This window comes from Triticum urartu, chromosome 2 (assembly GCF_003073215.2).
Source record: "Triticum urartu cultivar G1812 chromosome 2, Tu2.1, whole genome shotgun sequence".
Taxonomy (NCBI): Eukaryota; Viridiplantae; Streptophyta; class Magnoliopsida; order Poales; family Poaceae; genus Triticum; species Triticum urartu.
Window position 1 is genome coordinate 18,740,738 of NC_053023.1, and position 72,089 is coordinate 18,812,826.

General features: G+C 47.2%; 1 pseudogene; it reads right to left on the reverse strand.

Moving 5' to 3' along the window:
• Window positions 1-39,104: 39,104 nt before the first annotated feature.
• On the reverse strand, window positions 39,105-51,998 carry LOC125535234 (annotated as a pseudogene).
• Between the last annotated feature and the right edge of the window lie 20,091 nt (window positions 51,999-72,089).

Genomic DNA, 72,089 nt, shown 5'->3' on the forward strand with positions numbered 1-72,089 from the left:
ATACACATCACTGAAGCCTTGCAAGTATTGCAACTAATGAGTTAGTTGCGGGATGATGTATTGCAGAACGAGTAAAGAGACTTGCCGGTAACGAGATTGAACTAGGTATAGGATACCGACAATCGAATCTCGGGCAAGTAACATACCAATGACAAAGGGAACAACGTATGTTGTTATGCGGTCTGACCGATAAAGATCTTCGTAGAATATGTAGGAGCCAATATGGGCATCCAGGTCCCGCTATTGGTTATTGACCGGAGACGTGTCTCGGTCATGTCTACATTGTTCTCGAACCCGTAGGGTCCGCACGCTTAAGGTTTCGATGACAGTTATATTATGAGTTTGTGAGTTTTGATGTACCAAAGGAGTTCGGAGTCCCAGATGAGATCGGGGACATGACAAGGAGTCTCGAAATGGTCGAGACGTAAAGATCGATATATTGGACGACTATATTCGGACATCGGAAAGGTTCCGAGTGATTCGGGTATTTTTTGGAGTACTGGGTAGTTACGGGAGAAGCAATGGGCCTTGATGGGCTTTAGTGGGAAGAGGAAAAAGGGCCAAGTGGCTGCTGCGCCCCCCCTCCCCTCTAGTCCGAATTGGACTAGGGAAAAGGGGGCCGGCCACCTTTCCTTCTCCTCTACTTCCTTCTCCCTTCCTCCCCTCTTGGTGGACTCCTACTAGGACTTGGAGTCCTAGTAGGACTCGACATCCTGGCCGCACCAATTGCCTTGGCCGGCCTCCTCCTCCTCCATCCTTTATATACTGAGGCAAGGGGCACCCCATGAACACAAGTTGATCCACGTGATCATATTCTTAGCCGGGTGCGGTGCCCCCTTCCACCATAGTCCTCGATAATATTGTAGCGGTGCTTAGGCGAAGCCCTGCGACGGTAGTACATCAAGATCGTCACCACGCCGTCGTGCTGACGGAACTCTTCCCCGACACTTTGCTGGATTGGAGTCCGGGGATCGTCATCGAGCTGAACGTGTGCTAGAACTCGGAGGTGCCGTAGTTTTGGTGCTTGATCGGTCGGGCCGTGGAGACGTACGACTACATCAACCAAACGCTTCCGTTGTCGGTCTACAAGGGTACGTAGATCATACTCTCCCCTCTCGTTGCTATGCATCACCATGATCTTGCGTGAGCGTAGGAATTTTTTTGAAATTACTACGTAACCCAACAAGAGTAATCGAGGATGAAGACGATGCTACTTCACTGCCACCTCCTTCAGCACGCTTCGACTCTGCTCCAAGCTCTTTAGCACCGCCAAACACAACCAACGACCCTGCTGCTTTACCTACTCCTCATGGGAACGAGTAGATGCTCTATGTCTTCAAACCTTTTTGGTCCTTACTGACAAAAGGGGGAGAAGCATATGAGGTTGATAGTCTTCAAGCGGGTCCATATGGGCGGGTGCTTTATATTTTGCTTCGTGCTTACAACTCTCGTTTTGCTTTATATTTGGTTCTTTGACTTGTAACACTTAAACTCGATGGTCGTCTGCTACTTATTTGCCACCTTGTGTTGCGATGATAAATTCCGCATGTGCGACGATAAATTCCGCACTTAGATCATTCTGTAGACGTCCATTTTCCATTATGCATGTCATTATCTTCATATACTTTCACATGCATAGTGGATTGTCATCATAAGTTGAAGTGGATCTCCACAAGTACAACCTGCCATGTGCATTTGCATTCCAAAAGCAAATTACTTATATGTACAACCTTGCAACTTATGAAGACAATTCCTTATCCTTTACAATTTCACAGATTATATTCACCGTTGAAAACTTCAACTAGTTTGTCATCAATCACCAAAAAGGGGGAGATTGTAAGTGCATCTAGTGCCACCCCTAGTTGGTTTTGGAGTATTGACGACAAACCTAGTTGAGGGACTAATGTGTTTGTGAGAATTGCAGGATAACACAGGTAGAAGTCCCTCATTGAAGTCAAAGGTGGTATATGAAGATATTCACATTGAAGACTATGACAAGAGAAGACACCACATGAAGCCTATGGAGCTCGAAGACTTAGATCTTTCATAGTTCTCTTTCTTCTGTGTTGAGTCATAGGAACCACCGTACTGTTAAGTGGGGTCCAAGAGAACCAGTCAGAATGACTGAAGTGATGCTTAAACAAAACCTATGTCTTCGAGTGAAGACTTTGAGAGCGAATCTTGTCCAGAGTCGGGCAAGTCAGCTTTGCTTGAAGCCCAAGTAAAGTTGCCGTGTGAGTTTGAAATCTGACCGTTGGAACACGTGTCAGTTCCTTAGTGACCCAGGGTCATTTCGGACAAATCAGGTCGGGTTGCCAAGTGGCTATAAATAGCCCACCCCCTACAACCATAAACGGATGGCTGCTCAGATTCAGAGTATGGCTTTTGTCGTTTGAGAGCAACCCACCTCGAAGCCTTTGAGAGAGAATTCCTTGCGAGGATAAAGCCCTAACCACCCAGAGCCAAAGAGAATTAGGCATCACTTAAGTCTTCTTGTCTGTGTGATCTGAAGACTTATTACACTTGAGGACTGTGCATCCTCCAGCCGGTTAGGCGTCGCGTTCTGAGCATCCAAGAGACATTATGGATTGCCGGTGAACGAAGTCTGTGAAGGTTTGGGAGTCTACCTTGAAGACTTACCAGAGTGATTGGGTGAGGTCTGTGTGACCTTAGCTCAAGGGGAATACGGTGAGGACTAGGTGTCCTGCGCTGCGTGTTCAGGACTGGGTGTCCGGGACTGTGTGTCCTGAGGTTTAAATACCTAGCCGCCCTAACTAGACGTACAGTTGTCACAGCAACTGGAACTGGTCCAACAAATCATTGTCTTCAGCGAGTCACTGGTTTCATCTTCCCTTCCCTTTACTTACTGTTACTCCTTGTGAAGTCATTGTATGTTCGCACTATCTTTTGTCTTCACTGAGTGACTGCGTGCTCTGTGTGGCTTCACAATATCTTCCTACCTGATCCTTACTACATTGCTGCTATTAGTCATTGTGCTTTCACTCTATTGAATACTTGACTATGGCTTGCCTAGTGTAGTCTACCTTCCGCTGCAAGGTAATAGGTTTATTTCTATCGTTTGTCTTCATAACTTCCACATTTTGAAGACTTTCATAAAAATCGCCTATTCACCCTTCGTCTAGTCGATATAACGCACTTTCAGTTCCGCTGCTCCTCCATCAGGGACGAGCGAATGCGGGTGATCTCGGCTTGCCAAGCCGCCCCTTTGGGCACAGGTGGCATCGGGACGCCGCCGGCGCTCACCCTCCACGCCCCCGGCACATGCATGTCCGGGGGCGCCAGATACTCGGCCTCATAGAGCAGGCGCGCCTCCGGCTCTTGGAGGTGGCGGTGGCCGAAGCCGTTCACCGCCACGCCGTCGCCATGGGAACCTCTCGGCCATTTGTTCGTCGGCGGGAAGGAGGGGAGAGGGTTGCTTTGTGCGCCGGAGAGGGGGGAAATGTGAACGGTGGTGTCCACCAGCGGGAGGTCCCCTTTTATAGCCGCAGCGGGGCGGCGAGAGGCTGCATACCGTGAGGCATCAATGGAGGCTGACCGGCGCGGCAGCGCAGTAGCCTTCGCATTGATTCCTGCGGGAACCGAGGCGATGAGGACGACAAAGCGGTGTCTCGCTGACTCGGCGGGCCCATCCTCGTTAGCGCCAAAATCACTCGCCCCGGCGCCCCCGGGTGCCCCCCAGCGCGCCGGGTTCGTCCTGGTTCTGCCGGCACCAGTTTCGCCCCAAATCGGCGAAAAACGGGCTCCTAGGGGCGCGACTTGGCCGATTTTTTGGCGCCGGCGCGAAAATATCGCCTGGGGGGCATGTTGGGGGCGCGGCTGGAGATGGACAACTTTTGTTGCTTGTGTTGCCGATTTTTGTCCATTTATTCGATGGAATGTGGATACAATAGTGAAACTTAGAGCATCTTCAGCCGCGCAAGGTACAATAGTGAATACAATAGTGAACCATTAGTCCCTCTTACAATGTCTCTCACCAATCACCAGCAATTGAATAAATGGACAACTTTTCTATGATAAAGTACCATGTAAGCAAGGTACATTATGCCTATGTGAAGAAGCCTCAGCATGTAATACCCCTTTCCCTCTTGGTACTATTCAAACTAGGAAAGAAGCAACTAATCGAATCCATTGATACTCATTTTGCTCTTTGTAAGCACTATGTTAATCACTCCTACTACTATGACCCACACTCTGGAGGATACCCATTAGGGTACCTCCTCGAGTCAACGCAGTAATCATAAATCTTGTGTTTTTCGTCCACCTCCTTGAGCTTTCGTTGCCTGGCTGAACCAGCTGCTATCACTGGAACCTCGGCCACAGATCCAGGCGGTCTTCTGCGAGACACAGGCGACGGGCTGTAGTTCTGGAAGAGCGAGGTGAACGGCGCCTGGGACCAGTCGGTCTTGACGCGCCCACCCTGCATCGCCCAGTCCTCCATGTTCCAGATGCTACTGTAGAGCCTCATTGGCTGGTACAGTAGGAAAGGGATATCTTTTTCTTTGTTGGTTCTTCATCTGCCGGACCGGTGTGCCGTCGACAAGTATCCTGCAGACGGATTTGACATGGGGTGAATTGGTGCTTTTAAATTCCAGAGTTGCTTACCACTATCACGACACTTTTAGAATGAGACCCACTACTTAATGAAATCAACGAAATATTATATACTCTTAACTGTCATGTTAAAAGATGAGGTAAAAGGAACAATGTTAAAATTGCTCTACTAGCACCACATATGTATGCCAGAAATTACGAAGAACAAGTTATATAAGCCCCATAGTAAGAGGGAAACTTACAATATCTCCTTTGGATTCCAGAGGCTGGAGTAGGAGTGGAAATCTTGAGTGGGATCAAACCAAAGCCGGTACTGCTTCTCCTGGCCGCCTCTTCCCCTGGTGTAAATGTTTGTGTGCAAGGTGTATGGCTCGACGGAGTTGTTCCCCAGGAATTCGAGGTCGACCTCATAGTGTTCTTCCCATGGCCCCTCTGTCAGCAACTGCAACACAAGGAACTAATGGTTAAGAGCATTTCCAGCCACGCCCCCAACAGCCCCCCAAGGACGTTTTTTTAGCGCCGGCGGTCAAAAATCAGCCCAGTCGCGCCCCTAGGATCTCATTTAGCGCCGGTTTGGGCTGAAATAACAGCCGGCGAACCCGAGCCGAATCCAAGCGCTCATGGGTCGTCTGGGGACACCGGCAGAAGCGAAAAGGGCATGGGGCCGCTCTCGGCGAGAGGAGGCCCTTTTCCCGTCGTTTCCTCCCGCTTTCCCACCTTGTCTTCCCTCTCATTCTCCATTCCTCCTGTCAATCTCCTCCTCCTCCACTCCTAGCCGGCCGCCATGCCGCCGAAGAAGTACGTGTCCCCCCGCGCCACGGCGGATGCCGCCGCCGCCCAACCGAAGCAGAGGAAGCCGCCGTCCAAGCCCCCAGGCATGTCCAAGGCCGACTGGAGGGCGGAAGTTCAATGCCGGGAGGCTGTCACGACCGACCGGCAGAACAGGGCGAACACCAAGAAAGCCAAGGACAGGGCCGCACTCGCGGCGGTGGCGGAGCAGGCAGAGCGCTCGGCCGAACAAGCTGAGGCGGCTCGCGCGGGGATGATGAATCCACCTGGCGACCACGACCCGTACGCGTCTTGGAGCTAGCAAAGCGTCGAGTCTCCGGCCGGCTTCTCATTGTCACCACAACCCTAGGGTTGCCTGCCGTCTCCGGGCTACGCCGACAGTGGCGCGCATGGCGGGTTCAACCCCAACATCATCTTTCCCCATGGTCACTGTTGACACCAGATTTTGACACGACCAAGAACTTAATTAAGATGGCCTCAACTGGAGAAGGGCTCAAAGTGAGAAAGTTTCGTATCGTCAAAAGGAGAAACTTTCATATTTGGGCCATAGCCATCCAGTCTCATCTCTACGGCCGAAGTTGTGTTTGAAGTACTCAGATTTTATATTCAGAACACTATTCACCTGATTACACCCCCCAAGATGGACTCATATGAGAAATGTTTCTACATGGATTGTCTTCGTCTCGTCGAGACGATCGATTTCGATATAAACAACGTCTAAATCGGAGGTCGTATGCAAAAGTTAGAGCCAAAACGGTGTGCTGCATAAGTTTGCCTCGGAAGTTCCGGGCAAAACTTCCGGGGAGGTTCCAGGCTAAACCGAAAGTTTGCACGCGGTGCGCCCCGAAGACTGGAATTTTAACATTGTTTGCAGATTTGCGGGGCCGATTTCGACATCAAGATGACCTCGGATGAAAAAGTGATCAACTGAAGAGTTTTTCTCCGTTGCAAGATCTACAACTTTGCTTCTGGGACCATCGTCATCCGAAGTACTATGCGGCCTTCAGATTCAGTGCAAGAGGGCTACTTGATATAATTTCAGCCCGGAAGTTCCGGGCCAGACCGGAAGTTCCGGCCCTCATAGTCCGAGTTAGGGTAACTTTTGATGATTTGGACGTGATTTGAGTCCTTTTCCTGTACGGGAAGTCTAGCCGCCTCATATATATGTAAGGGGTGATGGCCGATTGAACAACACACAATCGATCAAATCATATACCACCTTTTACCTTTACCTTTATCTCTTTACTTTGTTCTTCTTCTTCTTCCTCGTTCTTCATTCGTTCTTCGTTTGCAGGGCGGCGAACCTCGAGCCCCTAGGGGCGGTCAGGCCGACCTAGGGCAGCCCATAGCCGCCGCGCGCCCTGACGGGGTCCCTCCTGGGCGTGTGGGGTTTCGGGTCCTCAAAAGCACCCGCCGGATTGTCTTGCGTACGCTTCCGGCGGGTCTCCTTCGACGTGAGCTGCGGTGCATCACCCCCGGTGTCGAGGGTACATGGTGACGTGTTCGTGTGCGAACACATTTTTTTGCGACTCCGCTGGGGACGAAGCTTTGAACGGTCTCCAGCCCATTCTTTCTACGAAGAGATCGTCATCAAGTTGCTGCAATCTACAAAGGTAATATGAATACCCAATTCCCCTTTGTAGATGCAAATAATCCATATGTTGTTGCTGGATCACCTAATGAGCATAATGTATCGGCTAGCCCTAGTTTTATCAATCATGCATCTAATTATGCGCAAGGGCCGATGCAAAGAAATCTTCATGCTTCAAATTCTTATGATTTTAGCAACGTACAACATATGTATCCAAACTCTCATGCGTCGGCAACCCCACAAATCCATATGCCGATGAACAACATGATGGGTTTGGTTAATCAATTTGAAACACCTCATGTTAAAATTTCCAATAGCATACAAGAAAGTGTTTCACCTTTTTATTCATCGGCAACTAATTTGCAATATGTGAATCCAACCTTGCCGATGGATGGGAGAATTGGCCATGCTACTGCTAGCTATTCGGCCAGTTACTCTCAACCGTCATATGCTACACCTCATGTTAGTAATTTTTCGGCACCATACACAACTGTAGATGCTCAAAATTTGGCTTCACACCTTTCAAGTCATAGCCGAATAAATGTAAATTTTACAGGAGGAGTTGTGCCAAATATTGTAGAAGATGAGGTAGTGGTGGCTGCATTGAAGAGTTTAGCCCAGAATAAGAGGATTAGTGCTATTTGCCTTGAACAACATGAAAAAGGGCTATTTCCTGATTGTGCCGCAATAAAAGCTAGAGTTTTGCAAGAAGATGAATCTTTGCCAATTGATAAAATTGGCGAGCAAAAATATGGTTTTACAACAATGCATATGCCTTCACCTAGTACTACATCACATTATACACCCCCTACACTACCGCAAAATTTCGGCAACACCCGTGTGTCATTGCCGAAAGAATCTAAAAACATCGGGGGGCAATCATATCCGGAGTGGGCTGAAATTGAGAAAAAGCTTAAAGCCAACTTTGCTGCTCGCCGCCAGAAACAAATAGAAAAAGAATTGGCTCAGATAAAAGAAGCATTGCCAATGGGTAGTATCAACGAAAAGAAGGATAATTCGGAACTTGAAAGTGCTTCGGTTGAAAAAGCCGAATCAAGTAGTATGTATTCTGAATCCATCAAATCCAAAGAGGCAAGTATTATTGAGAAAGGGCATGTCAAGCATAGCAAAACAACCATGCTTGATTTTTCTGAAGTTAATGGAACCTACTTCCTGCCCTATGAGTTTCGTGCCATAGAAATTGACAAGCTTCAAGGACAAGAACAAGTAGCCGAACAAAGTTCGATTGACAAATATCTTCAAATTTATGATGCACGAAATCAAGAAGAAAATTGTGACATGGTGTTGGGAAGTCATCCAGAAGAAAAGCACAATATTATTCATCATATGCAATCATCATGCTCTCCCAACATATTTGAAGAGGTATGTCTAGCAAGTAATTTACCTATTTTCAGATTTGGTCACAACTTTATTGTTGACGCATCTATTAGAAAAATTCTAGTAAGTAATTTTCAAAGACCATTGAAGAAGGGCAATTTACTTGTTAGCAATAAAATTGTTACTAAGCATATCAGCCAATATATTGTACCATTCAAAGAGACCGATAGTGACTTATTACTGCAGCCAAAGTTTTTCCCATTGCTTTATTTAAAGTTCATATCTAATTGGGTAGCTTTTCTTGCTTCATGCTTGGCTTATGCATGGTCTCAATTGAGACGCGTATGTTCTAACTACTTTGATTTCAGAAATTTAAAGCCAAGGTTAAAATCTTTTGGGAAAACCGATGCTAGTGTAGTTTCTTATTTAAGGACATCGGAAAAAGTATGCGAAAGAGAATTCATAGCCGAATGGGAAGATGCCAAATCTGAACCATTCGTTTGCTTAACTCCAAAGCCGTTCTCACAACAAGATCGGCTAGAAAACAAAAAGTATACCTTCAATTCAAACATGTGTGATCAAATCTTTGCTTTGTTGTTGAAAAATAATTACATTAGAATTCTTGATCACCATGTCAAGCCATCTATCCAAGGACGAATGTATTGTAAGTTGCATGATTCGTCCAAGCATAATTTTGAGGACTACCACATGTTTCGTCAAATAGTTAAATTGGCCATTGAAAAAGGACGATTGAAATTTGTTGAAACACCAAAGGATGACCAGTCTATTCCGATTGGTCTTGATGGCAAAAAGGTTTTACATCGGCTACTTCAAGCCGATCCATCTAAAGAGAAAGTAAAAACTGCAGGTGATGGGATCAAGCTTTCAAGTAAAGAAGTAGTTGAAGACCACAATGAACATGAACTTGAGGGTGAGAATTCCATCGAAGCTACAATGAAGACGCTAAGGACTGGGGGCAACAAGGAAATCCAATGATCGATGAAAGCAAACCAAAAGAAAACAAAGGCCGAAATAAGCGCAAGTGTAAGAGATCAAAAATCACCTTCGCTGAACTATTGGATAAATATCAAAAGAAGAGTGGAGAGAAGAATGCTTATCGGCCAAATCATGCAAAGAAACCAAGATCACCCCCAAGGCGCAAATATGAGGATCGGTATTGGCAAAGTGAGCATTTTAATGCAACATATTCATATCCTTATTTTGGGCCGCCAGTACCAATGCCGTGGATGCATCCCTATGCTCATGTAGATCCATATCCATCATGGGAAAGGTATGATACAAGGGCACACTATTCATCTTATTTTAGACCATCTAACCAATATTATGCATCTCCGAGAAGATCAACATTTGAACAATCATATGTGAAAGGCTGTTTCAATCATAAGGAATCGGTCCGGAGCTCAAAGAAGAAGAAAGAGGTGGTCAAACAAGTGTACCGTGTTAAAAGAAATGGTCGTAAGAGTGCAACTTCAGATTTGATCTCAAATAAAAAAGAGCCAATTAACGTGTTGACATTGGCTACTAAAGGCAATGAGACAAATAAACCAATTATCAAGAGTCAAAGTGCCAAATCTGAAGAAAAGAAGTTGACAGTGCACAAGGTAAAACAAGAATTGCCATTGCTTCAAACAAAATCACAGCCGGGGTGCCCACTCGGCTTATCGTATTGGCGAAAGAATGAATTACAAAAACTTAGTGCACAAGAACTGAAAAAGAAGAACATGGCATGGGTTCCCAAGAGGAGCAGTCAAAATAAAAATGATGTGCAACCTTCTATTGCAACAAGTGTTATAAAAGTGGAGAAAGAGAAGGATGGAAACCAGAAACAATTAAGCCGAAGATTTGCATCACCTATCAAAATCTTCGGTTAGCACATCATCCATGTTTTTCAACCATACCATTGATGCCTTTGCCATGGAATTCATCATCAAGTATGATAAATTACCCTCCCTGGATTTATTTTGATCCATGGAAGCGACATAATTTTCTGCATCATGATAGGGTATTACCAAATCTCTATACAATTTATTAGCTACATTTCTTCTTGCTAATCCAAAGGGCCGAAATATTTGATTGCTATTTCATTTGTTTATTTCGGCTATACATGATTTGGTGAATGAATTCTACATGGACCTCATGGTAATGGCCGATACTTATCTATTGCCCTAAGAATATATGTAGGAATGGCCGGTGTGGTACTCTAACACTGTCCTTAGTTTGAGTAGAGATTGAGATAAGTGCTTGCAAAGGAATTTGTCAAATTGATGCCATTGAGGATATTATGCATAGACTAATTCACCAAAATTGCAAAGTGAACTTATGTTTTGATTGGGTGTGCTTTGGCTTGTTAGTTTTCAGAACTTCCGTAAGGCCAAATCATGGTTGATTTTATTATTGAGCATCTTATTGACATCATGCATAATATTTTTTTTAGCTTGATCTCTTTAGTACCATGGATATTATATATTGATGGTTAAATTTCTAACAATGGCCAAGGTGTTGGTGTTGTTTATTTATCTCCATATGAAGCTATTTTGTGAAGCCTCATGCCGCTTAAAATATTTTTGCACAATGATCAAAGCCGAATATGCATTGTTATTCGGATTGGAGCTTTGCCTTGCTATAGGTGCTATATATATTGAGGCTTCCGGTGATTCGTTATTAGTAGTGCAACAAATATCCAAGGGTTATCAACGTTTTGATGAATCACTTATAGTTTATCTTTTGGTATGTCTAGATGCAAGATTTACCTTGGGTTGCTTTAAAATTGTTCATATATCTAGACATGACAATTCGAAAGAGTTGGCACAACAAGCATCCGGCTACTATGTTAACCATGGTGTATTACATTTCTATCAATAGCCGATGCTAGGTCTTGTCAATATAGGTAAGGCCGAACCGGAGTCCACCACTTCGGCCACTAATGAAACTTTTATGCAGGCGAAGTAAGGATTGGAGGAAGTTCATTCTTGATTATCTGCAAAATCCTAGCGAAAGGGAGAACAATATGGTTCGGAGGATGGTTTTGGTCTATGGAACCTTATCACCGGATTGTTATAGAAGCTGAGAAGTTTTCACCCAAGTTTGCCTCAAGAGGTTCAAACAAGCAATGGCCGATATATACTTATCGTCCTATGAACATGCAAAATGGCCGATGGAGTGTTGACATCGTCCTTAGAAAAATCATCGTGCAAGTTATTTTTCGGCACACAAGTTTGCCGAAAAACAGGGGGGCATGTGTTGACACCAGATTTTGACACGGCCAAGGACTTAATTAAGATGGCCTCAAATGGAGAAGGGCTCAAAGTGAGAAAGTTCTGTATCGTAAAAGGAGAAACTTTCATATTTGGGTCATAGCCATCCGGTCTCATCTCTACGGCCGAAGTTGTGTTTGAAGTACTCAGATTTTATATTCAGAACACTATTCAGCTGATTACACCCCCAAGATGGACTCATATGAGAAATGTTTCTACACGGATTGTCTTCGTCTCGTCGAGATGATCGATTTCGATATAAAAATGTCTAAATTGGAGTTCGTATGCAAAAATTAGAGCCAAAACAGTGTGCTGCATAAGTTTGCCCCGGAAGTTCCGGGAAAAACTTCCGGGGAGGTTCCGGGCTAAACCGAAAGTTTGCACGCGGTGCGCCCCGAAGACTGGAATTTTAACATTGTTTGCAGATTTGCGGGGCCGATTTCGACATCAAGATGACCTCGGATGAAAAATTGATCAACTGAAGAGTTTTTCTCCATTGCAAGATCTACAACTTTGCTTTTGGGACCATCGTCATCCGAAGTAGTATGCAGCCTTCAGATTCAGTGCAAGAGGGCTACTTGATATAATTTCAGCCCGGAAGTTCCGACCCTCGTAGTCCGAGTTAGGGTAACTTTTGATGATTTGGACGTCATTTGAGTCCTTTTCTTGTACGGGAACTCTAGTCGCCTCATATATATGTAAGGGGTGACGGCCGATTGAACAACACACAATCGATCAAATCATATACCACTTTTTACCTTTACCTTTATCTCTTTCCTTTGTTCTTCTTCTTCCTCGTTCTTCATTCGTTCTTCGTTTGCAGGGCGGCGAACCTCGAGGCCCTAGGGGCGGTCAGGCCGACCTAGTGTTGGGGAACGTAGCAGAATTTTAAAATTTTCTACGCATCACCAAGATCAATCTATGGAGTCATCTAGCAACGAGGGAGAGAGGAGTGCATCTACATACCCTTGTAGATCGCGCGCGGAAGCGTTCAAGAGAACGGGGTTGATGGAGTCGTACTCGTCGGGATCCAAATCACCGATGACCTAGCGCTGAACGGACGGCACCTCCGTGTTCAACACACGTACGGTTGGGAAGACGTCTCCTCCAACTTGATCCAGCAAGGGGAAAGGAGAGGTTGATGAAGATCCAGCAGCACGACGGCGTGGTGGTGGAAGCAACGGCGATCTCGGCAGGGCTTCGCCAAGCACAGGGAGAGGGAGGAGTGTCACGGGAGGGAGAGGGAGAGGCCAGGGGCTAGGGTGCGGCTGCCCTCCCCCCCACTATATATAGGGTCCCTAGGGGGGGCGCCGGCCCTAGGAGATCAAATCTCCAAGGGGGGGCGGCGGCCAAGGGGGTGGCTTGCCCCCCAAGCCAAGTGGGGCGCCCCCACCCCTAGGGTTTCCAACCCTAGGCGCAGGGGGAGGTCCAAGGGGGGCTCACCAGCCCACTAGGGGCTGGTTCCCCTCCCACTTCAGCCCATGGGGCCCTCCGGGATAGGTGGCCCCACCCGGTGGATCCCTGGGACCCTTCCGGTGGTCCCGGTACAATACCGATTACCCCCGAAACTTTCCTGATGGCCGAAACTTGACTTCCTATATATAAATATTCACCTCCGGACCATTCCGGAACTCCTCGTGACGTCCAGGATCTCATCCGGGACTCCGAACAACTTTCGGGTTACCGTATACTAATATCTCAACAACCCTAGCGTCACCGAACCTTAAGTGTGTAGACCCTACGGGTTCGGGGGACATGCAGACATGATCGAGACGACTCTCCGGTCAATAACCAACAGCGGGATCTGGATACCCATGTTGGCTCCCACATGCTCCTCGATGATCTCATCGGATGAACCACGATGTCGAGGATTCAATCAATCCGTATATAATTCCCTTTGTCAATCGGTACGTTACTTGCCCGAGACTCGATCGTCAGTATCCCAATACCTCGTTCAATCTTGTTACCGGCAAGTCACTTTACTCGTACCGTAATGCATGATCCCGTGATCAACCACTTGGTCACATTGAGCTCATTATGATGATGCATTACCGAGTGGGCCCAGAGATACCTCTCTGTCATATGGAGTGACAAATCCCAGTCTTGATTCGTGCCAACCCAACAGACACTTTCGGAGATACCTGTAGTGTACCTTTATAGTCACCCAGTTATGTTGTGACGTTTGGCACACCCAAAGCACTCCTACAGTATCCGGGAGTTGCACAATCTCATGGTCTAAGGAAATGATACTTGACATTCGGAAAAGCTATAGCAAACGAACTACACGATCTTTGAGCTATGCTTAGGATTGGGTCTTGTCCGTCACATCATTCTCCTAATGATGTGATCCCGTTATCAATGACATCCAATGTCCATAGTCAGGAAACCATGACTATCTTTTGATCAACGAGCTAGTCAACTAGAGGCTCACTAGGGACGTGTTGTGGTCTATGTATTCACACATGTATTACGATTTCCGGATAACACAATTATAGCATGAACAATAGACAATTATCATGAACAAAGAAATATAATAATAACCATTTTATTATTGCCTCTAGGGCATATTTCCAACAGTCTCCCACTTGCACTAGAGTCAATAGTCTAGTTACATTGTGATGAATCGAACACCCATGCAGTTCTGGTGTTGATCATGTTTTGCTCTAAGGAGAGGTTTAGTCAACGGATCTGCCACATTCAGGTCCGTATGTACTTTACAAATATCTATGTCTTCATTTTGAACACTTTCACGAATGGAGTTGAAGCGACGCTTGATATGTCTGGTCTTCCTGTGAAACCTGGGCTCCTTGGCAAGGGCAATAGCTGTAGTGTTGTCACAGAAAAGATTCATCGGGCCCGACGCATTGGGTATGACTCCTAGGTCGGTAATGAACTCCTTCACCCAGATTGCTTCTTGTGCTGCCTCCAAGGCTGCCATGTACCCCGCTTCCCATGTAGCTCCCGCCACAACGCTTTGCTTGCAACTGCACCAGCTTACTGCCCCACCATTCAAAATATACACGTATCCGGTTTGTGACTTAGAGTCATCCAGATCTGTGTCGAAGCTAGCATCGACGTAACCCTTTACGACGAGCTCTTCGTCATCTCCATAAATGAGAAACATTTCCTTAGTCCTTTTCAGTTACTTCAGGATATTCTTGACCGATGTCAAGTGTTCCATGCCGGGATTACTTTGGTACCTTCCTACCAAACTTACGGCAAGGTTTACATCAGGTCTGGTACACAGCATAGCATACATGATATACCCTATGGCCGAGGCATAGGGGACGACACTCATCTTTTCTCTATCTTCTGCCGTGGTCGGGCATTGAGCCGTGCTCAATCTCGTACCTTGCAATACAGGCAAGAACCCCTTCTTTGACTGATCCATTTTGAACTTCTTCAATATCTTGTCAAGGTACGTACTCTGTGAAAGACCAATGAGGCGTCTCGATCTATCTCTATAGATCTTGATGCCTAATATATAAGCAGCTTCTCCAAGATCCTTCATTGAAAAACACTTGTTCAAGTAGGCCTTTATGCTTTCCAAGAATTCTATATCATTTCCCATCAACAGTATGTCATCCACATACAATATGAGAAATGCTACCGAGCTCCCACTCACTTTCTTGTAAATGCAGGCTTCTCCATAAGTCTGTGTAAACCCAAACGCTTTGATCATCTCATCAAAATGAATGTTCCAACTCTGAGATGCTTTCACCAGCCCATAAATCGAGCGTTGGAGCTTGCACACCTTGTTAGCATTCTTAGGATCGACAAAACCTTCCGGCTGCATCATATACAATTCTTCCTTAAGGAAACCATTAAGGAGTGCCGTTTTGACGTCCATTTGCCATATCTCATAATCATAGAATGCGGCAATTGCTAACATGATTCGGACGGACTTCAGCTTCGCTATGGGTGAGAAAGTCTCATCGTAGTCAACCCCTTGAACTTGTCGATAACCCTTAGTGACAAGACGAGCTTTATAGATGGTTACGTTACCATCCGCGTCTGTCTTCTTCTTAAAGATCCATTTATTTTCTATGGCTCGCCGATCATCGAGCAAGTCAGTCAAAGTCCATACTTCGTTTTCATACATGGATCCTATCTCGGATTTCATGGCTTCCAGCCATTTGTCGGAATCTGGGCCCGCCATCGCTTCTTCATAGTTCGAAGGTTCACCGTTGTCTAACAACATGATTTCCAAGACAGGGTTGCCGCACCACTCTGGTGCGGAACGTGTTCTTGTGGACCTACGAAGTTTAGTAGCAACTTGATCTGAAGTTTGATGATCAACATCATTAACTTCCTCTCTAGTCGGTGCAGGCACCTCAGGAACATTTTCTTGAGCTGCGCCACTTACCGGTTCAAGAGGTAATACTTCATCAAGTTCTACTTTCCTCCCACTTATTTCTTTCAAGAGAAACTCTTTCTCTAGAAAGGACCCATTCTTGGCAACAAAGATCTTGCCTTCGGATCTGAGGTAGAAGGTATACCCAATAGTTTCTTTAGGGTATCCTATGAAGACGCATTTTTCTGATTTGGGTTTGAGCTTTTCAGGTTGAAGTTTCTTGACATAAGCATCGCATCCCCAAACTTTTAGAAACGACAGCTTAGGTTTCTTCCCAAACCATAATTCATACGGTGTCGTCTCAACGGATTTCGACGGAGTCCTATTTAAAGTGAATGCGGCAGTCTCTAAAGCATAGCCCCAAAATGACAGCGGTAGATCGGTAAGAGACATCATAGATCGCACCATATCCAATAGAGTGCGATTACGACGTTCGGACACACCATTACGCTGAGGTGTTCCAGGCGGCGTGAGTTGTGAAACTATTCCACATTTTCTTAAGTGTGTGCCAAATTCATGACTCAAGTATTCTCCCCCACGATCTGATCGCAAGAACTTGATTTTCCTATCACGTTGATTCTCAACCTCACTCTAAAATTCCTTGAACTTTTCAAAGGTCTAATACTTGTGTTTCATTAAGTAGACATACCCATATCTACTCAAGTCATCAGTGAGGGTGAGAACATAACGATAGCCACCGCGAGCCTCAACACTCGTTGGACCGCACACATCAGTATGTATGATTTCCAATAAATTGGTTGCTCGCTCCATTGTTCCTGAGAACGGAGTCTTGGTCATTTTACCCATGAGGCATGGTTCGCACGTGTCAAATGATTCGTAATCAAGAGACTCCAAAAGTCCATCGGCATGGAGCTTCTTCATGCGTTTGACACCTATGTGACCAAGGCGGCAGTGCCACAAGTATGTGGGACTATCATTATCAACCTTACATCTTTTGGTATTCACACTATGAATATGTGTAACATTACGCTCGAGATTCATTGAGAATAAACCATTCACCAGCGGAGCATGACCATAAAACATATCTCTCATATAAATAGAACAACCATTATTCTCAGATTTAAACGAGTAGCCATCTCGAATTAAACGAGATCCTGATACAATGTTCATGCTCAAAGCTGGCACTAAATAACAATTATTGAGGTTTAAAACTAATCCCATAGGTAAATGTAGAGGTAGCGTGCCGACGGCGATCACATCGACCTTGGAACCATTCCCGACGCGCATCGTCACCTCGTCCTTCGCCAGTCTCCGCTTATTCCGCAGCTCCTGCTTTGAGTTACAAATGTGAGCAACCGCACTGGTATCAAATACCCAGGAGCTACTACGAGTACTGGTAAGGTACACATCAATTACATGTATATCACATATACATTTAGTGTTGTCGGCCTTCTTGTCCGCTATGTATTTGGGGCAGTTCCGCTTCCAGTGACCACTTCCCTTGCAATAAAAACACTCAGTCTCGGGCTTGGGTCCATTCTTTGGCTTCTTCCCGGCAGCTTGCTTACCGGGCGCGGCAACTCCCTTGCCGCCCTTCTTGAAGTTCTTCTTACCCTTGCCTTTCTTGAACTTTGTGGTTTTATTCACCATCAACACTTGATGTTCCTTTTTGATTTCCACCTCTGCTGATTTCAGCATTGAATATACCTCAGGAATGGTCTTTTCCATCCCCTGCATATTGAAGTTCATCACAAAGCTCTTGTAGCTCGGTGGAAGCGACTGAAGGATTCTGTCAATGACCGCGTCATCCGGGAGATTAACTCACAGCTGAGTCAAGCGGTTATGCAACCCAGACATTTTGAGTATGTGCTTACTGACAGAACTATTTTCCTCCATCTTACAGCTGAAGAACTTGTCAGAGACTTCATATCTCTTGATCCGGGCATGATCTTGGAAAACCATTTTCAGCTCTTCGAACATCTCATATGCTCTGTGTCTCTCAAAACGCTTTTGGAGCCCCGGTTCTAAGCTGTAAAGCATGCCGTAGTGAACGAGGGAGTAATCATCAGCATGTGACTGCCAAGCGTTCATAACGTCTTGGTTCTCTAGGATAGGTGCGTCACCTAGCGGTGCTTCTAGGACATAATCTTTCTTGGCAGCTATGAGGATGATCCTCAGGTTCCGGACCCAGTCCGTATAGTTGCTGACATCATCTTTCAGCTTGGTTTTTTCTAGGAACGCGTTGAAGTTGAGGGCAACATTAGCGTGGGCCATTTGATCTACAAGACATAGTGTAAAGATTTTAGACTAAGTTCATGATAATTAAGTTCATCTAATCAAATTATTCAATGAACTCCCACTTAGATAGACATCCCTCTAGTCATCTAAGTGAAACATGATCCGAGTCAACTAGGCCGTGTCCGATCATCACGTGAGACGGACTAGCCAACATCAGTGAACATCTTCATGTTGATCATATCTTCTATACGACTCATGCTCGACCTTTCGGTCTTCCGTGTTCCGAGGCCATGTATGTACATGCTAGGCTCGTCAAGTTAACCTAAGTGTATTGCGTGTGTAAATCTGGCTTACACCCGTTGTATTCGAACGTTAGAATCTATCACACCCGATCATCACGTGGTGCTTCGAAACAACGAACCTTTGCAACGGTGCACAGTTAGGGGGAACACTTTCTTGAAATTATTAGGTGATACCCCGCGCGTTGCAGCGGGAATTTCTTGTGATTTTTTCTGTAACATCCACATAGTAAAAGAAAGAGACAATATGAATCAATAATATTGTAGACTTCATATAGAGGTGATAATAATTAATAATATGATAGATTCAACGTATAAGTGATTCAAATTTATTCGAAGTTGTATGGTATATATCAGTTTGTAGCATCAACCATATATGAACCATACAGTATATACTGATGTTGTTTGTGAGTGTCGTCTTTGTAGTGAACAATGTATCCAAAGACGGATGGCCCCCAAACAATGTGATAGCAGTGTGTTAAGGCGTGGGCTCACATCTAAAAGTAAAAAATGTTGGTTCTTGTGTGTTCTTCACCATTGCAGTTGCATCTTTCTATTCCTTCTGAGCTTCTCTAATTGAAACGACGAAAGAACATGGGATATCACTGTTTGAAGAATTAAGAGTAATCCTACAGAACACATGTGTTGACAATCAGGGTAGATGCACGAAGGTAAAATGTGAGATAAAAATATATAGATGATGTCATATGTCATTAAGAGTTTCTTTTTAGATGAGAAACGGACCAACTCATTTCTTGATTTTCATTGCTACATTTAGCGAATGCCTAATACAAAACAAAATTGAGAATCACAATGAAAACTATTGCTAAAATTATCCCTGAAGTGCTATTGCTAAGATCATCACATCATTAAACATCAGAAGTGCAGAAGGTTAAAAAAAGTAAAGAAATTCTATTAGTGAAGTGCTCATTAGAATGGACAAAAATTCAACCGCTTATGGGCCGTAAATCTAAATAAACACGTTAATATTTGCTAGCCCTTGCCTCTGGTTTCAGTTCGCACGATGCAATGTGTGTCATGTAGCTGCTGCTTGGAGAAGGAAAAATATAAGCAAGTAGGGGAATATAAAATGAGATAATAAAGTAGTACAGCAGAAACTGAATCTTGTGGTTATATGTGGATTTCTCAGCGGCTGGATCCTATTGTCCGTGAACATAAGCATCGGTCATAGTTTCTGCCGACCTGCAAGAATGAACCCACAACTAAACCAATCAATAACAGTGTTTGCAGCAAACAACCAAGGGCGTAAAAACCTTCGTGTTCTAGCCAAGAAGAAACCCCACATCAACAAATCGTGTGATCCCTATACCCAAGTTGTCATCACATGGAAGCAGGAGGGATCAAATAAATTAGGAGATCGTATGTACAAATCAGATGGACTGTGTCGCTCACCATGATGCTCTTTCACCTTTTGATTCTTGGAGATGGCCGTTGAAGAGCACAGGGAGAGCAGCTTCTTTGCTTTTGGGTCTGTAACCTATGAGCGACGGCGGCAACAGAGCCATTGGAGGATAGCGAGAATGGAGACGGGTTTGGATTGGATGGGATGGTATTTGTTGGTGGAGGAGACCATGAGTCGGAGAAGACACAATGTGTTGTGGAGATTAATAGAAGACGAAGAGGATGAGAGAAATCAACCGATGGTACTGAGAAACTGATGAGACGGATCTGGAGAAGATGATAGGACTGCAACGCATAACACGGTCTTTTTTTTGTTTGGGTGAGAGAAGCTTCTCGATCTGCACCAAAGTATCCAGCTTTTTTTTTTGAGGCAACCGAAGTAGCCAACTCTATAGAGCCCATACGTCGTACGTGCAAAGAGGCTTCCTTCCACTTGGACCAAAAGACCCAATTATCTAGCCCACAATCTGGCTGCATCAACCCAAGTCAGAAATTAAAGCGTACGTCTACAGCCCAGCTAAAATAAATCGATGTTCTAAAAAAAACCTAAAACGAATCGAGACCGGAGGAAGGCAGCGAGCGGGCGGCTGCAAAGGAACGAACCGGTACCCTTCACTTAGCGGTGGCACTACTTAGTAATTTCGTGAACTTTTCATCAGACGGTTGTAGACACTGAGCTGAATTGCATCAACGCCTATAACAATTCGAGTGATGTGGCCTCATGAGAAGGCAGGAAAATCATCTAGTGGGGTGCCCCTATTTAGATATAGAAGATTACGAGGGATCATCTTATTTAAGCTACCGTCGTTCTAAGCAAATAAGATGTAAAACATGATAAACATCACATGCAATCAAATAGTGACATGATATGGCCAATATCATTTGCTCATTTTGATCTCCATCTTCGGGGCTCCATGATCATCGTTGTCACCGGCATGACACCATGATCTCCTCATGATCTCCATCATTGTGTCTTCTTGAAGTTGTCTCGTCATCTATTACTTCTACTACTACGGCTAACGCTTTAGTAATAAAGTAAAGTAATTACATGACGTTTATGTTGACACGCAGGTCATAAATAAATTAAGACAACTCCTATGGCTCCTGCCGGTTGTCATACTCATCGACATGCAAGTCGTGATTTCTATTACAAGAACATGATCAATCTCATACATCACATATATCATTCATCACATCCTTTTGGCCATATCACATCACATGGCACATGCTGCAAAAACAAGTTAGACGTCCTCTAATTGTTGTTGCAAGTTTTTACGTGGCTGCTATAGGTTTCAAGCAAGAACGTTTCTTACCTACGCCAAAACCACAACGTGATATGCCAATTTCTATTTACCCTTCATAAGGACCCTTTTCATCGAATCCGATCCGACTAAAGTGGGAGAGACAGACACCCGCCAGCCACCTTATGCAACTAGTGAATGTCAATCGGTGGAACTAGTCTCACGTAAGCGTACATGTAAGGTCGGTCCGGGCCGCTTCATCCCACGATGCCGCCGAATCAAGATAAGACTAGTAAGGGCAAGAAAATTGACAATATTGACGCCCACAACTGCTTTGTGTTCTACTCGTGCATAGAAACTACGCATAGACCTAGCTCATGATGCCACTGTTGGGGAACGTAGCAGAATTTTAAAATTTTCTACGCATCACCAAGATCAATCTATGGAGTCATCTAGCAACGAGGGAGAGAGGAGTGCATCTACATACCCTTGTAGATCGCGCGCGGAAGCGTTCAAGAGAACGGGGTTGATGGAGTCGTACTCGTCGTGATCCAAAACACCGATGACCTAGCGCCGAACGGACAGCACCTCCGCGTTCAACACACGTACGGTTGGCAAGACGTCTCCTCCAACTTGATCCAGCAAGGGGAAAGGAGAGGTTGATGAAGATCCAGCAGCACGACGGCGTGGTGGTGGAAGCAACGGTGATCTCGGCAGGGCTTCGCCAAGCACAGGGAGAGGGAGGAGTGTCACGGGAGGGAGAGGGAGAGGCCAGGGGCTAGGGTGCGGCTGCCCTCCCTCCCCCCCCCACTATATATAGGGTCCCTAGGGGGGGCGCCGGCCCTAGGAGATCAAATCTCCAAGGGGGGGCGGCGGCCAAGGGGGTGGCTTGCCCCCCAAGCCAAGTGGGGCGCCCCCCACCCCTAGGGTTTCCAACCCTAGGCACAGGGGGAGGCCCAAGGGGGGCGCACCAGCCCACTAGGGGCTGGTTCCCCTCCCACTTCAGCCCATGGGGCCCTCCGGGATAGGTGGCCCCACCCGGTGGACCCCCGGGACCCTTCTGGTGGTCCCGGTACAATACCGATTATCCCCGAAACTTTACCGATGGCCGAAACTTGACTTCCTATATATAAATCTTCACCTCCGGACCATTCCGGAACTCCTCCTGACATCCGGGATCTCATCCGGGACTCCGAACAACTTTCGGGTTACCGTATACTAATATCTCAACAACCCTAGCGTCACCGAACCTTAAGTGTGTAGACCCTACGGGTTCGGGAGACATGCAGACATGACCGAGATGACTCTCCGGTCAATAACCAACAGCGGGATCTGGATACCCATGTTGGCTCCCACATGCTCCTCGATGATCTCATCGGATGAACCACGATGTCGAGGATTCAATCAATCCGTATACAATTCCCTTTGTCAATCGGTACGTTACTTGCCCGAGACTCGATCATCGGTATCCCAGTACCTCGTTCAATCTCGTTACCGGCAAGTCACTTTACTCGTACCGTAATGCATGATCCCGTGATCAACCACTTGGTCACATTGAGCTCATTATGATGATGCATTACCGAGTGGCCCCAAAGATACCTCTCCATCATATGGAGTGACAAATCCCAGTCTCGATTCGTGCCAACCCAACAGACACTTTCGGAGATACCTGTAGTGTACCTTTATAGTCACCCAGTTACGTTGTGACGTTTGGCACACCCAAAGCACTCCTACAGTATCCGGAGTTGCACAATCTCATGGTCTAAGGAAATGATACTTGACATTCGGAAAAGCTATAGCAAACGAACTACACGATCTTTGAGCTATGCTTAGGATTGGGTCTTGTCCATCACATCATTCTCGTAATGATGTGATCCCGTTATCAATGACATTCAATGTCCATAGTCAGGAAACCATGACTATCTTTTGATCAACGAGCTAGTCAACTAGAGGCTCACTAGGGACGTGTTGTGGTCTATGTATTCACACATGTATTACGATTTCCGGATAACACAATTATAGCATGAACAATAGACAATGATCATGAACAAAGAAATATAATAATAACCATTTTATTATTGCCTCTAGGGCATATTTCCAACACCTAGGGCAGCCCATAGTCACCGCGCGCCCTGACGGGGTCCCTCCTGGGCGTGTGGGGTTTCGGGTATTCAAAAGCGCCCGCCGGATTGTCTTGCGTACCGCGCTTCCGGCGGGTCTCCTTCGACGTGAGCTGTGGTGCATCACCCCCATCGTCGAGGGTACACGGTGACGTGTTCGTGTGCGAATAGTCACCCGGCCCAGCGCACGCCCTCGCTCGCCTTCGCCGGCGTGCAATACCCCCCATACACCTACTCGCCGCCAGCTTAAACAGCCTCCCCAACGTCACCTTTCCGCTGTGGCGCGCTGCCCTTCTCACAAGCCTCCTCGTCGCATCTCGGTGACACCGATGCGACGGAGGCCGACGTGGACTGTTGGGTTTCGTAGTAATTTCAAAAAAATTCCTACGCTCACGCAAGATCATAGTGATGCATAGCAACGAGAGGGGGAGAGTGTGATCTACGTACCCTTGTAGATCGACAACGGAAGCGTTTGGTTGATGTAGTCGTACGTCTCCACGGCCCGACCGATCAAGCACCGAAACTACGGCACCTCCGAGTTAGTTCTAGCACACGTTCAGCTCGATGACGATCCCCGGACTCCGATCCAGCAAAGTGTCGGGGAAGAGTTCCGTCAGCACGACGGCGTGGTGACGATCTTGATGTACTACTGCAGCAGGGCTTCGCCTAAACTCCGCTACAGTATTATCGAGGTATATGGTGGCAGGGGGCACCGCAACGGCTAGAATATGATCACGTGGATCAACTTGTGTTTCTCTGGGGTGCCCCTGCCTCCGTATATAAAGGCTCAAGGGGGGTGCGGCCGGCCTAGAGGGCGCGGCGCGCCAGGAGGAGTCCTACTCCCTCTGGGAGTAGGATTCCCCCCCCCCCAATCCTAGTTGGAATAGGATTCGCGGAGGGGGGAAAAGAGAGAAGGGGGCCGACCCCCTCTCCTTGTCCTATTCGGACCAAGGGAGGGGAGGGGCGCGCGGCCCATCTTGGGCTGCCCCTTCTCTTTTCCACTAAGGCCCACTTAGGCCCATATAGCTCCCGGGGGGTTCCGGTAACCTCCCGGTACTCCGGTAAAATCCCGATTTCACTCGGAACACTTCCGATATCCAAACATAGGCTTCCAATATATCAATCTTTATGTCTCGACCATTTCGAGACTCCTCGTTATGTCCGTGATCACATCCGGGACTCCGAACAACCTTCGGTACATCAAAATGCATAAACTCATAATATAACTGTCATCGTAACCTTAAGCGTGCGGAGCCTACGGGTTCGAGAACAATGTAGACATGACCGAGACACGTCTCCGGTCAATAACCAATAGCAGAACCTGGATGCTCATATTGGCTCCTACATATTCTACGAAGATCTTTTATCGGTCAGACCGCATAACAACATACGTTGTTCCCTTTGTCATCGGTATGTTACTTGCCCGAGATTCGATCGTCAGTATCCTATACCTAGTTCAATCTCATTACCGGCAAGTCTCTTTACTCGTTCTGCAATACATCGTCCCGCAACTAACTCATTAGTTGCAATGCTTGTAAGGCTTAAGTGATGTGCATTACCGAGAGGGCCCAGAGATACCTCTTCGACAATCGGAGTGACAAATCCTAATCTCGAAATACGCCAACGCAATATGTACCTTTGGAGACACCTGTAGAGCTCCTTTATAATCACCCAGTTACGTTGTGACGTTTGGTAGCACACAAAGTGTTCCTCTGGCAAACGGGAGTTGCATAATCTCATAGTCATAGGAACGTGTATAAGTCATGAAGAAAGCAATAGCAACATACTAAACGATCGGGTGCTAAGCTAATGGAATGGGTCATGTCAATCAGATCATTCAACTAATGATGTGATCCTGTTAATCAAATGACAACTCTTTGTCCATGGTTAGGAAACATAACCATCTTTGATTAACAAGCTAGTCTAGTAGAGGCATACTAGTGACATTCTGTTTGTCTATGTATTCACACATGTATTATGTTTCCGGTTAATACAATTCTAGCATGAATAATAAACTTTTATCATGATATAAGGAAATAAATAATAACTTTATTATTGCCTCTAGGGCATATTTCCTTCATGGACGACATCATCACGGCCGGCTCGGCCGCCGCCGCCGCCTCCCCCGGGTTCACTGCCCATGACAACACAATGGACCTCAACGGCGGCATGGACGACAAGCTCGATGACAGCGAGGAGGAGCCAGAGGAGGAGGAGGAGGAGGAGCCGGCGCCTGTTCCGGCGAGGAAAGGGAAGAAGAAGAAGTGGGCGGCCAGGACCGGCAAACCGTGCATCAAGTGGGCGTCCAAGGAGGACGAGTGCCTCGCCGAAGCGTGGAATGTCGTCTGCCTTGATCCGATCACCGGCACGAACCAGAGCATCGAGACGTGTTGGGAGCGCATCAAGGCTGAGTTTGACGAGCGCAAACTTGTCGAACCCTACTTGAAAGGCGTCTACATGCAGCGCGGGTCAAAGGAAATGGCGAACCATTGGGGGCTCATCCAAACGGCATGCGACAAATGGCATGGGATCGTCGAGGATATCGCGGCTTCGCCCGAAGAGCGGTGCCAGCATGGAGGATCAGGTATGGCACGTCAGTCTCCCCCTTTTTTTCGTCGTGTGCACACCCGCCAACTATTTGTTCCTCGGCGCAGCTACTGCGGATGTTCGCCATGTTTCGTCAGGATAGCAGCGACCAAGGTTTCAAGTACCTCCACGTCTTCAAGCCTATCGACAAGTGCGAGAAGTGGGCGGATACCCGGCGCACCCTCGCCAAGGCCAAGGAGACGTACAAGTCGGACGCGCCAACGTCGGGCGCGGGCGACGGGCGTCCGAAAAGCAACAAAGGGGCCAAGAAGGGGAAACACATCGACTCGGCTACCGCACGGGTGCAAGAGTCCATCGAGCATTGCCTCGCCGATGCACAAGCCCGGGCCGCCCTGCGTGAAGAGAAGACCGAGGCACGGTGGTCGGCGTTGATGACGAACAGCGCCGTCAAGCTCGAACTACTCCGGACCAACGTCGCCGCAAAGAAGAGGAACACTGACCTGGCTTTCCTGATGGGCGGGGCGGACATGCTTCAGAGCAACGACGAGCAGCTCAAGACGTGGTACCTGGCGGAGCGCGGCCTCATCCTGAACCAGCTGTCGTCGAGGGGGCCGCCCACTCCCATGCCCACGCCAACACCACCGTCAAGCCCGAGCGATGATGCCTCCACGACGCCGCCCAGCACAGAAGCTGCGACGACGCCGCCCAGCCCGTGCACGCCGACTCCACCGACGCCGGAGGCCGACACCGCCATTTGATGCGTTGCCTACGCGTCCTTTCTTTTTTGCTTTTTATTTGATCGCCGAACTATGGCAAGTGGATTATGGAACTGGGCCGTTGATCGCCGGACTTGTGGCGTTTTTTTGGGAGCGGGAATGGTCAAGTTTGAATTTGCGGCACCTTGGGGGGCGGCACCTGGGGGCGTGGCTGGGACCTAGATCGCCCCCAGGGCTTCAAAAACGCTGGGCGAGCGTCCGAAATATCGCCGGCCTATGCACTGGGGGACCGAACGAGTGGAGATGCTCTAACCCGAGGATACATATATAGTATGCTAATAACATGAGTGACATGAGAAATCTAGCAGGTTCACTTCAGGATCACTTACATAAAGCGTGGTGATGGTGCCGGCCGAGTCTCTGGGGACAAGATTGATGTCCATGTCGAACCTCCCGAAGAGGTGCATTCTCTTGGTGCGGAATGCGGAGGTCGTCCAGCGGTCGAGGGACAGGGAAACGGTTTGGCGGCCGCTGCTATCGTACTCTACCTGTGTGTTGCCCCATAGCAGGTCAAGGCTGTCGGTCATGTCACTTGCTACTTGGGAGACTGCTAGGGTGAGTTAGATAGCTTGTAGCGAGGCTAGGAGACGAGCCCTCCTTGCTCCTCGCGCCATGGTCGTCTACCTCTACTAGTGTTCACTGTTAAGTGTGGGTGAGTGCGTTGTGTTTGAAATGGTGTACGTACACTTATATAGACAAGTGAATCGGGCCAGTGGGTGACCAGTGTGTCTGACAAACTATTAACGAGATCTAACATAGCATATCATTGGATTCATCGAATATATAATGAGCTGGGTATCTTTGGCTGGTTGATGAAGAGGTGGTATAAATTGAATAAAAGTGGCTTGAAGCAAAGCTCAAGTGGGAATAACCAAGTTTGCAGTTGACTAACTGGAGTACTTTCTATTATGGATGGGACCAATCTGAGCTTCCCCACGGTATCCTCTGACAAAACTAAGCTGGCCTTCTTGGGAGCCGAACGAGGGTTTATGCTATGACATGGAGATGGTTTTAGGCCCCTTATTGTGCTGTTCTTGTGGGAAAGAAAATTCTAGATCTATTCATTGGACAGATACATTCAACCATAAAACATAAACTTAAAGGTAAGTTTCTGTCCAATGATGCTTTGTTAACACTTGACGCACTATATATGCTTAAGAAACACAAAGACACACATAAACGTAAAAAGGGGAAATGCTCCCGTGCCCTTGCTTTTTTTCTTTCATATTAGCACTTCTGATCACAAATAGTTTGTTGCAAAGCATCCGTTATTGATCTTCTAAGTTCTGTACATCTTTCAGGAAATAGCTGTTAGATCATGACGACCGGCGAGAGAGAGAGAAAAACCCGGATCAAGCGATCAGGAAAAATATTGTCTAAGGCAGCCGGTCAACACGACCAGCGGACGAACCCTAGGTACGGACGGCGCAAACATATGCAGCTGCTGTCTCATGGCCGTGGGATCCTCCTACCACATCCAGCCATCGGCTTGCGTCTTCTTGATCTCGCTCACTGTGTCTTCGGTCTGATCGGTATGTGCACAGTTTCGCAGGATTCCGTGAAGAACATCAGTATAGCGCGCCCTCCTTCTTGACCTGCAGCTGTCTCGTTCCTTTGGACCGCGGCATCGCCGCTTCATGGTTCTTCCCGCGACCACATCGACGAGCACGCCGCCGCTGCATCGCCCATTCGGGCCATAGTGCCACGGCCCATGGTCCACCGCCGCTCCGAGGCCATCCGCTCTAGGTCGTCCCCGTGCCTGCACCGACCCTTGCATTGCCGCTGCATCGCCTGTCGGGCCGCAGCCAGCGTGGCACGCAGTCCCTGCTGCCGCCCCATGGTTCTCTCCGCGGCTGCTCCGACCCGTGCGCTGCCACTGCATCGCCCTTTCGGGCCTTAGTGTCACGGCCTGCTGTCCACCGCCACCCCGAGGCCGTCCGTTGCAGGGCGTCCCTGTGGTTGCACTGATCCTCGTGTTGCGGCTACCTCGCCCCCATCGGGTCGTATCGAGTGTGGCACGTGCTTCCTGCCGCTGCCCTGAGGTCTTCCCCGCTGTCGCCCTGACCCGCACACTGCTGCTACGTCGCATCTTCGGGCCGCAGGGTTGCGGCACGCGGTCCACTTCATCGTCCACGTGTGCCGACTTATGTGTGGTATGCGCCGCACCACCTTCCTAGGCACGGGAACACCACCGTCGGCGCCGATCTCAGTCACGTTGTTGGGTTCTTCCTCGCCTATTTCGAACACCGCCACCGCGCTCCTATCCTAGCCACCGCCGCCTACTCAGAGCGCCGCCACCGCACTTCTTCCCAGTCCATGGTGACTACCTCGACACCGGCCACCCCGACTCAACATCGACCATGGCGTCCCTCGTATAGTGAAAGGATCCAGAAGAGGTGTCTAGAGGGGGGGGGGGTTAGACCCTCAACAAAGAAAAGTAGCAGTTTTTAAATTCTTCAAGTTGAGGTGGAGTTTTCGCACAAGTTTAAGAATTCACAAAACATTTCAAGCAAGCATGGCAAGAGTATATGAGCAGCGGAAAGTAAAGCATCCAAGTTGCAAGAAAGTAAAGGAATGGGATTGGAGTGTGCAAACGCATTTGAAGACACGGAGATTTTTTGCGTGGTTCCAATAGGTGGTGATATCGTACATCCACGTTGGTGGAGACTTCAACCCACGAAGGGTAACGGTTGCGCGAGTCCACGGAGGGCTCCACCCACAAAGAGTCCACGAAGAAGCAACCTTGTCTATCCCACCATGGCCATCGCCCACGAAGGACTTGCCTCATTTGGGTAGATCTTCACGAAGTAGGAGATCTCCTTGCCCTTACAAACTCCTTGGTTCTACTCCACAATCTTGACGGAGACCCAAGTGACACCTAACCAATCTAGGATACACCACTCTCCAAAAGGTAATAGATGGTGTGTTGATTATGAACTCATTGCTCTTGTGCTTCAACTGATAGTCTCCCCAACACTCAACTCTCTCACAGATTTGGCTATGGTGAAAAAATGATTTGAGTGGAAAGCAAATTGGGGAAGGCTAGAGATTAAGATTCTTGTGGTTTGATTGGAATGTCTTGGTCTCAACACATGAGTAGGTGGTTCTCTCTCAGAAAATGAATGCTGAAAGTGTAGGCACGTTCTGATGGCTCTCTCACTAATGGAGAGGAGGGTGGAGGGGTATATATATCCTCCACACAAAATCTAACCGTTACACACAAAAGAGCCAACTCGGTCAAACCGAATGTATAAACTCGGTGAGACCGATTCAGTTCAAAATGTGAACGTTAGGATTTTCGGTGGGACCGACATGATCAACTCGGTGGGACCGATGTGCTAGGATTAGAGTAAAACCTCATCTCGGTTCGGGCGATTACACAAACTCGGTGAGACCGATTTCGGTAATAAGCAAACAGAGAGTTGGTCAAGCAAACTCGGTGGGGCCGACTGCATATTTTGGCGAGACCGAAATAGTTGCAACAGGCAACAGAGAGTTTGCAAGCCCATCTCGGTGAGACCGAATTGATTATGGTTTCTGGCAGTGGCTATGTCAAGTGAACTCGGTGGCGCCGGATGAATCAAATCGGTGGGGCCGAGTTTGACTTTAGGTTTAGGACATATTGGATTTGAGAAAATGGTTGAGGGCTTTGGAGCATATCACTAAGCACTTTGAGCAAGTAGACCATTAAGCAACACCTTATCCCCTTTTAATAGTATTGGCTTTCCTATGGACTCAATGTGATCTTGGATCACTAAAATAAAAATGAAGAGTCTTGATATTTTGCCAATCTTCTGTCCTTAGCATCTAGAAGGGGTTCCACATCCTCTTGTCCATGCCACTCTGGTGAACTTTCTGAAATATGCTAGATGAAAATATTAGTCCAACAAGAGATATGTTGACATTAATTATCAAAATCACCCAGGGAACACTTGTGCTTTCACATGGCTAACTCAACAACGGCTACACCACCCTACGCTCTCGGCTACCTCATCAGTTTTCACTCCAACCATGACTTCCGCAATGCACTGACCATTACGATTATTGTTAGGGGGGACGTCCGCTTACCTTCGGATTGTTCTCCAATCTCATAGTCTGCGTTACTACTGTTACCTTCGGATTCTTCTCCAATCTCAACGTCTACGTTACTACCGTTATGACCGCGGAGGGGATGTTGAGTATCGTGATTTATTAGGCAGTATATGATAGACTAGGATTTATTTCTACATTGTCTTGTACTCCAAGCAGATCATGTACGCACTGTATATACGCCATGAGGCTCAAGCAATACATAATCGATTTCGCCAATCCCTCTCCTTCTAACAGCAATGGGAATTGCTGCAGAAAAAAGGAGCATGCAGTTTGTGAAGGATGAGATACTCTAGCTGTAGATAGGCATTTACCAATGCAGGTGTTGTTCAGCTGTCAGTAATTAAATAAAGTAGTAGTAACATGATCTAAAGTCAAACAGGCAAAGCCACCAGTAGATCACACCGGCTAGACTTTTTCACCAGATGCTTACGAAAAAGGGTTCCCCCACTTTATATTATAAAGAAAACCACCACTACATCGATCCAACTACAGAAGAAGAGCAAACTAACAGAAAAATGGCAAAGATACAAGATGCCAAAAGAGCCGTTAGCAAACATCGAATGCCCAAGCGCTGACTTGAGCATCGAGGCTCTCGGCGAACAGGATCATGCAGATGACACGACACGGACAAGGGAGCAGCCCGCCGACAGAGGAAGACTGTGCTCCATCACCTCCATTAGGCCAACCAGAATTGGACCCCCATCCGTCTCTGCCCCCGAAGAAGGCACCCCGGCCTTTCGTCCTGGATCGGAGAACGCCACGCCGTCGACAAGAAGAGCCACTCACCCCGAGTGGAAGGACAGGAACAATAGGTTGCCAAGGAGAGAATGAGAGCACAGCTACCTCACCGAGCAAGCGACACCCCATACTTTGACACGGCCGTCAGCAAGGAACACATCCACCGCAAGAAGCCAAGCGGGAGCCCACTGAAGACATCCGGTAGTCCACACACTACTAGGGAAAAGGCTAGCGGCAGCGCGGGTTTTAGGCCTATCAGCAGCGCGGGTACCCGCGCTACCAATAAGGCGCTACAGCTAACTCTTAGTAGTAGCGCTGCCTGTACCCGCGCTACCACTATTGACTATAGCAGCAGCGCTTTTCAGGAACGCGCTGCTATTACTTAGCTGTAGTGATTTCCCGGTCCAGCGCTACTGTTATATCTTTCACCATTTCCCCATTCCGGCTTCGATAAACTGCAATTTCCAGATACTAGGTACTACTAGATATCAATTTCATAAAGCATTATAGGTACTAGGTAGTACTCCCTCGGTTCGAAATTACTCGTCGTGGTTTTAGTTCAAATTTGAACTCAAACCACGACGAGTAATTTGGAACCGAGGGAGTACTAGATAACAATTTCATATATACTCAACATGCATCCTCAAGCAGTACAAGGTGACATCGACAACAATCATCATATTTAGTTCTAGATGATATCGACGACGATCATCATATGTAGTTCTACATGATATCGACGACGATCATCATATGTAGTTCTAGATGATATAGCCACATACACACATGTAGTTCTAGATGATATCGACGACGATCATCATCCTCAAGCCTGGGCGGTGGGTGTTCCTGATAGTAATTAGGATGGCATGTCCAGCACGAAGATTCTTGCCAACGAGGAATCTCTTCCACCCAACCGAGTTCAAGTGTGTGCGACCATCTGTGCCCATGCGATAAGTACATGTGGTGACGGAGCCCCTTGCGATAAGGCGTAGTCCAACCGAGCCTTCTTCATCAAGCTCGATACCACAACTCATAGATAGGTTCTTTGGCAATCTCTGAATAAGAAAAACATATCAATTAATAAATAGCCTAAGCATGTGATCAGACTCTACACTAAAGTATATCATCGACTAGATTTGTAAGTATAACAATACAGCATGTATATATCATCAAATTACTACATGCAGTACGTATAACATACCATTTCATGCCGATCGACCATGGTACTTGTCAGGCGGGTCAGGAATGGCACTCCGACAAAGTCATCGCGTGGCGGAATTATGTCTCATAGGTTGCACACCTCCTCCTCGCTCAGCCTCATTCTTTGAGCTATGATGACTTCATGAAGTGGGTTCTCATCATCTTCATTGAGTGGGTCCTCATTATCTTCATCATCTTCGTCATCTTCATCATCTTCCACCAGGTTGATATAAATGACAACCAGCTTGGGTCTTTCTGCTCTGAAGGAGAATCTGATCAACTCACCACCAGTAAGACGCATGCGAGCGAGGAAACGGGCCCATCCATCTCCTCCAATCTGCGACATATTGCATCCTTTCTCGACCTCCATAGTGTACGGTCCCCCAGGAGCCTCAAATGTCACAGTGTCTCCTGTCAGCTTGTTGAATTTCAACCTCACATTGCATGGGACGATATGTGTAAGAAAAGAAAAATGACACAATGCAGTAATGCCAACACTAAAAATAAAATAGTTGTTACATTTCATCTAATTTCTTACCGCCGCATGACGAAAACTCGGATGGAAGTAGATGCCGAACAGCTTGCCAGTTGCAAGGCTGTTGGCGCACCTTGACTTGCACAGTCGACATAGTGGTGCTGGTGGTGGCGCCATTTTACTAAATCAACTAAATCAAAATGTTCTAAATCAACTAGCCTACTAAATCAACTAAATCAACTAGCCTACTAAATAAACTAAATCAAAATGTTCTAAATCAACTAAATCAACTAGCCTACTAAATCAACTGAATCATATCAACTAAATCAACTAGCATACTAAATCAACTAGCATACTAAATCCACTAGCATACTAAATCAACTAAATCAAAATGTTACATATGAAAGCCTACTAAATCAAAATGTATCGGGGAGGAGGGACAAGGAGGGGCGACTCGAGGAGGGAGAAGATAGTAGGACGGAGGAGGAAGGCGGAGCGAGGAGGGGCCGGCCGGCGGCGAGTGGAGGGAGGACGGATCGAGGAGGAAGGCGGAGCAAGGAGGGGGCGGCCAGCGGCGAGTGGAGGGAGGACGGAGGAGGAGGCCGGTACCAAGTCCAGCGAGGAGGATGAGGCGACAGCGGCGCAGATGGGGGGGGGGGGGGATGGGGGGGGGGCGAGGGGGCGGGGGGTGAGGAGGAGACCGTGAGTGTGTGTGAGTGTGATCTGTGGATGAGGCTAGTGAGATCTGTAGTTAATTTAGCAGTAGCGATTATTGCCTGAATGCGCTGTTGCTACGTTACGTAGCAGTAGCGCTGTCTATTTTAATGCGTTGCTGCTATAACTGGCCTCGCGGTGGCGTCGTGGGAATTTTAGCAGTAGCGCCGCTTGGAGTGCGCGCGCTACTGATAAACTTGTTTCAGCAGCGAGTTTCCACAGCCCGCGCTACTGCTACTTAGCAGCATCGCCTGATTTTATAGCGCGCTGATGGTAAGATTCTGTGTATAGGCTTTTCCCTAGTAGTGACATCTTCGACCATCACACCACAGTTCCAAGGTGGCGCCTTCAAGAAGATCAACGACGCCGGAGCACCGTCGCTTGGGCATTTTATCGAACACCTCATGTGCATAGCAGGTGAGCTAGAGCACCACAAAGCTCTCCCACGGCTGGCCAGAAAAACAAAGCACTCCACTGCTCTGCTCGCGGGCGAGGGGATATATATAGGCATCTCATTGGTCCCAGTTCATGACTGGAACCGGGACTAAAGGACCCCTTTGGTCCCGCAGTTACGAATCGGGACCAATGGTTGTGGGCCAGGAGCGAGGCCCATTGGTCCCGGTTTGTGTCTGGAACCGGGACCAAAGGGTCTAGACGAACCGGGACCAATGCCCCATGAGGCCCGGCCGACCCCCTGGCCTCACGAACTGGGACCTATGCCCCCATGGGTCCCGGTTCGTGACTGAACCGGGACTAATGGGATGGCCCGGCCTGGACCAAAGCCATTTTTTCTACTAGTAATTCACGGGAGGCAACATCAACCCGATGCATCATAATATGATGGTTCTTTCCTCGGGCACACATGTGATAGCATGGTCTTGCGTTGGTAGGCGATTGCCACAACTGGAGGGGGGGTCCTAGATCTTCATATCCGGTGACAATGACGAGTATGTTTTGCGGATTGATTCTGTCACCACAGATGAGGACATCAGGGCATGGGGACGGTGCATGACTCATGGAGTGTCCCGACTTGGTATTTTGACAGTGGCGGTGACATGATCTCTCGCTGATCTCTATTGCATGTGCGACGATGAGCTTCGTTGTTCGGAACCTTCGGTAACGATTGTATATTGTTGAGACTTGAATATCTGCTTATGAGATCATGATCTTCACCTGCATGGTGTCTCACACCAACATTGTGTTACACATGTGCATGCTGGAATCGCGGAAAGTGGTGATAACAACACATGATGACTTCAATTTGATGGTGTTTCTCAAGTAAAAGTCTTGAGCTCCAGTGTGAAATCCCAAGATTTGACCCTAATTAGTTATGCCTATAAATGACGATGTTTTTGTGTCGTTACTTTGTTGAGGGCAGTGCTCAAATTTGCTTAGACTTGACCCTCAAGGTGAAAACCCAAGAATTGGCCTTTGGTGGTTGGATCTAGCGATGCCCATTGTAACTTTTTTTTTTTGCGAAAAACTCTCAATCTATTCATCTTCAATCATGACAGTACAACGAACACCAGAAATAAAAATTACATCCAGATCCGTAGACCACCTAACGACGACTACAAGCACTGAAGCAAGCCGAAGGCGCGCCACCGTCATCACCCCTCCATCGTCAAGAGATGGTTGATGCGGACATGGGCATTGTTGTAGCTTGTTGATCATTGTTTTGATTGCTTCGAAGTCTTTTTTCTCTTTCTATACTCCACCTAGCATAGCTTCGGTCTTGTATGAATTTGCTTTTTGTCGGTTTGACTTTTGTGTGTGTGCTTCGATATTGGCTATGTGCGTCGTCCTATCTATGCAGAGGTAGTGTGTGTGCTTATATCCTCTTCACACTTTATTTTGAGTTAATAAAAACTACACTTTGTTTAGAACAATTAACTATCGACGGCAACAACAACAAGATATTATTTGTGTGGAAAAGAATAGCCACATAACCAATAGAAAAAGATTCAAACGAACACTTATATAGACCGAATGAGATTGTGACAATCCATCACAACGCAAAATAGAACCGCGATACATAAAGTTGAGGTGCGTCCAGGTTCGTGTAGGATACACTTTGATTGTGTAATAATCACTAGCTTAGTACAGAGATAATTTTTCTTTCATAATGGGTGTGTGTGTGGGGGGGCGGGGGGGGGGGGGGGGGGGGGGGTGGATGTTTGTACATAGTACATGAGAATAGCACGCCAAACATTAGTATGTTCTTGATTTTGTAGTCATTAGTAGGTGGACTACGTATATGTATATTTTTAATATATTCCTGGTATTGACATAACAGATAATAATAGATGCTAAGTTTTAGCCTAAAAGAATGCAGAAGACAAGAAGTTCAAATAATTTATAAACTTGTAAATAAATAAGTCAACAAAGCTGGAATAGCTCAGATGGCTAGAGAGTGTGGCTGTTAACCACAATCTCGGAGGTTCGAGCCCTCCTTCTAGCGCATTATTTTTAGGCCCTTTTCCCCCTTTTTCGCTGTGTATCTTTTTTTACCTAACTCCGAGCAATAATTGCTCTTCTCTTATGGATCAGTTTTTTTTCCCTTTCGTTCTCAACGTTGCATGCTTGGGCATGATCCGGACTCTATTAGCTTAGTACCTAGTGTGTACATAGACAGAAATTGGTTTACCAAATGAGATTGCCACAATCCATAAAAATGCCAAACACAACTGCAATAGGTAACGTGGAGGAGCACCCATGTTGGACACACTTCTTTTATTCAAAATAGCCACGATCTACACCTGCATAATACCCATCCATGATGGGAGAAACCTCTCTGATCTTATGATCCGGTCGATAGACGTCATCATAAAAGGTTGTAGGTCCTTCGGCCTCTATCGTCACATGTAGTTTATTTTAAGAGGTTTGTTCGCTCCCCTACAATCATCCAGTACAATTGTGAGAGAGTGTCTTCCTATAAAAGATTGCTTCTATGCCAACTAAGACTCGTTTGGATGTTCAGGTTTATTGTCGTCGAATGGTGTGGTATGGCGTGTCCATTGCCTACGAGGACGAGGTTACGTGCGTGTATCATAGGGGTGAGCATATGTGTGTTGTAAGCGTCTACGTATGTGATGTGTTTTAAAGAAACTGTTTTCTACCCACATAATAGGTACACTAGTAAAAAAAACAAGTCAAACAAACACAAATATATACAAAAGCAAGTTGAAAAAACAAGATTTAATTCGGAAATAACCACTAGCATAGTACAAATAAAATATTTTTTTCGTCATAGGGAGAGACTTCTACAAGCGTACGTATGCTCATGAGGTTCAATAACTGAGATAAAAATTATTATTTTGGCGACTTCGATTTCTTCTTGGACCCAACGACCCGGCGGTACGCCTTGTTGACGATGGTCTCGACCTCGTCCTGCCGCTTCTCGATGCGGAGCTTCATGCGGGAGCGCCTGACGCCGAACCGCAGCTTGCTCGCCAGGTTCTTCTTGTCGTCCTGATGCGGCATGATGAGCGCCTGGAGGCACAGGTGCTGGTGCTCGATGTCGTCCAGCGCGAGCTCGGCCGCCTGGAACGCCTCGTCGAGGTCGTCCACCAGCTGCTTCACGTCCATCTTGATCATGGTGCGGGCCGCCTCCATCGTCAGCTTCTTTGCCAGCTTCTTCCCGAGCGTCGTCAGCTTCTCCGACGCGCCCGCGCTGAGGAAGGGCCGGTCAGCCAGCCTGGTGATCACGGCGAAGATGTTGGGCCGTGTGGGTGCCGGTGGCAGTACTGGTGCTGCGGCAACAACGATCTCCTTGCCGGTGCTTTTGTTGTCATCGGTGGCGATGTTCGCTGCCAGATTCTTCTTCATCTCCGCCATGCTCTCTCCCGCCGTGATCGCCAGGGCCGTCATCTTCGCCTTGCCCACTGCCGCGGCGGTGGTCACCATGGCCGACGACATGTCCGCCGGCACCACCAGAGATTTCCCCAGCGCTCAAGCGGATGATGTTGAAGTAAACATCTTGTTCTTCTCTGCGGATGTAGTAGCACGTACAAACTAACGATCTTCTCAAAAAAAAAAAAAACTCACGAGTCACGACGTGCTAGGTGTGCGTATATATAGCATGGACCTCTGTATGTTGAGTTGGACCTGGTGTGCGCCTCGCTAGGATTCCCGATCCGACTATAACAAGTTACCAACACGGGTCGTCATCTCTTTTATTTATTTTTAGAACAACACGGGTCGTCTCTTGTCCGATCAAATCGGATTACACCACCTCTTTCGTGTCTCCGGCCGTAGCGGGCCCAAACATACAAAAAGCCCATCATCGGCTCGGCTGCAAATCCCACAATGGGGACCGGTCCAATGGCCGGGATGGGCCGGGCCAGCTGCTTCCTTGCGTTTGCTTGCTCGCCGAGTTCTTAAAAAAAAAACAGACTCGCCGAGGCATTGCCGCCCAATCCGCCGCTCCGGGCACCTCCACCGTCGGCCGTCGCTCCGCCGGGCGCCTTTAACCATGGTGCCTCGGCCAGCGCCACGCCATTTTGCTTCCTCGCGAGCTTTCGGCCCCCTTCCGTCTCTCGCGCGACGGGGTTCAGACCCCAGATCGGATCTCACCCGCCCGTACCTCGCCGCCGGGCGCCTCCACAAGGTGCGTGCTCACCTCCTACTCTCGCGATCCCATTGGGTGCTCTGCTCTGATTGCCGCGCAACTACACGCAACTACGTACTTGTCTAGTTCAGTCTGAGTAGAACGGTTGGTGCTATGCTATGGTTTCAGAATGACGAACTGTATACGTAATACAGATAGGCGCATGCTGATTCAAACCGGCAGAAATAAATATCACAGCTCACGCCTGCTTAGTGCTCGACACAATAATACCTTGGCTAATTATCACTACACAGACGCAGTTCTCACGTGTCAAAGCACTACTGAATATTGCCCACTGCCTCTTGCAATGTCTCTCACCACCTGACCAGCACGTGTGCAAGGCTCAGTTCACACCTCCGTGTAGAAATACCATCATGTACGTTTTATGTTAGCAATCTAACTTTTCAATTACCTAAATGGCCCTAGCTAACCAATCAAAAGTTTTCAATGATAAGCGGCCGCCTCCTCTGATTTTTGGTAAACATTTGCAGAAGGGTTACTGCTTGTTCTTTTCGCATATCAATGAAACTTATCCGACACCATGTCATTCTAATACACAGTGCACCGATATGCAACAGTAGGGCAGTAGATAAATAGACCATATGAATGTAATGGGTATTGCATAAGTTACATGTCATTAAGCATTTATTCCCCAGAAGAAGAGCTGCCTAAAAGAAATTGAACTGTGAAGTTCTGAACCTCAGTAGCCCCGGGGGATGGGCAAAAAGTTCAGATGCTTCCCACTGTGGCATAGCATTCAGTGGCAAATAAGGATTGTTTTCTCTTAAACATGTGTCCAGCAAGTAGCTGAAGTTTTAAACATCATAACATGTGTAAAAATACATAATAACTATCTCAAGCAGTAGCCTGGCACCACTAAACATAAATACTGTAAAACCAAGATGGATGGCAGCATAGAAATCATTCCTATGCCTTATTACAAACCAGTTCTTGTTTGAATAAGCAGAAATAATAGCAGCAAGATGAGCGACACTCGTCCCACAAATCTCCGTTGTACAACAGAGATGCATAATAGCCGCCTCACCGATGACAATGACTGCAAACCCTAGCCACCAAACAAAGGCTCATGCCACTCTGCCGGGTCTGCAACAGAACGAAATCTCATCAGCTAAAAAAGTTAGAATTTAGTGCAGGTGATCGAGCACACACTAAATGGCATGAAAGTGCGAACATAATATATTGGCAAGCTGAGGATGGGTCAATTACTGTTTTGTCCTGTAGTAGGATATTGGGATATGCTCTGGTCTTTCCCCTTTAAGATTCCTTACGAAAGCAGGATGCATGTCATAAAACCGTGTCTCTTTGAGGGATTTCAGATGTCCCAGCCCATGGATCTCCCGCAGTTCGGCCAGGTTTCTGATCACAAGTTCTTCAAGGCGGACCAAAGCTCCCTCCTGTATGAATATTTGATTGACATGTGGCAAATCCCGCAAGGTAACAATCTTCACATTGGGGAACCAATCTTGACGGAAGTTTAGCTCCTGTCCAGTATACGCCATTTCAAGAACTATTTCGGTCAAATTTGACAATTCAGAGAGGTGTTGCAATGGGTCCTCCGACAGCTGGGACCAAACTAAAACTACTCTGTGAAGTGCATCTCCATTAATTGAGAAAAATGGAGATTTCAAAGTTCCTTCAGAAAATCGCCCTGTAAAATTGAGTTTTCTAAGGCGGTCTGACAATGTTAATGTCTCAAGCTGGAGCACCTCGTCTTCATTGATGGCTCTTATTTCTAATAGTGAGAGCTGGTGCATCTTGGATAAAGAGTTACACAGTTGTGCACACTGGATGCTCCTTACCTCGCTTATGCAAAGGGTCCTCAGCTGAGATAAATTTCCAAGTTTTGCAATGAAAATATCACTAGCTCGAACTGAATCCAGAGTTTGCAATTCCTTTAAACTCCACAATCCATCAAACAGCTCCATGGACTCATAATTTCTAAAAGTCGGGGCAAAGTTATACATCCGTTGATAAATAAGAATGTGCCGCAATCTCTTCAGCTTTTCAGCTCCTCGAGGAAGATACAAGCAGTCTGTATGTTTAAGACTCAGTGTTTCTAAGTTGTGAAGCTTCACAACAGATTTTGGGAGTATCTTCACACTGGTGTCGTCGAGGCCCAAATATCTAAGGTTGAATAGCTCTCCGACAGAATTTGGAATAATCTCAATAGGTAATCCTGATAATTCCAACACAGCAAGGTACTTAGATTCTGAAGGAAACAATGAAGATGAAGCCTTGCTGGAGCTAAATGCTATGAAGGTACGAAGCCTGCATTGACCTATGTTTGGTTGAGTGTCATTTTTGCATTGGAGCACTGACAAGCGGCGGGAATCCAACTCCACCTGCATCACCCCATGACCATCATCATAAGTTGTACCAAAACTCTCTCTCTTGGATTGGAAAATGGCTAATTCGCGCACAAGATCATGCATTCAAACACGCTTGATCCTGTTAAAACTGTTCCTCTCTACCACATGAAGCATGCTTCGCTGCACGAGCTCTGTAAGGTAACCTTCAGCAATATCTTCTAAACTGCACGTTCCTTTTTGTTCAATAAACCCTTCAGCAACCCACAGTCTGATCAATCTTTTTCTATGGATCAAATGGTCTTCTGGGAACATGGCACAATACAAGAAACAACTCTTCAAATAGTCGGGCAAGTATTTGTAGCTTAGATTCAGAATCTTCTCCACACGACTTAGATTCCTATTGTTGTGTAGCTCCCATTTAAGCTGACCAAGAAATAGACTCCACTCTGTAACATTCTTCGCTTTAAGAGACAATATGCTCCCTATGGCCACAAGAGCTAGCGGTAAACCACCACACTTCTTCACTATGGATTTACCACACTTTTGTAGAGCTAAGGGGCAGATGTGATTTTCAATTCTCGGAAATGCCTTCCTGCAGAATAGAAGCCATGCATCCTTCTCCTCAAGAGGCTCAACTTTAATCTTGTAGGCATCATCAGCTTCTGAAGCTACTTCATCAAATCGTGTTGTAATTATTATTCTGCTTCCCATCTTTGTTTCGACAAGAACCTCTTTTATTTTTCGGAAATCTTCAGCTGTCCAGACATCATCTAATATGATCAAGTATCGCTTTATCTGCAGGATTTCCTTCAATTCATCTTGTAGCTCTGCACAGGTCATCTTCTCAGCATCAAGTTCTTTCTTATCTTTAGAATAGATTTCTTTCAGCATTCTTCTCCAAATATCATCTAGTTTATAGGACTGGGAGACGGAAACCCATGCATGGCATTCAAAGTTGGATCCTTCATTTCTAAACACATTACTGACAAGAGTGCTTTTCCCAATACCACCCATACCCCACAAGGCAATAATTTTCAGAGGTAGACATTCTTGCAAATTCAGTGACTCCATCAAGATTTCTCTATTTTTATCAAATCCTACAACTTCATCATCAGAGATTGAGTAATCATGTCCAGGAAGATAGAGTTGCTGTTGGCTGTCATAATTTGTTGCAGAAACATCACCCACACCAGCTATTGGTTCAGTCCAGTCTTTGTTCTGTTTAAGACGTGTAAGCGCTTGGTTTATTCTCTTAAGAGCAGTAGCAATTTCACCTAGTGTAAACAGATACTGGGGTTTCTTCAGGATTTTCTTCACAGAAATCCACCATGACCCTTTCTGATGGTGTTTGCCAACAACATACATAAATTGATCCACAATGTCTTCCATATCATACGCCAATCTTCGGACTTGCCCTATCCATGTTTCAGTGACTCCATCTGTCGAAGCTTTCTTTCCAATCTCCTTGAGAAATGCTCGAATAAGCTCTAGGTCATTCCTTATCAGTGTCATGTTCTCTGAGAGTTTTGCAACAGACCTAGTGTAGTGAAGCGATTCTGCTGCCACAGCTATTCCAATTTTTGTTGTGACAAGGAGAAGAGCAGCCTCCGCCATTTCTATTCGTGTAGTTTCACCTCAATATTTCAGCAAAAATAGTTGCAAAAATCAACGTTCATTGTTGGATAACAATGCCATCCCTGCACATTGAATCCACATAAAGAAAACAAATATTTTGTCAAATGCCGAAAATCCTAGCTGGTGAGTTAATTTTAATAGTTGGGTGTTCTATAGTGGAGAAGCAACGTTACGGGTTTTTGATGATTATATGGTTGCTTTACATGGATATTTGATATGTAAAGCTAGCTTAAAAAACTTGACCTCATAAAGTAGCAATCTCGGCACCCCCGCTGCCACTGCGATTGCATCTAAATAATAAGATCGATCCAAGATCGCCTGATGTGTGATGGTTTACAGGCATAATGAAACAGAAGCACACGTGTGGTTAAAAAAATCATTTTCTCTGACTTCGAATAATTTTCCAGGCCAGCTGGCATCCCTCTAAAAGCATCCCCAACGGGACTCCCTACTCCCCATATGTCCGGGCGGACAGCCCGGACAAAAGAACTCCATCCAAACGACCCTCAAACCCAGCCTATATGTCCGGGCTGTCGGTACCCGTCAAGTTCAGACCATATGTGGGGCGAGATTCAGATCATTCGGACGCGTTTGCCACGTCGAACCTGACACATAGGACCCACGTCAATTCCCCTAAAATTGACCACCCTCGCCATCTTCCTTTCTCTTCTTTCCTTGTTCGTGTCGCGTCTTGCCCGTCTCTTACTCTCCTACCCCTGCTCTAACGCCATCCTAGGCTCACGCCAACTTGCATCTCTGCCACTGCCTCCCGTCCTCCCCGGACGTCCTTGCCACCCCGGACATAGTCGCTGCCCCAGACGCCACGCTGGTACGTCTCTGTTCAACATACACATCGCCCGCCATGTGTTTGTGGAAATGTCGGAGCTGTTTTTTTATGTTGTTTTACACATTTGTAGGCAAATTGCGGGTTCATCGAAGGAGATTGATGAGTTCATTTTCAAGGAATTCATTAGTTCACCGGATTCAGACATTGATAACGATGAAGACGAAGATTTCATGGCGAGGATGAGCATCCTTGAAGAAATGGAGAAGAGGAACATGTAATCAACTTCAAGGGTTTGATGTTGGGCAAGATAGTTGTTGCTCGAGATAGGATATGGGGCCAAAAGAGACTATACACCGACTAGTTTCAGCCTAACCCGGTATTTCATGATGGGTTTATTTCGCCGCTTCCGGATGAGCAGGCTTCTGTTCTTGCACGTAGTGGATGGTGTGAAGGCATAAGATCAGTACTTCATACTGAGCAAGGATTGTTATTGACAACTGTTGTTCTCTGCTCACCATAAATGCATGGCTTCTTTGAAGATGCTTGCATATGATTCGGTTAGAGATGTCGTTTATGAGATTGGGATGGAAGAGAGCGCCACAATGGTGAGATATGTCTATGCCGCGTTGAAGATGTTCGGACTGGAACTTGAGAGAACCAAATGCCAAGGGCATAGAAACTCTTGGCAACTGGAGCAACAAGAGGTTTTAGAGGCATGCTTGGTTCAGTCGGTTGCATGCATTTGCAATGGAAGAAACTGCCCGATATGTTTCTGCAGGCAATACAATGGTCACACCAAAGAGACCATCATCGTACTTGAAGCAGTGGCATCACAAGAATGCTGGATTTTGGTATACTTTAAATTTCTTTGGCATGTCAGATTCTCACAACGATATTAACGTGCTTTAATGTCTTCAACGATCTTCTTCAAGAGACTTTGTGGTGAGAATGCTCTGGTGTGCAACTACACTGTAGATAGGCACGACTACCCCATGGAATACTATCGTGTTGATGTTATCTATACTAAGTTGGTGGTGTTTTCATCCTCGGCTTGCAACTGAAGTAGTGGTGTGCTTGTAGTCAAGCCCTTTGTCATTTTGTCCACCCCCTAAGCTAGCTGACAATGTCCTTCAACTGGCTTGAGAGATCGTCCAACGGTGATGGTGGTCTGGATTTGCACTTTGATAGTTGGTATGGCATTTCTTCTTCGTAGCCCACACCTCGATTCATCAAACTAAGAGATGTGATTTACAACACTAGAATCGTACAACGGGTTTCATGGGTTTTGGATAAAATAATTCGGAGCAGTGCTATGGCAAAGCCAAATGGGCTGTTGCCCACCCACAATTTAGAATTTATACATTGCTATTTTTACTTCTAGGCCTTGGAACATCAGCCCATAGGCTATTTCCTTCTGTTTGGCCCGCCTAGCCTGCCCAACAATGGGCGTCAAGCTCCGGCACTGAGCGAGAGAGGAAGGAAGGAATTCCTGAGAGGGAGCAACTAGTAAGGAGCGCTCCTTCGAGAGCCTGGCAATGATCAGTGCCACTTGACGCGCTCTCAGACGTTCGACACATGTCGCGCTCTGGGCGCTCTTTTCGGATTTTTTTTTATTTTTCCGCACGCGTTTTCGGCTTTTTAAATGGATTTTTTTTTGACATTTTGGTTTTCCGCCGGTTTTCCTTAGCTTTCAGATAAAAAATTGCACGGAATTTTCCTTTCGCGAGAGTCATGGCCATGTCTCTCGGAAACGAAAAAAAAACCCGTTTTCTGTTTTTTTTTCTTCCGCGAGAGGCATGGCCGTGCCTCTCGGTAGCGGAAAAAACGTGTTTTCTATTTCTTTTCCTTCTGAGAGAGGCACGGTTTTGCTTCCGCAAGAGGCACTATTGTGCTTTCACGAGAGGCACGGCTGTGCCTCTCGGAAACGAAAAAAAACATGTTTTCTATTTTTTTTTCTTTCAGGAGGGGCACGGTTTTGCTTCCATGAGAGGCATGCCTGTGCTTTCGGGAGAAGCATGGCCATGCCTCCTTGGAAACGAAAAAACGAGTTTTCTCTTCTTTTTTCCTTCCGCAAGAGGCACGGTTTTGCTTTCGTGAGAGGCACGGGCGTGCCTCTTTCGAAAAGGGAAAAAACCCGTGCTCCCGGTTCAGTTTTTTCATCCGGTTTTTTCGTGAAAAAAAGTTTGTCAAAACCTATCAACATGAGATCTAATTTTGAAGATCTCGACGCGAAATCCAACGGTGAAAACGGTTCAAGATTTGGACGCACGGTTTAAAAGATAAAAACGTTTTGAATAAACGGATCTATGAAAAAAGGAAAAACTCTCAGCTTGCGATAAGTGGCACACATGCAGCGCGCCACTTGCTGCAACCTAGGAAGGTCGGAGTGATCCTTGCAATGAATACGCCTCAATTAATGATTTCGTGAGAAGATGCATTAATAATTTTCTATTCATGGTTCTCTATAAAAGCAGGCCCCTTTATCCACCTGCAGGCGTGAAGAGACTTGGTCACGGTTAGCTAACATAATGGATTCTTCAAACTTTGATTGGCCAAACTCCTAGTATCTTAGAGCATCTCCACTCAACCCCCCCCCCCCCCCCCCCCCCCCCCCCCCCCAACATGCATGCCTCCCAGGGCGTTTTTCTCATCCGGCACCGAAAAATCGGCCCAGTCGCGTCCTAGGATTTTGTTTATCGCTGGTTTGGACCGAAATAATAGCCGGCGAATCCGAGCCGAACCCTAGCCCCCAGGGGCCGCCTAGGGGCGCCGGCCGAAGCAAAAAGGTGCGTGGGTCCGCTCTGTCGGCGAGAGACGACCTTTTTCCCCCGCTGATCCCCCGCTTTTCCCCTCCCTTCCCCCTTCTGCCCCTCTTATCCCGCCATTCTCCTCCCTCTCCTCGCCATCCGGCCGCCATCCCGCCATGCCGCTGAAGAAGTATTCGGCACCTCACGCCGCTGCCATTACCGATGCCACCTAGCCGAAGCAGAGGAAGCCGAGGGCGCCGTCGGCAAAACCATCGAGCATGTCGAACACCAACTGGAAGGCGGAGGTTCAGCGCTGGGAGACTGTCACCACCGACTGACGGAACAGGCTCAACGCCAAGAGGGCCTGGGACACGGCGGAGCAGGCAGAGGCGTCTCGCGCTGGGATGATGAATCCACCCGGCACTACTAGGAAAAGGCCTACTAGTGGCGCACCAGTTTTGCCTACTAATGGCGCACTACTGGTGCGCCACTAGTACCACGCCACTAGTATTTTTACTAATGGCGCACCACTGGTGCGCCATTAGTATTTGGTATACTAATGGCGCACCATTGGTGCGCCATTAGTATAGGCCACGGTGCGCCATTAGTATAGGCCACTGGTTCGCCATTAGTATTTTTGAATTTTGAAGGCGGGAAAATAGTAGTGGTGCACCGTCTAACCCCCACCGTGCGCCATTACTATTTTTGAATTTTGAATTTGGATTTGGATCGTGATTTTTTTGCCCATTTTTTGCTCGTTTTTTTTGCTTGTTTTTTTGCTCGTTTTTTGGCACGATATTATTTCAAATTTTGTTTCTGTTTTTGGATCTTGTACATTCTTTTGCCGGAGAGGAGTTCGCGGAGAGGAGGAGGAGGAGGAGGTCACCGGAGAGGCGCTCGCCTACATCGCCGGAGAGGAGGAGGTCGCCAGAGAGGAGTTCACCGGAGCATCGGAGAGTAGGAAGGAGAAACCATGAGGGGATGGGAGGAGAGGAGGGAGGAGGAGCTCACCGGAGAGGAGGGAGGAGGAGCTCACCGGAGAGGAGGGAGGAGAAACCGTGAGGGGAGGGGAGGGGAGGAGAGGAGGGAGGAGGAGGTCGCCGGAGAGGAGGAGGGTAGTATGGTGGAGGAGAGAAGGGAAGATGGAGTGGAGGAGAGGAGGAGATGGAGTGGAGGAGAAGAATGAAGAGGTAAGGAGGAGAGGACAACGCCCAGCCATATATACGGCATAGTATGGCGCACCGCGGGCAGGTGCGCCATTAATAACTTTTTTTTATTTTTTTTTGATTTATTTTGAATTTTGAAGGCGGGAAGGTACTAATGGCGCACCATGGGCAGGTGCGCCATTAGTAACTTTTTTTATTTTTGACTTATTTTGAATTTTCAAGGCAGGAAGATAGTAATGGCGCACCATAGGCAGGTGCGCCATTAGTAAGTTTGAATTTTTTTGCCTCTCCAGATCTTAAAAGCCCCGTATCTTTTTTTATTAGGTTTTTGAGGATTTTGAAAATGTTTGATGAGGTTTCCCCGTTAAATTCGGATGTAACTTTTCGAGTAGATGATTTTTCATATAAAAAACTTTTTCATCCGAGTTCGTACGCAAAAGTTATGCCCATTTTACAAATTCTCGAGAGATTTCGCAAATAAAGTCGAAATTCATATTTGTAAATTTTCACAACAACTAGACCACATATCACATGAAAAACTTATTTTCTTTTATTTTTTTGACATTTCCATCTTTTTTATTTTTATTTTAAAACTGAAAAGGCGGTCCAGGGGATGGGGGGGGGGTGCATTCGATGGAAGTGGTGGCCAAGTTACTAATGGCGCACCGTGGGATGGTGCGCCATTAGTAGTCTAAGAAATAAAAAAAAATTGAACTTTTTTTGAAACATAATTACTAATGCGCATCGTGGGAGTGGTGCGCCATTACTAATTGAACTAGTAATGACGCACCATCCCACGGTGCACCATTAGTAGTTTTTAAAAATTAAAAAAAATTACTAATGGCGCACCGTGGATGTGATGCGCCATTAGTATTTGCACACTAATGACCCACCAACACATGGTGTGCCATTAGTATTTAGTAATGGCGCACCACATGTACAGTGCGCCATTAGTGTCCATATTGGCTATAGCTGTTTTTGTAGTAGTGCGGCGGCCACGGCCCGCAAGCTGCATGGAGCCAGTAGAGCGTCGGGTCGCCGGCCAGCTTCTCGCGTTGCCGCAGCCCTGGGGTGCGCACCCTCGCCGGGCTACGCCGACGGTGACGCGCACGGTGGATTCACCCCCAACATCACCTTTCCGCATGGCCAGCGCGCCTCACCCTCCGGTCTGAACCCGACCAGCGCACGCCCTCACCTGCGTTCGCCGGTGTCCAGTAGCCCCTACACCTACTCGCCGCCGGCTTACACCGCCTCCCCGACACCGCCTGTAACGCCCCGGACACACTCGCCGATGGTCGTTACTCCTGGTGGGATCTAGACTGTCCCCACAGATCAATACTGGTCTTTTCTGCGCACTTTGTCCTCACTCATGCGCACCCGGGAGCAACTTCCCGGTTGGTCACCCATCCTAACACTACTCCAAGCTGAGCACGCCTAACTTTGGAGTTCTGTCCGAATGGGCTACCGGAAAAGAAGGAATTCCTTATTGATATGAGTAGTCTATCATCCCTAATAAGCCAGGCCATCACATACACCCCCACTCAGAGGAACCGACGTCCTCGTCGGGCCACAGGAACGTTCCCTCTTGGCACAACCGTCTGTGCATCCAGTCCGGTACATGTGCCATGTCGTGTGCCACGACGGGCCACAAACGTCATGAACAACATGACCGCGCACCCGTCCGCAACCATCCGTGTAACCGCAAGGGTCGGCTCTGATACCAACTTGTAACGCCCCGGACACACTCGCCGATGGTCCTTACTCCTGGTGGGATCTAGACTGTCCCCACAGATCAATACTGGTCTTTTCTGCGCACTTTGTCCTCACTCATGCGCACCCGGGAGCAACTTCCCGGTTGGTCACCCATCCTAACACTACTCCAAGCTGAGCACGCCTAACTTTGGAGTTCTGTCCGAATGGGCTACCGGAAAAGAAGGAATTCCTTATTGATATGAGTAGTCTATCATCCCTAATAAGCCAGGCCATCACATACACCCCCACTCAGAGGAACCGACGTCCTCGTCGGGCCACAGGAACGTTCCCTCTTGGCACAACCGTCTGTGCATCCAGTCCGGTACATGTGCCATGTCGTGTGCCACGACGGGCCACAAACGTCATGAACAACATGACCGCGCACCCGTCCGCAACCATCCGTGTAACCGCAAGGGTCGGCTCTGATACCAACTTGTAACGCCCCGGACACACTCGCCGATGGTCCTTACTCCTGGTGGGATCTAGACTGTCCCCACAGATCAATACTGGTCTTTTCTGCGCACTTTGTCCTCACTCATGCGCACCCGGGAGCAACTTCCCGGTTGGTCACCCATCCTAACACTACTCCAAGCTGAGCACGCTTAACTTTGGAGTTCTGTCCGAATGGGCTACCGGAAAAGAAGGAATTCCTTATTGATATGAGTAGTCTATCATCCCTAATAAGCCAGGCCATCACACCGCCGCTGCGCCATGATGCCCTGCACTTCTCGCAAGCCTCGTCGTCGCATTTCGGCAACCCCGACGCGAGGGAAGCCGACATTGACGAGATCATCACGAGCAGCTCAACCGCCGCCGCCTCCCCTAGGTTCCAGGCGCAAGACGATAGAAAGGACCTCGCCCGCGACATGGACAACAAGCTCGACTACGGCGAGGAGAAGGAGGAGGAGCCGGCGCCTGCTCCGGCTAGTAAAGGGAAAAGGAAGAAGCGGGGCCCAGGACCGGCGAGCCGCGCGTCAAGTGGACGTCCAAAGAAGACGAGTGCCTCGCCGAAGTATGGAAGACCGTCTGCCTCAACCCGATCACCGGCACGAACCAGAACGCCGACACATACTGGGAGCGCATCAAGTCGGAGTTCGATGAGCGCAAGTTGGTCGACACCTACTTCGCCACCATCCACATGCAGCGCGGCTCGAAGGCCGTGACGAACCATTGGGCGCTCATCCAAACGGTCTGCAACAAATGGCATGGGATTGTCGAGGAGATCGCGGCTCGCCCGGAAAGCGGCGCCAATGTCGAGGGTCGGGTATGCACAGACGCAGGCTCCCACTTCTTTTCACCGTGTGCGTCGCTGACACTTGTTCTTCGGCGTAGATGGTTCGGATGTTCGCCATGTACCGCCAGGACAGCAGCACCGACCAAGAGTTCAAGTAGCTTCTCGTGTTCCCCTGGATCAAGAAGTGGGGAAGTGGGCGGATGTCCGACGCACCCTCGCCAAGGCCAAGTAGACGTACAAGCCATACGCGCCCATGCCGGGGGCGGCGGATGGGCGCCCTGACGGCAACAAACGAGCCAAAACGGCGAAGAACGTCTCACCGGCTACTGAGTGGTTGCATGCATCCTTCGAGCAGTGCATCACCAACGCAAAGAACCACGCCGCCCAGAGGGAAGAAAAGTCCGAGGCGCGGTGGTCGGTGTTGATGATGAACAGCGCCGTCAAGTTCGACCTACTCCGGACCAACGAGTCACCGCGAACAAGAGGGACACCGACCTGGCATTCCTGATGGGGGCGGACATGTCGACGATGGACGAGCAGGTCAAGGCGTGGTACCTGGCGGAGCGCGGCCTCATCTTGAACCAGATGTCGTCGACGACCGCGCCAACTCCCACGCCGACCCCAACGCCGCCGCCAAGCGCGAGCGATGATGCCTCCACGACACCCAGCACAGAAGCCGCACCGACGTCGACCAGCCCGCGCACACCGACTCTCGCCAGTCCGACGCCGGAGGACAACGCCGCCGTTTGATGCATTGCCTACGCGTCCTTCCTTTTGAACGCCAAACTTTCGAGTATGATTGATCGCTGAACTGTGGCATGGTAATCGCCGAACTATGTGGCAGTCGTTGATCGCCGAGCTTGTGGCGTTTTTTGGATAGCGGGAAATGTCAAGTTTGAATTTATGCGCGTCTTGGGGCTGAAACCTAAGAGTGTGGCTGGGAACTACATCGCCCCAGGGCCAAAAAAGCGCCGGCCGGTGCGCTGGGGGGCGAACGAGTGGAGATGCTCTTATCTTCTTCTGTCGCTTGCTACCTTGTCTAGGCTAGGCCTTATCTTCAAACTGTGCTGAAGAAAGGGTATTGACGGTGGCGCTCCTTTGGCTTGAGCCAGTACTTATAGTCAACGAGAGGTGGTCCACGGATCTGATTGTAGTTTTTGTTACATCTGGTGTTTTTTGCACTAACATAATTGATTATGAATAGATTAAAAATTTCTCTCGCTAAGAAAAAAAAGAGACAAATAGCAAATACCCTCCTAGAGCACATCCCCTTCTCCACCCTTTTTTTCATTTTGACGAAAAGACCTTCTCCACTCTTTGGTTGTCTAGAATACCACCCTGCCGCCAGAGGCCGATTCATCGCCTGCGAGGACCAAGCGTCACCGCCACATGGCCTTATGGGACACACACAAGACAACCATATTCTCTAGCTGCATGTAGTTCAATAGACGAAACTAGGCTTTCTCAAATTTCCGTTACACCCGTGTGCAGATGCAGCATAATCCGAAATAGGAACATGAACAAATCAAAAATAGGAGTACATAACGCAACCAAAAAAAACGGGGGGTACAACAAGTATGGTGAAACAATACCGTTTTATTTCATCCGTGCGAGCCTTTAACAGGGACAAATTCAGCTTTAGATTCCATCTCAACGAACTACGCAGAGCTCAAATTCATCATAACGACATCACCAATGGCTGGGCTGGCTGCAGATAATAGTTCTCAGATATTGAAAGAAGAGCAAGAAGGAGGAGAAGAAGAGGAAGAGTAGGAGAGACCTGCACATGTAGTAGTCTGGTCGAGTTGCCTTCATGATGGCCATGCAGGTTTGTGCTCTCTCTGCAGTTTCTTCCTTTCAGAGCCAAAGGTATAGTGTGAGAGGTATGTCTCCAATCGAGCTCTGCTGTAGCAACTAGCAGTACGCGCAAAACTAGAGCAGGGAGACTCTCCCGCAGGATGATAGTCTTATCACCAACCAACAACTTCAAAGTTGCTCCATCAGAAAAGCACTCAAAGCTGCCGTGTACGTACTAAAGCTTTAATATACTATTGTTTACTCCATGATTAGGGATAAACAATTACCCCAGCAACTCCCAACAAGCTAACCTCCGCACTCAAAGTGTGACAAAATTAAAGGGCATTGTGGTTGGTGCTGTCCTAGTCTACCTCCATGTCCAACAACTACATCTTTCTGCTTTTGCAGGATCACAACCAGAACCACTTTCACAGATACATTCACCAGTCTGTCATCAATTATTCTCAGATAAACTAGCAAAACTTTCCAAGGTAAACAAAATTACAGGGATTCACGCGCATGTATGTCAAATTAACTTAGACAAGTACTACTGAATATTACCTCTCCTGAAATGTTTCTCACCACCTGATCGAATAGAAGGACAGCTCTTCTATGATCTATCATGTATGCAAGTACAATACGCTCCTGTGTAGCAAGCTCAGCATGCAAGTTGTATATTAGTATTCAAAATACCTAAACACTACTAGAATCTGGTTTTGACCCGAGTTCCGACACTTCACTGAGTTCATTCTATCGGGAACTCGGCAAACTTCTGTCTGCTGAGTTTAATCCAAAATTAGACTCGGCAGTGATAAGCAACTCGGCAGAGCTGTGCCTTTGCTAGGTTTCAACGAAAAACAACTAGGCGAACTTAATAAACTTGGCAGAATCTCATGTTCACCGAGTTTCTGCAGAAATACACTCGGCAAAGCCTGACAAGTGGGCCCTGCTGTACAGCAGTCGACGGAGCCCTGACGACGGCCTTTGTTTGCCGAGTTTTGGTTAATGGAGACTCGGTAAACATTTTATTTTTTATTTTTTTTAAATCGGAATTCCATAGGTCCCACGATTTGTCGAGTTTTGTCCTCAGCGCACTCGTAAACATTTTTCATTTTTCATTTTTTAAATCAAAATACCAGGCGTCACGGCTTTGCCAAGTTGAAAAACTCGGTAAAAACTGACGGGTGGGCCACTGGGTCACATGCAGTTGACCAGTTGACCGTGCGCCTTATTATGCTGAGTTCCAAAAGTCGGCAAACGATGCCTTCGTCTTAAATGGGGAACGCGAGGGTTCGCTCCAATTGAAAAGCCCTCACTCTCTCATTCTCTGGCTAGCACCCTAGCTAGCTCCCTCTCCTCCGACGATGGACCGCCGCCTCCTCCAATTCTTAGCGCCGCGCCGCGCCGCCGCATCAACGTTTCGATGGTCGAGTCATCAGCGTCGCGGACGGCCACCGCAGCGGCTACACCATGCTTTATGTATAAAGCAAACCACCAGAGCCAAACAAGAGCATACAAGGATCCAGCACAACACACACACACACACACCAGACAAGTAGCAAACGAACATGGTACGATAGGTTAATGCTGAGGGAACAACCTCAACAAGCCCAAGATAATTGAAATAAAAAGGAGGACAGCCGGCGCCGTGTCTAGACGCGTTGATGAAGCGCTGATCTAATCCGGCTCTGGAGGCGGAGGGGCACATCTTAGCTTTTCAAGAACACAATCGTAAGGCCCAGAACTCTCAGCACACACGTACACAGACACACACAAACACACAACATTAACCGGTTTGTCATCAAGTATACTCACGTGAACCAACAAGAGTTTCCAAGGTAAACTAAATTTCAGAGGAGCACCGTCGAATTTAAATAAGATAGAGCCTACCTGCTTGTGGCAGGATTCGAACTACTCTGGTTAGTAAGGATGCGCCACTGCGACCCTACCACTAGACCATTGCCCAATTCACATATGTCAAATAAACCTGGACAAGTGCTACTGAATATTACCCCTATTGCAATGTCTCTCACCACCTGATTGAACAAGGTAACTGTTCTCGGATCAAGCATGCACGCAAGGCATTCGATACACAGTGCACCAATATGCAACAGTAGTGCAGCGGATAAATAGACCGTATGAATGTAATGGGTATTGCATAAGTTACATGTCTTCAAGCATTTATTTACCTTCCCCGGACAAGAGCTAAAAGACACTGAACTGTGAAGTTCTGAACCTCAGCAGCCGCGGACGATGAGCAAAAAGTTCTGAACTTCTGATGCTTCGCACTGGGGCATGGCATGCAGTGGCAAATAAGGATTGTTTTCTATTGAACATGTGTCGAGCAAGTAGCTGAAGTTTTCAACATTATTACATGAATCACTGTGTAAAAATACATAGTAATTATCCCAAGTGGTAGCTTAGCATCACTAAGCATAAATACTGTAAAACCAAGACGGATGGCAGAAATAGAAGTCATTCCCATGCCTTATTACAAACCAGTTGTTCTTGTTTGTGTTAAACACATAATTGTGTCACGTATTGGAGACGCACAGGAGGTTGAGTATTTCTCCAGGATAGCTAAGCGCATAGGATATTCTGTTGTAACTACTAGCTAGCTTATCTCTTATCTTTCTTCTTCATCAAGTTGTATCTCAACCAACTATTGTACGCGTATCTCAGGTTCGCACCCTGCCTATTTAACGTGGAGCACGTCGCCCTGGATGGGTAGACGTTTCAGCCAACGCACATGGTAATCAGAGCCTTCCTACTTCCCATCTAGCCTCCATCTCCACCTGTGCCGAAACCATGTCTTCCTCCTCCGGTGCCGCCCAGTCCAATCTTAATGGGCAGGTCATTGAGAAGCTTTCCCGCACGAACTACGTGCTGTGGCGCACGCAGATCACACCCCAACTGCGTGGCGCCGGTGTCTTCGGCTACATCGACGGCACATCACCGGAGCCGGCCAAGCTCCACGCCGCCAAGGACAAGGACGGCAAGGACACCTTCGAGCCCAACCCTCTCCACCCTCTCTGGGTCAGGGAGGACCAGCAGCTGCTCAGCTTCCTCCTCAGCAACCTCTCCAAGGAGGTGCTGGTCACGGTGACCGCGGTCACCACTGCAAACGCGCTCTGGACGACGCTGGCGGGTATGTACTTGTCGCAATCGCTGAGCCGCGTCAACAACATCTGAACCTCCCTCATTAACGCGCAGAAAGGTACCCAATCCGCTGCCACCTACTTCGTCTACATGCGTGGCCTCGCCGATGAGCTGGCTGCGGCGGGCAAGCCGATCCAGGATGATGAGCTGATCTCCTACATCCTCCATGGGCTGGATCTGGAGTACCAGCCCCTGGTCTCGGCCCTCGACGCACGCGTCTCACCCGCCTCCCTCGATGAGATCTTCGCCATGCTCAGCAACTTCGACCGACGCATGGCGCAATTCCACGGTGCGGGCGGCCACTCCTTCAAGTCGTCCCCAAACGCTGCAACCCGCGGACGTGGCGGTGGCCGTTCCTGCGGCTCTTCCCGCGGCAGGGAGCGGTCTGGTGGCAGCAGCAACAACGGCGGGTGCTTCAACAACAAGGCTCACCGCGGCGGCGGCGGTGGCTCTGGTCGATCTCGCCCGAAATCGCCTCATTGCCAGATATGTGGTAAGCCGGGCCACACCGCAAAAGACTGTTGGTACCGCTATGATGAGGACGAGGACGACTCTCAAGACGATGACAAGGTCGCTGCGGCGGCCGACGGCTCCTACGACATCGACACCAACTGGTATGTCGATACGGCGCCACCAACCACATCACCGACGAACTTGAGAAGGTGATCATGAAGGAAAGGTACCGTGGAAAGGATCAAATCCACACGGCAATTGGAGAAGGTATGTGGATAAATCACATTGGTCATTCAATATTTAGTACCCCTAGTCGCAATATTCATCTCAAGAAAATCTTGCATGTTCCTAGTGCTGCCAAAAGTCTTCTTTCTGTTCACCGAATTGCCATAGATAATCATGTCTTCCTCGAGTTTCACCCTTATTTCTTTTTGATTAAGGATCGGGAAACGAAGAAAATCCTCTATCGAGGTAGATGTGTTCGAGGGCTTTATCCATTGATCCCGGTGCATAGAAGATTCAATAAACAAGTCTATGGTGTTACCAAGCTTTCATCAACACGGTGGCATTATAGATTAGGACATGCTTCTTTCTCTCTAGTTGAAAAATTGCTTAGGAAAAATAAGCTCCCGTTTGTGGTTGAGCGACATAATGAAACTATTTGTAATTCGTCCCAAAGAGCGAAAAGTCATCAATTGCCATATCCCATATCTACTAGTGTTTCTACCAAACCGTTGCAACTTATATTTTCTGATGTGTGGGGCCCGGCCCCCACCTATGTTGGTAGACACTCTTATTACGTCAGTTTCATTGATGACTATAGTAAATTCTCGTGGATTTATCTCCTTAAGCATAGATCCGAAGTGTTTCAAGTTTTTCAAAACTTTCAAGCTCTTGTTGAACGCAAGTTCGGCAGCAAAATCATTGCTGTTCAATCAGACTGGGGGAGGGGGGGAGTACGAGAAGTTAAACTCCTTCTTCCAAACCCTTGGCATATCACACCACGTATCATGCCCTCATGCGCACCAGCAGAACGGCTTAGCCGAGCGAAAACATCGTCACATAGTTGAAGTTGGCCTTGCTCTTCTTGCAGGAGCATCCATGCCTCTCAAATTCTGGGATGAGGCCTTTCTCACAGCCGTCCAACTCATAAACATCCTTCCTAGTCGTGTCATCAATAATGAAACACCACTAGAAAGACTTCTCCATGAAAAACCAAACTATCAATCTCTCCGTGTCTTTGGGTGCGCATGCTGGCCCAATCTTCGTCCCTACAACAAACGTAAACTCATGTTTCGTTCCACCAAATGTGTGTTCCTTGGCTATAGCTCCCAACACAAAGGTGTCAAGTGTCTCGAGGTCTCTACGGGTCGAGTCTACGTCTCTTGGGATGTTGTGTTCGATGAAACATAGTTTCCCTTTGCTGATCTTCATCCTAACGCCGGTGCGCTTTTTCACAAAGAAATCCTTCTTTTGCCCTCACATCTCACCGGTCGTAATCAAGGGGGGAACATTATTGATGATCACTTGTTGACTAATCCCGCTGATACGTTGCATGAGCCTTGTGTTGATGAAACAGGGACAAAACTAGGAACAAATGGCGAAAAAAACGAAGAAGAAAGAGCAAATTTCGGCCCTTATTTCATGTGTTCAGAAACAGGAGACAAAATCTCCTCGGGATCGGCGCAGCGTCAGGAAATCCGATCCTCCTCGGATCTGTTGCAGCAGACGCGGGATCTCCCTCTCCCTCGGGATCCAGCGCAGCAGGCGCGGCTGCAGGCGCACGCGCCGCAGCGCCCGACTCCACCTGCGACACGCGGTCGTCTCTCGGTGGTCGCGACGCGGACCCAGCGGCGCGCCAATCCCCTGCTGCCAACTGGCGACGCGTGGATGGCTCGGACGACGCGCGCTACCGCGGCCAGCTGGTGTGCTACAAGCGGCAGGCTCCGGTTCGCTCCATCAACGCGGGCCCTAGCGCGGGCCCTGGTGCGGCTCCCAGTGCTGATTCGCCATCATTGCGCAATGATGGGCCAGTCCAGAGGCCGGGATCCTCTGCGGCCTCCTCAGGCGATGCAGTACAGCCACAAGCCACAGAAGATCCCTCTGGGACAGCCCGCGCTGCTGCACCCAGGGGATCCTCCTCGGGATGGGCTCCGGCTGGAACTCCTGTACAGGAGGCTGGATCTTCTGTGGCTGTGGACGAGGCTGCGTCATCACCACGGCGCACACGACTACAAAAAGGGGTAACGAAACTTGTAGACTACAAACATATAGTTAAATACGGCATGATTTGTTCTACAGGAGAACCAGGTGAACCAAACACGGTTAAAGAAGCACTTGGTAATGAGCAATGGAAGAAAGCTATGAATGAAGAGTACATGGCATTGAAGAAAAATAAAACATGGCATTTGGTTCCTCCACAGCAAGGTAAAAACTTGATTGAGTGCAAGTGGGTATTCAGAATTAAAAGAAAATTTGATGGAACCATTGATCATTATAAAGCTAGACTTGTTGCAAAGGGTTTTAAACAGAGATATGGCATAGACTATGAGGACACGTTTAGTCCAGTTGTAAAAGCTCCTACCATTCATCTTGTCCTGTCTATTGTTGTTTTTAGGGGCTAGAGTCTTAGACAGCTAGATGTATAGAACGGGTTCCTCCTGTTCGAGCACTCCTATACGTCAGCCCCATGCGGCTGAACCTTCACGCCGGGTCTCCAGTTGGCCTAACGGCCCACGCTCCTCGTGTGCACTACGTGCGCTTGCACGTCCTGCATGGCAAGCGTGCCGTTGTAATCTCTCCCTCTCTCTCGCTGTACTCACCCGCTGTACTGCTATATAAGCCCGTTGAGGCCATGTAATACAAGTGTGAGAGATACATATATCTCAGCTTGGTATCAGATACCTTCGATCCACCTTCTACGCTTCCGTTTTTCTGCCATGGATCGTCTCCTGCGCCGCTCCCGCTCTGCCGATCTAGAGTCACTCTACACTCCTGCCTCCGTCCGGCGCCTCTTCGCCGACCCCGCCCCCGCCGCGGTCTCTGCGGGCACCACGGCACCGGTGCCCACGGCGGCCCCCGCCGCTCCTATCGCGGCCCCCAGCGTCGCCCCCGTCGCGACCCCTGCACCTCGCCTCGCGCCCGCCATCGTCCGCGGCAAGGAACCCATCCCCGAGGCTGCGGCTCCCTCTTCCTCCGCGGCGCCCCACGGGCTCCACCTCGCCGCGCCGTCCACGGCCCCTGCTATGGGCACTCTCCGCCTCGCCGGCAGCGTCCCCGTCCCGCGGCCCATGGTCCCGCGCCACGATGCGCCGGACGTCGGCTCTTCCTCCTCTGTCGGTCTCCCGCCCTCCATCTCACATCACTTCCAGAACCGGCTGGAGCTGGAATCCGGTAATTACACTAAGTGGCGTCAACTTTTTTACTGCATCTGCTGCAAGTACAACGTGCAGCGTCATCTCGACAAGGCCGCCACGCCGCTCCTCCAGAGCATGATCTGGCGCAACGACGATCTGACGATCGTCCTGTGGTTCCACGGGGTTGTCCCTGACGATCTGATGGACGTCGTCGCCACCCCGGCCAGCACCGCGTTCGACGTCTGGACCCAGCTCCACCTGCTCTTCCGCGACAACCAGGCAGGTCGCGCGGTCATCCTGGGCGCCGAGTTCCGCAACTTGGTCCAGGGGGACCTCTCTGTCGCCGAGTACTGTCGGCGCCTCAAATCCCTCGCTAACGAGCTCGGCGACGTCAGCGAATTCATCACCGACCAGACCTTGACCCTCCAGCTCATCCGCGGCCTCTCCCGCAAGTTTCAGGTCATGGCGACCCTTCTTCCGATGCAGTCGCCCTTCCCCACGTTCGGGCAAGGGATACCACTAAAGTTTAGTCCCACATTGCTAGTTTAGTGGGAGTTAGACCTCCTTATAAGGGAGGTTCTTTCCCCACTTGTACGAGCATGAGAACAAGAGGGATATCCACGCGTGCTCCTCCTTCGCCGCCCGCCTCCCCACTCCACGCCACGCCGCGCCGCGGGTTGCGGGTTGCGGGAATGAGCCGAACCGATATCTAAATTTCTGCCACGCACTATGGGTATACGAAAGGTCACACGGAAGCTGAAAAGATTTTTGCGAAAGTGGAGTTCGAATGCGAACGGTGCAGCCCTTCGGGTGCTGGCTGTTCGCTTCGCCTCTGTCTCTTCATTTCGCCTCCCGTCGCTGCCCTCTCGCCTCCTTCTCTTGCGCCTATAAAAGGGAGGTCGCTCCTCCCAGAGAGACGCACTAGAACCTCTTCCTCCTCTCGCCACAAGTTCCTGAGCACTGCGCTGCTGCTACGATCTTCCCCATCCCAGCTTGCGGCGTGCACCGCGGATCGGGACAGTAGCCTCCGAAACCGCACCTTTTGAGTCCTGTACGGGAGAAGGGTGATAAGGTTTTTGGGGAGCGCTCAGCGCGACTACTGGCTTCTTCATCACGGACGATCCGGTCGCCGACGACTACTTCCCCGACGACGACTTCTTCCCCGACGTCCACGACCTCCTCGACGACATGGCAGGCGAGGACACCGACCCCAAGTCCAGCACTTCTACTGCTGCTGTCCCGTACGTGTTCTTGCTCTTTCTGTTAGATGTCATGACACAGTTCTTTGCTCTACTTTCTGTCCTACATGTGTTAGGTTCTACTTCATATATGCAACTTCATCTAGTGTCTGTTCTAGATGTGTTTAGTTAAGGTTCATATATGCGGATGTTGTTTACCTTCTCTATGACAAATCGCATGGCTTGTTTTATCGCTACAATATTGGTCATGCTTTACCTAATATTTCTGTTAACAAAATCATTCGGTAAATTGCTCATATTTCCAACAATCCAAAAACCTTATTATAGGCAATTTACCCCAAGTGGTTTTGCTGCTTCCATGAGACCGCCTATGTTTGAGGGTATCCACTATAAGAGGTGGCGCGTGAGAGCAGTCTTATGGTTTCAAACCATGAGTTGCTATGACGCCACTCTTGGCAAACCTGAAGGAGAGCTTGATGCTCAACAGGCACAAGCCTTTCAGAAAATGGATACTCTATTTAAGGCTGCTCTCTTGAGTGTTCTTGGTGAGAACATAGTTGATGCTTATGCGTCAATTGATAATGGAAAAGATATGTGGGATGCACTCGAGGCCAAGTTTGGGGTCTCGGATGCTGGCACTGAGCTGTACATCATGGAGCAATTCTATGATTACATGATGACTGAAGAGCGCTCCGTGGTTGAGCAATCTCATGAGATACAGGCATTTGCTAGAGAACTTGAGCACTTCGGTTGTATGCTACCGGACAAGTTTGTTGCCAGAGGTATCATCACTAAGCTTCCTCCTTCATGGAGAAACTTTGCTACCTTGCTGAAGCATAAGAGGCAGAAGTTCTCCGTCCCGGATCTCATTGGCACTCTTGATGTGGAAGAAAAGGCGAGAGCAAAGGACACACATGCTCGAGGTATTGAGGGAGGATCTAGTGCCAATGTGGTACAGAAGCAGAACTTCCAGCCCCACAAGTTCAAGAACAAGGGCAAGTTTGATGGTAAAGCAAAGTTTGATGGGAAGAACAAGGCTGTCCAGCACAAGAACTTCAAGAAGAAGAATGACAAGAAGAAAGGTGTCTGTCATGTGTGTGGGGATCCTGATCATTGGGCTCCTAGTTGCCCTAATCGCTATGACAAGCGTCATCCTGGGAAAGGCGGCAAGACCGCTAATGTTGTCATTGGAGACATTGATATGAAGGATGTTGGGTATGGTATATTTCCCACTATTCTTTCAGTATGTCATTCTCCTGATTGGTTGATTGACATGGGTGCTAATGTGCATGTATGCGGTGATATTTCCATGTTTTCGTCTTATCAGACCGCAGGGACTTCAACCGTGCTGATGGGCAACGGTTCAAGTGCTTCTGTTCGTGGTGTTGGCACGGTCGATCTGAAGTTTACTTCGGGGAAGATCGTGCGGCTGAAGAACGTGCATTATGTCCCCTCCGTCAATAAAAATCTTGTTAGCGGATCCCTTCTGTGTAGAGATGGCTACAAGCTTGTCTTTGAGTCGAATAAATTTGTAATATCCAAGTATGGAACCTTTGTTGGTAAAGGCTATGAGTCAGGAGGCCTGTTTCGTTTATCCTTATCAGACGTTTGCAATAAAGTTGTTAATCATGTTTGCAACAATAGTGAATCAAATGTGTGGCATTCACGTCTTTGTCATGTTAACTTTGGTTGCATGTCGCGACTAGCAAAGTTGAACTTAATCCCTAGTTTCACCACTGTCAAGGGATCAAAGTGTCAAGTGTGTGTGCAACTTAAGCAACCTCGTAAGTCTCACACGACTACGGAAATGAAAAATCTTGCACCACTAGAACTCATACATTCAGATCTTTGTGAAATGAATGGCGTTTTGACAAATGGTGCAAAGAAATATTTCATGACGTTAATTGACGAATCCACTAGATACTACCGTGTGTATCTTCTGAAATCTAAGGATGAGGCTTTGAACTTTTTCAAGATCTATAAAGCTGAAGTGGAAAACCAACTTGATCGAAAAATCAAGAGGCTTAGGTCCGACCGTGGTGGAGAGTATTTTTCCAACGAATTTGATGCTTTTTGTGCGGAACATGGTATAATCCATGAGAGGACGCCTCCCTACTCACCTCGGTCAAATGGGGTGGCCGAAAGAAAGAACCATACTCTAACAGATTTGGTTAATGCCATGTTAGACACATCGGGTCTCTCCAAGGCATGGTGGGGGGAGGCGATATTGACGGCATGTCATGTCCTAAACCGAGTTCCCACAAAGAACAAAGAGATAACTCCATTCGAGGAATGGGAGAAGAAAAGGTTAAAACTCTGTTATCTACGAACATGGGGTTGTTTGGCGAAAGTCAATGTTCCAATTTCAAAGAAGCGAAAGCTTGGACCAAAGACTTTGGATTGTGTTTTCCTGGGATATGCTTTTCATAGCATTGGCTATAGATTCTTGGTTGTAAAATCTGAGGTACCTGACATGCATGTCGGTATGATCATGGAGTCGAATGATGCGACTTTCTTTGAAGATATCTTTCCCATGAAGGATATGGCTACCTCATCTAATCAGGAAATGCCTAGTTCATCGAATCAGGAACCAGTTACAATTACCGAACCTACAATTTCGATGGAACACTTTGAAAGTCCGGTGGAGGAGAACAATGAAGTTCCTATTAGGAGCAAGAGACAGAGGACTGCAAAGTCCTTTAGTGATGATTTTCTTGTGTACCTCATAGATGACACTCCCAATTCTATTTCAGAGGCATATGCATCTGAAGATGCTGACTACTGGAAGGAAGCGGTTCGTACCGAGATGGATTCCATCTTGGCGAATGAAACCTGGGAGATAACTGATCGTCCTTATGGGTGCAAACCTATAGGATGCAAATGGGTATTCAAGAAGAAGCTTAGGCCTAATGGTACTATTGAGAAGTACAAGGCTCGGCTCGTGGCTAAGGGTTATACCCAAAAGGAAGGTGAAGACTTCTTTGATACTTACTCACCTGTGGCTCGACTGACCACTATTCGAGTTCTACTTTCACTAGATGCCTCACATGGTCTTCTCGTTCATCAAATGGATGTTAAGACTGCTTTCCTAAATGGAGAGTTGGACGAGGAAATTTATATGGAACAACCAGATGGGTTTGTACTAGATGGTTAGGAAGGAAAAGTGTGCAAGTTGCTGAAGTCTTTGTATGGACTCAAGCAAGCACCCAAACAGCGGCATGAGAAGTTTGAAAGAACTTTAACAGCTGCAGGCTTTGTTGTAAACAAAGCTGACAAATGTGTGTACTATCGCCATGGTGGGGGCGAGGGAGTTATCCTTTGCTTGTATGTTGATGACATACTAATTTTCGGAACAAATCTGAATGTTATTAAGGAGGTCAAGGATTTTCTATCTCGCTGTTTTGAGATGAAGGATTTAGGAGTGGCTGATGTCATTCTGAACATTAAGTTGTTGAGAGACGATGATGGTGGGATTACATTGCTTCAATCTCACTATGTGGAAAAGATCTTGAGTCGCTTTGGCTATAGTGACTGCAAGCCCTCTCCAACACCTTATGATGCAAGTGTGTTACTTCGAAAGAATCGAAGAATTACTAGAGACCAATTGAAGTATTCTCAGATTATTGGCTCGCTTATGTACTTAGCCAGTGCTACAACACCTGACATCTCTTTTGCTGTTAGCAAACTGAGTCGGTTTGTCTCAAAACCAGGAGATGTGCATTGGAAAGCTCGAGAAATAGTTTTGCGTCATTTGGAAGGCACTACGGATTATGGAATTCACTACACCGGGCACCCAAAGATGCTTGAAGGGTATAGTGACTCAAACTAGATCTCAGATGCTGATGAGATAAAGGCCACGAGCGGTTATGTATTCACTCATGGAGGTGGCGCTGTTTTTTGGAAGTCTTGCAAGCAGACCATCTTAACGAGGTCAACAATGGAAGCAGAACTCACAGCACTAGATACAGCTACGGTTGAAGCAGATTGGCTTCGTCGGCTCTTGAATGACTTGCCAGTTGTGGAGAAACCTGTACCGGGTATCCTTATGAACTGCGACAATCAAACTGTGATCACGAAAGTGAGCAGCTCAAAGGATAACATGAAGTCATCAAGACATGTTCAGAGAAGGTTAAAGTCTGTCAGGAAAATGAAAAACTCCGAAGTTATTGCATTGGATTATATCCAAACGTCTAAAAATCTGGCAGATCCTTTTACTAAGGGTCTATCACGTATGTGATAGATAATGCATCGAGGAAGATGGGTATGAGACCCACAATATGAGTTGTTCACAGTGGTAACCTATTCTTTGTGATCGGAGATCCCGTGAATTAAATGTGGAAGACAAGCTGTTGGTCAACTGAGAGGAGAGTATCCTTACTATTCACAATACCACTCCATGAAGATGCAATACTCTCCTAATCTGCATGGCAGGTTGATGTATATCTTAATGTGTTCTAAGTGGCTTATTTAAGCAGAGATGTTATCCTGCAGAACATCTTTTGAAGAACACACCTATAGGAGTCTGATTGTCAAACGTCGCAATCTATGAGAGTAGGGTTCTCTCTAGTAAACTCATGAAAGGTCACGGAGTATGACGCATAAGCTCCACCCGCGGGGAAGACCCACGGTAGCCACGTATCGGTTAAGGCTTTATGTGAAGCTAGATTCGCAGAAAACTTGCAGTTCAAGGCCCAGTCCACTGTTCAAGTTGCTTACTAGTGTAGCATAGAGTTCTAGGTGGAAGTTCAACTTAATAGTCTCCACTGCAGTACCGGTATATAAAACAGTGTTTTGGAACCAAAGACAAATTTATGTGTGCCTCTGCGATCTGGTGGGGGATTGCTGGAATTTAGTCTATTTTGGCAGCCCAATAACTATTTCAGAAATACCTAATAAATCCTAGAGGTCCACTTAGCCCATTTGTGTAAGGCAAGAGATACTACTAAAGTTTAGTCCCACATTGCTAGTTTAGTGGGAGTTGGACCTCCTTATAAGGGAGGTTCTTTCCCCACTTGTACGAGCATGAGAACAAGAGGGATATCCACGCGCGCTCCTCCTCCGCCGCCCGCCTCCCCACGCCACGCCACGCCACGCCGCGCCGCGGGTTGCGGGTTGCGGGAATGAGCCGAGCCGATATCTAAATTTTTGCCATGCACTACGGGTATACGAAAGGTCACACGGAAGCTGAAAAGTTTTTTGCGAAAGTGGAGTTCGAATGCGAACGGTGCAGCCCTTCGGCTGCTGGCTGTTCGCTTCGCCTCTGTCTCTTCGTTTCGCCTCCCGTCGCTGCCCTCTCGCCTCCTTCTCTTGCGCCAAAGGGAGGTTGCTCCTCCCAGAGAGACGCACCAGAACCTCTTCCTCCTCTCGCCACAAGTTCCTGAGCACTGCGCTGCTGCTACGACGCGTGCACCGCGGATCGGGACAGTAGGCCTCCGAAACCGCATCTTTTGAGTCCTGTACGGGAGAAGGGTGATAAGATTTTTGGGGAGCGCTCAGCGCAACTACTGGCTTCTTCATCACGGACGATCCGGTCGCCGACGACTACTTCCCCGACGACATGGCAGGCGAGGACACCGACCCCAAGTCCAGCACTTCTACTGTTGTTGTCCCGCATCTGTTCTTGCTCTTTCTGTTAGATGTCATGACACAGTTCTTTGCTCTACTTTCTGTCCTACATGTGTTAGGTTCTACTTCATATATGCAACTTCATCTAGTGTCTGTTCTAGATGTGTCTAGTTCAAGTTCATATATGCAGATGTTGTTTACCTTCTCTATGACAAATCGCATGGCTTGTTTTATTGCTACTATATTGGCCATGCTTTATCTAGTATTTTTGTTAACAAAATCATTCGGTAAATTGCTCATATTTCCAACATTACCTTCTCTTTTCACATGATGGGTAAAAAGGTAAGAGTTAATCATGCCACTTCTTAATAAAATAAACGGCTTAGATCTATTGTGTACTCTTACCTCTCATGTGAAATGAGGAGGCACTACTAGAGAAAACCTTGCTAGTGGCTCTAGTTTTTTACATAGCAGTAGCGCGGGGCGCTACAGCTATTATTTAGCAGTAGCGCGTTTCTAAACAAGTGATGTAGCTAAAATACTTAGTAGTAGCGCATCTTTCTCAACCAACGCTACTACTATGATCACATAGTAGCAGCGCCCTATTTTCTCCCTGCGCTACAACTAGGTAAATAGAAATTAAAAATAAAAAAAGAGTCAGAGGCAATATTCATGGAAATCAAGACAAGTCCAGTGCAAATAAACTAAGTTCACAGAACCATCTCACAAGTATTAACGACAAATACCACATTTAATATAACCACACAATCTCACAAACTCATATATAGTAGTCAACAATGCATGGATAGATCATAGTTGATAAGTCTACTAGGTAGTCATACTAGCATATATATATGGTTCAGCATCCACACGCATGCATGGATAGATCTCACAAGCATATATAGTTCTAGATGATATCGATGACGACCATCATCCTCAAGCCTAGGCGGTGGGTGTTCCATATAGTAATAAGAATTGCCTATCCAACATGAAGATTCTTGCCAACGAGGAAGCTCTTCCACCCAACCGAGTTGAAGTGTGTGCTACCGTCCGTGTCCACGCCGTACGCACAAGTGGTGATGGAGCCCCTCGCGGTAAGGCGTATTCTAGCAGAGCCTTCTTCATCAGGCTTGATACCAAAACTCTCAGATAGGCTCTTTGGCAATTTCTGAATAAGAAAAACATATCAATTAATAAGTAGCCTCACACATTCTACACTATCAAAAGACAGTCCTACATTTCGACACTAAGTATAACAATAAAGCATATATATCATTGGATTCACTAAGCATATATGATTCACTAAGCATATATATCATCGGATTCACTAAGCATATAGATCATCGGATTTACTGAGCATATAAGATTCACTAAGCATATATATCATCGGACTCTACACTAAGTATAACAATAAAGCATATCATCAAATTACTACAGTAAATGCAACATACCATGATATGCCGATCAACCATGGTACTTGTCAGGCGGGTCACGAATGGCACCCCGACGAAGTCAGCACGTGGCGGAATGATGTCCCATAGGTTGCACACCTCCTCCTCGCTCAACCTCATTCTTTGAGCAACGATGGCTTCACCAAGTGGGTCGTCATCATCCTCATCATCCTCATCATCTTCATCATCTTCTGCTTTGTTGACATAAATCACGGCCAACTTGGGTCTTTCTGCTCTGAAGGAGAAGCTGATCAACTCACCACCGGTGATACACATGTGGGCGATGAAACGGACCCATCCATCTCCTCCCACCTGCGTCATATTTCGTCTTTTCTTGACCTCCATAGTGTAGGGGCCCCCAGGAGCCTCAAAGGTCACAGAGTCTCCGGTCAGCTTGTTGAATTCTGACCTCACATTGCATGGGACGAACTGTGTGCAAAAGGCAAAATGATATATACACGATGCATTAATGCCAATAACACTAAAAACAAAATAGTGGTTACTAGTTTCATAAAATTTATTACCGCCGCGTGAAGAAAACTCGACTGGTAGTAGATGCCGAACAGCGTGCCAGTTGCAACGCTGCTGGTGCACCTTGACCTGCACCGTCGGCATGGTGGTGGTGGTGGTGGTGGCGTCATTTCCCTAAAGCAATATGATTAGAGGATTAACGATCCAAAAATTAAATATAAAGTTTTCAATACACACATTAGGTTTTGAATAATATACACATCATAGAGAATACACATGAGGTTCACATGGCAAGAAAAATAACAACTAAATTGTAGTTCAGTTCAGACAATAACGTAATAGAGATCATGTAACCCAAACAGAGCCTAATAACCCAAACAGAGCCTAATATAGAATTCACAAGTGGGTGAAAATGTAGCCAACATTTTCTACTACAAAATATAAGCACCAGACTAAGAGGTAATACAAGGGAAGAACAATCGCACACACAGACAAAAGATAGCATCAACCTGACCTAATTAACATAGCAAAGTCAGTTTTCTCATTCAAGAAAACAGAGACATGAGACAGATCAGTTAGCTTTTTTTTAAATGGGTGTTAGCATATATTCAAATGCGCACCATAACAACTTGACAATTTGAGCATCACCACATACAGACACTCTCTTCAACCTGAAAGAGTATCGAATCAAGCATTGATTTTTCCATGAAACCACAAAACAGTGAGGGCTTCTTGATCATATCTTTATAGGCATCAACAAAGAAGCTAGTGGATCAAATTCACACATAGGGTAGCTCATCACGAGGATACAAACATTTAGACCTTTAAGAAGAACTGGCACAATCAACATCATTCAGATGAAAGGAGGAGCATTCACGACATAACCCTACTGTCAGGAAAGAACCCCTCTCTAAGCCACATGGGTTTCACCGTGCAATCCCTAAATCCCTTTCCCTCATGCGAAATCCCAAAATATGGCGAGCCGCTGCGGCGAATCGATTGGAGCCTAGCTATAGTTGTGGCGCGCGCACGGAGGAGGAGATCGAGGGGGACTTACGGGGCTGGAGCGTCGGAGGAGGCGAGAGGCAACCGTGCGTGGTGGCGGTGCACGGCGCCGTCTACGGGGGTGAGGCGGCCAGGGAGGAACCCTAACCGCGGCGGCGTCGTCGGAGGGGATCGATTGTGAGAGTGGGGGGGGGGGGGGGGGGGGGGGGCGCTCGCGGGCAGGTTTTCTTTTCCCCTAGTAGTAGCGTTGGGTAGAGGCCAGCGCTACTGCTAAGCCAACCAGCTGTAGCGCCCGGTCGAAACAAACGCTACAAGTAAGTGGGCTACCGTTTTTGCCCTGCGGCCCATGTAACAGCAGCGCGGCCCAAGCTAACAAACACTGTTGTTATTTAATAGTAGTAGCGTGTTTTCTACCTAGCGCTACTGGTAAATACCAGTAGCGTGGGGTCAGAAACATGCACTACTGGTAAACTTCTACCTATAAGCATTTTCCTAGTAGTGAGGTAAGAGGGACCATGTTAAAACAACCACTAAGCAGTTTCCAAGCATATTTTTTTAATACCCTACAACCGCAAATGCTCACATACACTCACTTCAATGAACGCACCCATATCATATTTATATTTCTATGCAAGGATGAAGCCAGGATTTAAGCATGAAGGCGGCTAAGATGACAATCAAAGAAGACATATAGAAATGCTCAATATATGTAGCATTTTTATTCTTAAAATTAATACATATGAAGCATTACTTGTAATATATATTCATATCATATTAAGTAGACAGTAAGTTCGAATCGTTCAACATGGTAATTTTAAGATATCCTTTGTACGTAACTAGCAAAATGATCAAAAGTCGTATCCATAATTTGTTCATTACTATACTTAGTTGTGGTTTCCTCTTCAAGCCTACACAAACATAAGTTTACAATCCAATATTTTCAATCTTGGAATTGGTGTTTAATGTTTCTAACTAATGCTACAATAATTTATTGCACGCCACAACTAGGCAAAACTAGGAACATACGAGGACCCGAATATGTAGTGAACGTCAGATTTTTTTTTGAAAAAAACTTCCAATTTATTCATCTTCAATCATGGCAGTACAACGAACATCAGAAATAAAATTACATCCAGATCCGTAGACCACCTAGCGACGACTACAAGCACTGAAGCGAGCCGAAGGCGCGCCGCCGTCATCACCCCTCCATCGCCGGAGTCGGGCACAACTTGTTGTAGTAGACAGTCGGGAAGTCGTCGTGCTAAGGCCCCATAGGACCAGCGCACCAGAACAGCAACCGCCGCCGATGAAGAATAACGTAGGTTGGAAGGATTCAACCCGAAGACACACGAACGTAGAAGAACAACGACGAGATCCGAGCAAATCCACCAAAGATAGATCCGCCGGAGACACGCCTCCACACGCCCACCAACGATGCTAGATGCACCGCCGGAACGAGGGCTAGGCGAGGAGACCTTTATTCCATCTTCAGGGAGCCGCCACCGTCTCGCCTTCCTGAGCAGGACACAAACCCTAACAAGACAGGAAAAAACGACTGAAAACGGAGCCCTCCCGCCGGCCCTTAGCAGGATCCACCACGCCTCCATGGCCCTAGGGCCACCGGAGACGAGGCGGACCTGCGGCGGCGCCGGCGAGAGGCAAAAACCCTAGCTTTCTTTCTTGGAGGAGGAGGAGCGACTTGGCGGCTGTCTTGACGTAAGATTTTTAAGCCTGATAAATCTAATGATTCTTAAGGCAAATTATGTTCGCCGTGGATAGCATGTTTTGTTGATGAGCATGACAAGTCCGTCTCAGTTCATTTTATGTGTAGGGAAATTACAGTGTTTACAAACTAATTTTGCCATCATTGTTCCAATATAAATTGCCATGCAAAAATCATTCTGCCATGCCTAAAAATCTGATGTCAAGCTTTTATTATTCCGGGCCCTTTATGTGTTGTTGCTAGTGTCGCTCATGTTGCACACTCTTGCGTTTGGAGCCATCCATGCTTAGATCGGATTAATCCCCTTCTCGTCTAATTTCAATGTCAGGATCTGGCAGGGCTGGCGGTAGGCGGCGCGCACGCGAGAAGAAAGAGGAGACCACAAGGAAATGAATGGGCCTTCAATCTATCAATATCTGGCTGCAAACGTGTGGGGCGTGGGTTACCGGGCTGCTAGTACTGGGCACCCCCTGTTCCTCGCGTTACGCGAGACGAGGGAGTAGCCTCGCGTCTGGGGAAGCCCCAGATGGGCCGGCCCGCACAAGAGGCCACGACCTGTTTTTTTTTTCTGTTTTCGTTTATTGCTTTATTCTTGTACTCTTCTTTATACTTTAAAAAACACATTTGAAAAATGTTGACAAAATATTTGAAAATGTAGAATAAGCATTAAAAATATTGAACAAGTTTTTGAAAAAAATTGAATAAGTATTAAGAAAAGTTGAACAAGTATTTAAAAAATGTTGAACAAGTATTTGAAAAATCTTTAATAAGTATTAAAAATGCTGAACAAGTATTTGAAAAATGTAGAATAAGTATTAAAACATGTTGAGCGAGTATTTGAAAAATGTTGAACGAGTATTTGAAAATGTTGAATTAGTATTAAAATGTTGAACAAACATTTAAAAAAATTGAATAAGTGTTCGGACAATTTTGAAAGTGTTTACAAAAAGTGTGGATCACTTATAAAAAAACTGTTTTTGACATACGGGTATGTAGAGTGAAAAAAAAAAGAAAAAACAAAAAATGAAGAAGAAAAAATGAAACCAAACAAAAAATGGAGAAGAAATAAAAAAACCAATCAAAAATGAAGAAGAAAAAAGAAAATGCAAAAAAGAATGACAAAACCAATGAAAAAACAGATAGTTTTCCCTCTAAGTAGGTCGCGCCCCTTCTTGTTGTCACGAAATGGGAAGCTAACACAGTGGTTAGGGCGTTTTCTACTATCACAAGACCACTGGATCGACTTTTGGCGCTCGTCTTTTTTCTTTACTTATTATTTCTCTTTTCGGTGAAAGTTGATGGGCCGACCCGTCTTTTAGATGCTTTAGCGAGAGATCCTTCTTAACTTGCTTAGTGCGAGAAATAGCTTCCATGGATAGTACTCCCTCCTTTCCTTTTTATTTCACATATAAGTTTTTTCTTTTTGGAGTCAAACTTCATATAGTTTGACAAGCTTTACAGAAGTAAATATCAACATTCACAATAGAAAATAAATATCATTAAATGTGCCGTTAATTTAATTTTCATATTGTATAACTTTAGTATTGTTGATGTTGATTTTTTTCATATAAATATGATCAAACTTTACGAAGTTCGAATTCGGACAAATCTTATACAGAGAGTAAAAGGATCAGATGACGTATTAATGCTAAATTGCTAATCATCTAGTACTACATATGGGCCTGCAAATTGTGTTAGTAGTTATTAGGTCCGGTAGTCATCCACAATTGGTTGTTATATGGTCATGTTGGAGCTTGTTCGCATAATTTCAGAAGGAAAGCGTTGTTCTAGTTCTTGTACCAAAAATAGTAAACCCCAACCCCCCCCCCCCCCCGCCCCCCCTTGTCCCGTCGCCTCTTAACACCGTCCCATGCTTTTTGCCATTTTACATTTTTCCTGCACTTTTTGCAA